This window comes from Ammospiza nelsoni, chromosome 5, assembly GCF_027579445.1.
Source record: "Ammospiza nelsoni isolate bAmmNel1 chromosome 5, bAmmNel1.pri, whole genome shotgun sequence".
Classification (NCBI taxonomy): Eukaryota; Metazoa; Chordata; class Aves; order Passeriformes; family Passerellidae; genus Ammospiza; species Ammospiza nelsoni.
Genome location: NC_080637.1, coordinates 74,652,432 through 74,723,840, shown reverse-complemented (window position 1 = coordinate 74,723,840; position 71,409 = coordinate 74,652,432). Strand labels below are relative to the sequence as shown.

Sequence of the window (71,409 nt, the reverse complement as noted above, 5' to 3'; positions counted from 1 at the left end):
TTAATTTAAATAAATATATACAAATATATATATATACAAAAACAACCTGATAAGAGACTAAGAACTTTTTCAACAGATAACCACAGTACTAATTTCAGACTTAGAAAAATATTTAGGCGTAATCACTACCACAAAATTAACCCAAAGTAGAAAAATTACCAGAAAACCAACAAAACAAGCTAAACTCATTTCTGAGCACCATAGTCCTTCCTCACTCACAATATGCAATTAATTCTCTCCTGCCATTTACATCCCCAGCATCATCCCATACTGAGCATTCCTGGCACCAGAAGTCACTTGGAGCCAATTAACATCCAACTTTCCCTTCCTCAGGACTGTGTGCTTTCTGTGTCTTTATGCACACAAGGAGCAGCTGTCAGACCCACCTCTCAGCAGCCTAACAAGCACTCAGATGTTCTCTCCAGGTTCAGGGGTTGCTCACTGTGAGGCAGCCTTCAATCCAGTGAGGATTGCCTCGCTTCTTCCCTGGCAGTAGCCTTGCACAATTACCTCAGCTGGAAGTCAGACCCCACTCCCTGAATTCTCATCTCTGCCTTTAAGTAATGCGTTGTGTGGAAGACTGTGCAGCGGTTTCTGAAAGAAAGTGATTTCAGGAGAAATGGGAAATTCATGGTGTCCAGTTTCTCAGTTAGTTGGTGTCAGGGGTCATCTAATAACAGCACCATCAACAGTTTCAGCACTACCTCTGTGCAACCAACACTTGTTAGGACATGAAGTGCAGTGCTGTCATGGCTAAAGTGAAGTGCTGTCATGGCTAAACGCTTTCAGGGATCAGGGAAATGGGGAGGAAGCAGGAAGGCAGGAGATCAGGAGTTTCACAGTGCCTCTCACCATAGCTCTGTGCCAAGTACTTGACACTGGCAGGGGTCTGTGCACAAATCACAAACAGGGCAGGGCTGCTGGGAACTGCCTTGAGCCGTTTGATTTTCCAGCATCAGCCTCATTCCATGGTTACGGCAATGGGAAGATGCCACCAGCTCACATCCCAGGCAGCAGACCAAGAACTCAATGTCACAACTCACTTTATCAGTTTTTTGCCCAATCACACAAAGCAAAAGCACATTGACAGTAGCTCTATCCAACCACTGTAAGCACAGGTACCTTTGGTTAAACAATGCTTGCTTATTTCAAATACAATACCTGCTTGTGAGCCTTAAACACAATGCACAGAGCTCCAGTATTAAGCCTAGAACTTCCTAATATCTTGCTAGATAAACTTTCTGTAGCTTAGGGAGTTATTCTAGGCAAGTGTTAATACACAGACCATTGTTCCATTTGTTCTTGCTTTTCCACAGTTTAAATAGTTTTTCTGCTGACCAATCTCATGGCTGCTGCTCAGCTCTGATCACAGTTCTGCTGTCTCTGAGGCCTGCCTTTTGCAGCTTTCCCAAACCCCTCTGATTTTACACATTCCCACAGTACTCAGTGCTGGATGAACCCTAGTGCAGAAACAGAGGAAGCAGGATTTAGTGAGTCTACTCACCCAAAGTACTGGGAAAGAAACTCCCTATCAGATGAGTTCTGCAGATCACAGACAGGAGGAAATGTAGTTACAATGGGTTACGCCTGAGAACTGTGCTCACATGCAGTTTCCCGGGGGGTTTTTGGCCCTGCTAGCAAACGTCACCCTTGGAAGCACACGAGCAGAAACAGATGGGTCCCCCAGTGAGCGTCTTGCTAAGATAACCCTCACAAAAAAACACCATTCCATCCCCTGTGGTAAATTATAACTGCTGAACTGCCAGCTGATGGCATTGCTGCCCCAGGGCTCTGTGTTTGTAACTCTGCACACGTTGGGAGCGACAGCAGCTGAGCTGACACCTTTCTATGGGGAAGAGCCTTCAGTTTGCACGTCCTTTTCAACCATTTCAAGCAAAGACACCGGCCCAGGGTTACAAGGAATAACAGCTGTGGAACTTCTCCTTGAAAATGCTACAGCTGAAATAAAGCTGCCAAGGTGTGCTGATATGGGCCATTCTTGTTTCTCACACAGAACCTGTCACAAAACTAAATGCTGCAACAGGAGCAGACAGCATGCCAAGCAGGCACTGCTGATCTGAAATGCATCCAAAATAACCAAACCTCCTGAGCCTGGAAATCCTGGCTTGAAATTCCATTACAATAAACTTTCCAGCACTGGCACTCTGGGATTTGGAAAGTAGAGTCTGTTCTCTTGGTCTTGTTAATTCCTTGATTTATCCTCACTTTTGTGTTCAGCCCCAAATAAGCCAGATTCTACTCAATTACAGTCTGAACTGGACAATATTTCCCTACTCAGCTGAGTGGTGTTCCATCACAGTGAAATAAAAAAAAAGGCTACAGGTCTTTTCTTTCCTTAGCTTGCTATGCCTACTTTTTTATTACTACTCCATTTTCCTAGAAACCTACTTAGACTGGGAGAATACTACCAGTTACCTGCCTATCTGTGAAAGTTATCACAAAAACCAGAAGAAATAATCCAGATTAGGACCAAAAACAGCCCCCCCAAAAATTGCCACATCTGCAGAAAAGAATTCCACCAATAAGCCTGTTCTGGTGCAGATATAGCAGGCAGAATTTTTTCCCAAGCAAAATACAGCTGGACCTTGACTGATCCTTCACATTGAAATGAAGTTGTACTTTTGTACCTGGGAAAATCACTGCCAGTCTCAGTCACAGGTGCATTGACAGAATCCTAAAAGATGCTGAGAACCAGTCCTAAATTCATTTATGACTTCAGTTCTGTTATCAGAAGGATAGCATCAGTTTTCTTTGTCCCTATCTAGTTTTCTTCCTCGATTTTCAATTTCCCAGAAGGGAAGCCCCAGACTCCCGCATTTGTCCTTTCCTTACTGGAAGCCTCCTCAGGGAAGATGAGGTATTATCAGATGTCATTTCTTCCCTTGTCCTGGGGACCCTCAAACACCACCACAGTCTGATTACTTGTTTAGAGACAAAACCATTTGAATTAGTGCTAGGAACCTTGTCCCACCTCTATTGGACCTCTATTTCTGCTTCTCTTGTATTTTTATTTCACCAGACTGCAACTTGTTCAGATTTGTTTGTCAGCAAACCTGGCATGTCAAAAAATTGTTCAACTGAGAAGCTCCATCTCAAAGTGCTTAGGCTATCAGATAACCCAGGCAATGTTTTACTCACACCCTGATAGTTAAAACTATTAAACTTGCATCCCACCTAGCATGTTGACACAGCATTACCAGGAAACAAAGTTCATTTTGTCTATACATGCAAAAATCATGAGGTGAAAGACGTGGCAGAGCATTTTGACTGATACAGCAAAGTTCTTACAACATAAAGTAGTGTGTGTGGTTTTCCTGGTTGGGTTTTTTTTTTGTTTTTGTTTTTGTTGTTGCTGTATCTTTATTTTTTTTAATAATACACAAAGTTCAGTCATTTGAGAAAATCATCAAAGAGTAATTGCCACACCAGCGCTATTTAGCATGTTCCTTTCTCCTTTTTTCCCTGACTGAAACCCACATCAAGTAATTACATGCAATTAAACATATTCTTTCCAATGCTTTTGCCTTGTTTTCTTTTTTCATTTCACTACAATTACTGTGAATTCTCTTTTACTCATCAACTCGCACTTTTCAAGCAAATTTTCATGCATTTTATGCATCAAAAGGGCCAATACCTCAAAGAGGAGGATCTTTGTAGCCTGCCCTGATGGAGGGCCATTTCATCCAAATCTCATAATTTTCATCCAAATCTGTTCTGCGCCTCATCAAGGCTCTGATAATGGGCTCTACACAGCAGAAATAGTCAAATTGCAGTTTGAACCAGAGAAATGTTTTTTATTTGCTGCAAAGTAGCAATTACACGAATCTTCAGCTACACAAGGGAACCTCTCAAACAACAGTGCTGTAAATCAAGCAGTTTGTTCACTTGAGATAGGAACCTAATAAGAGAAAAATAGTCTCCAAAAGAATTCATCCCATCATTGAATTTTTAGGCTGTTTGAGATACAGACTGTGTCTGGATGCCTAAGGGGGTCTTAAGAGCTACACAGGCAGTGGTATGGTGCAAATAACAAACACGTGTGAGTCAGCACTGACAGACAGAAAGGGTAGGATCCCTGTCCTTTATCAAATCACTATGGACAGGATCTTCCTTGTCTCAAATACTTTAGGAGCACAAACACTCTTCAGCCTCCATTAAATAACATGGTATTGACTCCTCTCTATGCCAAGGATTGAAGAAACATGCTACAGCCTCACCTAGAGGAGTTATAACAACTCCCAGTCCTATGCACAGGTGACCTGTCCAATTACTAACTAAAACAGATTAATAACAGAAATATAGTCAGAGACCAACAGAACTAATAAACCTTCTTCTATAGAACATCATACTTGTTTCTCATCCTCTCCATGAACCAGTCGCCACCAAAAACATATTGGGAAACCAGAGAGCCTGAAGGAAACCATTCCTCCATGCACTCCATGTTCTTAGCACTCAAAGCTCCAGGGAATTTTCCTTGAGCAGGTAAGGATATGGTGACAATGCACTTTGAGACTATTACTGCATGATGCTCCCAGGCAATCCATTCAAACAGACTGATTCACCTCAGCCCAGCTGAGCACACCACAGGAGCAGAATAACTCTGCTAGAGCTGGTTTCTGTATGGAACAGGCTGATGAGCTCCAGCCACTGTGCTGTGCCCAGTGATTCCAGCTCACCTCTCTGAATTTCTGCTGAAATGGGAGGGCAGGTTGCCAACACAGGCTGGGATTAGACAGAAGGCAGCACTGGAATCAGCTGGGGGCTCAGGACTCAGGAGCTCCCCACCTGAGAGCTCACACGTGTTTTGTTCTGCTGAAAATCCAATTTTGTCACTGGTCTGGAAAGAGGAGTGTTCTTGAATCATTTTCATCTGAGAAGCAGTTGAAAATATGTATATAAATATATAGTATTCATAGAAATATATCTTATATAAATATATACTTTATAGATAATATTATATCTATTGTTATATATAATTATATATTTTATATATTATATATTATTAATATATATTATATCTAATTCTATATATCTAGAGCTATATCTAGAACTATATCTAGAGCTATGTGTTAAACCATCCATTTTTGCCTGAACATCAGTTCCCTGTCTGAAGTTAAAATTATGAACAGTGAACATGTTATGGACAGTGGAAGCTGAAAGCCAAACTAATTTACAGATGGATCCTGAAAACTCAGCAGAGTTAGACTACTGAAGTCAAAAGGCTCCAATATTTTATTTTCTATTTTAACCTAATAAGGATAGTCTGGTGACATTTCAGGTTCAAATTGAGGTTGGGACAACAATTACAATTGAAGAAGTAAAATGCCACAAGTTCTGTACATGACTGGAATCAACTTAGTCCACACAGCTATGAAGGGGGTGATACCAGCAGTAATCTATTCCTAATGTTATTTCCTGTGAGTACAATGAATTGTATAAACATAAATGCTCAAGAGTTAAGTTTATGTTTGGATTCTTCAAAACACCAACTTTTAGGGATTATAAAAACGCCTGGCTTTTCCTTCTTCCTCAGAGAATTCTCACCTGGTATTTTGCTTTGACAATTTACGCTTCTATTCTGAATCTGAAAATAATCATCAGTAACTCAAACGGGCATAGGAAAATACATTATTTTTTGCCAGTCAACCCATGATACCACTGCACAGTTTTGTGAGGGAAAGTTTCATTTGCCTTCCAGCCATCAGGCACTGGCAAGCATTCAAGCAAGCACATCCATTCAGATGAAGGACCGGCTTGTTGCATGACTGAGCAGCCAAATTCAATTCATACTTGGAGTGAAACTAATTAATATTTGTAAATAGAATATATACTTTATATATAGTATTATATAGATTATATAGAATTATATATTGTATGTATTATATATTATGAATATATATTATACATAATTCTATATAACATAGAGCCATACCTAGAACCATATCCGGAAGCATACTTAATACATATCTAGTACATATACAGAACATAACATTCTGGAACGTACCTAGAACTGTATCTAGAACAGAACCCAGAACATACCTAGAACACAATCTACAACTATTCGTAGCGTCTAGAACATGTCTAGAACGCACCTAGAACGCAAATCTAGAGCCCAATACAAAGCAATCTAGAACGCAATTTAGAGTCTAGAACGTGCCTAGAACACAATCTAGCGCCCACCTAGAACGGAATCTAGAACATAGCTATAACGCGCTCGAAAACGCGCTCTAGAACATACCTGGAACGCAATCTGGGACACGCCCAGAACACAATCTAGAACATACCTAGAACGCAATCTAGAACATACCTGGAACGCGATCTAGAACATACCTGGAGCGCAATCTAGAACATGCCTAGAACGCAATCTAGAACATACCTGGAACGCGATCTAGAACATACCTGGAGCGCAATCTAGAACATGCCTAGAACGCAGTCTAGAACGCAGTCTAGAACGCACCTATAACGTAATCTAGACCACACCCAGACCATATTCAGTGTACGGAACTACATAGAGAACATACCTAGAACGCACCTAGAACTAGACCTAGAACTGTATCTAGAACCTACCTAGGGCCTTTTACGACAGTCGCGCTTTACGGCCGGTTTTACGACAGTCGCGCTTTACGGCCGGTTTTACGACAGTCGCGCTTTACGGCACCTTTTACGACAGTCGCGCTTTACGGCCGGTTTTACGACAGTCGCGCTTTCCGGCACCTTTTACGACAGTCGCGCTTTACGGCACCTTTTACGACAGTCGCGCTTTACGGCACCTTTTACGACAGTCGCGCTTTACGGCCGGTTTTACGACAGTCGCGCTTTCCGGCACCTTTTACGACAGTCGCGCTTTACGGCACCTTTTACGACAGTCGCGCTTTACGGCACCTTTTACGACAGTCGCGCTTTACGGCCGGTTTTACGACAGTCGCGCTTTACGGCACCTTTTACGACAGTCGCGCTTTACGGCCGGTTTTACGACAGTCGCGCTTTCCGGCACCTTTTACGACAGTCGCGCTTTACGGCCGGTTTTACGACAGTCGCGCTTTACGGCACCTTTTACGACAGTCGCGCTTTACGGCCGGTTTTACGACAGTCGCGCTTTACGGCACCTTTTACGACAGTCGCGCTTTACGGCCGGTTTTGCGACAGTCGCGCTTTACGGCCGGTTTTACGACAGTCGCGCTTTCCGGCACCTTTTACGACAGTCGCGCTTTACGGCACCTTTTACGACAGTCGCGCTTTACGGCACCTTTTACGACAGTCGCGCTTTACGGCACCTTTTACGACAGTCGCGCTTTACGGCCGGTTTTGCGACAGTCGCGCTTTACGGCACCTTTTACGACAGTCGCGCTTTACGGCCGGTTTTACGACAGTCGCGCTTTACGGCACCTTTTACGACAGTCGCGCTTTACGGCACCTTTTACGACAGTCGCGCTTTACGGCACCTTTTACGACAGTCGCGCTTTACGGCACCTTTTACGACAGTCGCGCTTTACGGCACCTTTTACGACAGTCGCGCTTTACGGCACCTTTTACGACAGTCGCGCTTTACGGCACCTTTACGACAGTCGCGCTTTACGGCACCTTTTACGACAGTCGCGCTTTACGGCCGGTTTTACGACAGTCGCGCTTTACGGCCGGTTTTACGACAGTCGCGCTTTACGGCACCTTTTACGACAGTCGCGCTTTACGGCCGGTTTTACGACAGTCGCGCTTTACGGCACCTTTCACGACAGTCGCGCTTTACGGCACCTTTTACGACAGTCGCGCTTTACGGCCGGTTTTACGACAGTCGCGCTTTACGGCACCTTTTACGACAGTCGCGCTTTACGGCACCTTTTACGACAGTCGCGCTTTACGGCACCTTTTACGACAGTCGCGCTTTACGGCCGGTTTTACGACAGTCGCGCTTTACGGCACCTTTTACGACAGTCGCGCTTTACGGCCGGTTTTACGACAGTCGCGCTTTACGGCCGGTTTTACGACAGTCGCGCTTTACGGCACCTTTTACGACAGTCGCGCTTTACGGCCGGTTTTACGACAGTCGCGCTTTACGGCACCTTTTACGACAGTCGCGCTTTACGGCACCTTTTACGACAGTCGCGCTTTACGGCCGGTTTTACGACAGTCGCGCTTTACGGCCGGTTTTACGACAGTCGCGCTTTACGGCACCTTTTACGACAGTCGCGCTTTACGGCCGGTTTTACGACAGTCGCGCTTTACGGCACCTTTACGACAGTCGCGCTTTACGGCACCTTTTACGACAGTCGCGCTTTACGGCCGGTTTTACGACAGTCGCGCTTTACGGCACCTTTTACGACAGTCGCGCTTTACGGCCGGTTTTACGACAGTCGCGCTTTACGGCCGGTTTTACGACAGTCGCGCTTTACGGCCGGTTTTACGACAGTCGCGCTTTACGGCACCTTTTACGACAGTCGCGCTTTACGGCCGGTTTTACGACAGTCGCGCTTTACGGCCGGTTTTACGACAGTCGCGCTTTACGGCCGGTTTTACGACAGTCGCGCTTTACGGCACCTTTTACGACAGTCGCGCTTTACGGCACCTTTTACGACAGTCGCGCTTTACGGCCGGTTTTACGACAGTCGCGCTTTACGGCACCTTTTACGACAGTCGCGCTTTACGGCCGGTTTTACGACAGTCGCGCTTTACGGCCGGTTTTACGACAGTCGCGCTTTACGGCCGGTTTTACGACAGTCGCGCTTTACGGCACCTTTTACGACAGTCGCGCTTTACGGCACCTTTTACGACAGTCGCGCTTTACGGCCGGTTTTACGACAGTCGCGCTTTACGGCCGGTTTTACGACAGTCGCGCTTTACGGCACCTTTTACGACAGTCGCGCTTTACGGCACCTTTTACGACAGTCGCGCTTTACGGCACCTTTTACGACAGTCGCGCTTTACGGCCGGTTTTGCGACAGTCGCGCTTTACGGCACCTTTTACGACAGTCGCGCTTTACGGCCGGTTTTACGACAGTCGCGCTTTACGGCCGGTTTTACGACAGTCGCGCTTTACGGCACCTTTTACGACAGTCGCGCTTTACGGCACCTTTTACGACAGTCGCGCTTTACGGCCGGTTTTACGACAGTCGCGCTTTACGGCCGGTTTTACGACAGTCGCGCTTTACGGCACCTTTTACGACAGTCGCGCTTTACGGCACCTTTTACGACAGTCGCGCTTTACGGCCGGTTTTACGACAGTCGCGCTTTACGGCCGGTTTTACGACAGTCGCGCTTTACGGCACCTTTTACGACAGTCGCGCTTTACGGCCGGTTTTACGACAGTCGCGCTTTACGGCCGGTTTTACGACAGTCGCGCTTTACGGCCGGTTTTACGACAGTCGCGCTTTACGGCCGGTTTTACGACAGTCGCGCTTTACGGCACCTTTTACGACAGTCGCGCTTTACGGCCGGTTTTACGACAGTCGCGCTTTACGGCACCTTTTACGACAGTCGCGCTTTACGGCCGGTTTTACGACAGTCGCGCTTTACGGCCGGTTTTACGACAGTCGCGCTTTACGGCCGGTTTTACGACAGTCGCGCTTTACGGCACCTTTTACGACAGTCGCGCTTTACGGCACCTTTTACGACAGTCGCGCTTTACGGCCGGTTTTACGACAGTCGCGCTTTACGGCACCTTTTACGACAGTCGCGCTTTACGGCACCTTTTACGACAGTCGCGCTTTACGGCACCTTTTACGACAGTCGCGCTTTACGGCACCTTTTACGACAGTCGCGCTTTACGGCCGGTTTTACGACAGTCGCGCTTTACGGCACCTTTTACGACAGTCGCGCTTTACGGCCGGTTTTACGACAGTCGCGCTTTACGGCACCTTTTACGACAGTCGCGCTTTACGGCCGGTTTTACGACAGTCGCGCTTTACGGCCGGTTTTACGACAGTCGCGCTTTACGGCACCTTTTACGACAGTCGCGCTTTACGGCCGGTTTTACGACAGTCGCGCTTTACGGCACCTTTTACGACAGTCGCGCTTTACGGCACCTTTTACGACAGTCGCGCTTTATGGCACCTTTTACGACAGTCGCGCTTTACGGCACCCTTTACGACAGTCGCGCTTTACGGCCGGTTTTACGACAGTCGCGCTTTACTGCACCTTTTACGACAGTCGCGCTTTACGGCACCTTTTACGACAGTCGCGCTTTACGGCACCTTTTACGACAGTCGCGCTTTACGGCACCTTTTACGACAGTCGCGCTTTACGGCCGGTTTTACGACAGTCGCGCTTTACGGCCGGTTTTACGACAGTCGCGCTTTACGGCACCTTTTACGACAGTCGCGCTTTACGGCACCTTTTACGACAGTCGCGCTTTACGGCCGGTTTTACGACAGTCGCGCTTTACGGCCGGTTTTACGACAGTCGCGCTTTACGGCACCTTTTACGACAGTCGCGCTTTACGGCACCTTTTACGACAGTCGCGCTTTACGGCACCTTTTACGACAGTCGCGCTTTACGGCCGGTTTTGCGACAGTCGCGCTTTACGGCACCTTTTACGACAGTCGCGCTTTACGGCCGGTTTTACGACAGTCGCGCTTTACGGCCGGTTTTACGACAGTCGCGCTTTACGGCACCTTTTACGACAGTCGCGCTTTACGGCACCTTTTACGACAGTCGCGCTTTACGGCACCTTTTACGACAGTCGCGCTTTACGGCCGGTTTTACGACAGTCGCGCTTTACGGCCGGTTTTACGACAGTCGCGCTTTACGGCACCTTTTACGACAGTCGCGCTTTACGGCACCTTTTACGACAGTCGCGCTTTACGGCCGGTTTTACGACAGTCGCGCTTTACGGCCGGTTTTACGACAGTCGCGCTTTACGGCACCTTTTACGACAGTCGCGCTTTACGGCACCTTTTACGACAGTCGCGCTTTACGGCACCTTTTACGACAGTCGCGCTTTACGGCCGGTTTTACGACAGTCGCGCTTTACGGCACCTTTTACGACAGTCGCGCTTTACGGCACCTTTTACGACAGTCGCGCTTTACGGCCGGTTTTACGACAGTCGCGCTTTACGGCACCTTTTACGACAGTCGCGCTTTACGGCCGGTTTTACGACAGTCGCGCTTTACGGCACCTTTCACGACAGTCGCGCTTTACGGCACCTTTTACGACAGTCGCGCTTTACGGCCGGTTTTACGACAGTCGCGCTTTACGGCCGGTTTTACGACAGTCGCGCTTTACGGCACCTTTTACGACAGTCGCGCTTTACGGCACCTTTTACGACAGTCGCGCTTTACGGCCGGTTTTGCGACAGTCGCGCTTTACGGCACCTTTTACGACAGTCGCGCTTTACGGCACCTTTTACGACAGTCGCGCTTTACGGCACCTTTTACGACAGTCGCGCTTTACGGCCGGTTTTACGACAGTCGCGCTTTACGGCACCTTTTACGACAGTCGCGCTTTACGGCACCTTTTACGACAGTCGCGCTTTACGGCACCTTTTACGACAGTCGCGCTTTACGGCCGGTTTTACGACAGTCGCGCTTTACGGCCGGTTTTACGACAGTCGCGCTTTACGGCCGGTTTTACGACAGTCGCGCTTTACGGCACCTTTTACGACAGTCGCGCTTTACGGCCGGTTTTACGACAGTCGCGCTTTACGGCCGGTTTTACGACAGTCGCGCTTTACGGCACCTTTTACGACAGTCGCGCTTTACGGCCGGTTTTACGACAGTCGCGCTTTACGGCACCTTTACGACAGTCGCGCTTTACGGCACCTTTTACGACAGTCGCGCTTTACGGCCGGTTTTACGACAGTCGCGCTTTACGGCACCTTTTACGACAGTCGCGCTTTACGGCACCTTTTACGACAGTCGCGCTTTACGGCACCTTTTACGACAGTCGCGCTTTATGGCACCTTTTACGACAGTCGCGCTTTACGGCCGGTTTTACGACAGTCGCGCTTTACGGCCGGTTTTACGACAGTCGCGCTTTACGGCCGGTTTTACGACAGTCGCGCTTTACGGCACCTTTTACGACAGTCGCGCTTTACGGCACCTTTTACGACAGTCGCGCTTTACGGCACCTTTTACGACAGTCGCGCTTTACGGCACCTTTTACGACAGTCGCGCTTTACGGCACCCTTTACGACAGTCGCGCTTTACGGCCGGTTTTACGACAGTCGCGCTTTACTGCACCTTTTACGACAGTCGCGCTTTACGGCACCTTTTACGACAGTCGCGCTTTACGGCCGGTTTTACGACAGTCGCGCTTTACGGCACCTTTTACGACAGTCGCGCTTTACGGCACCTTTTACGACAGTCGCGCTTTACGGCACCTTTTACGACAGTCGCGCTTTACGGCCGGTTTTACGACAGTCGCGCTTTACGGCACCTTTTACGACAGTCGCGCTTTACGGCACCTTTTACGACAGTCGCGCTTTACGGCACCTTTTACGACAGTCGCGCTTTACGGCACCTTTTACGACAGTCGCGCTTTGCGGCCGGTTTTACGTCAGTTTTTTCTTGCCCATCTTGGCGTTTTTTCTTGCCAGTCTTGGGGTGTTTGTTCCAGATTTCTTCTTGCCCATCTTGGGGGGTTTTTTTCGTGTTTTTTTCTGGGTTTTTTCTTGCCCATCTTGCGGATTTTTTCTGAGGTTTTTTCTGGAGTATTCATGCCTATCCTTGGGTTTTTTTCCGTTTTTTTTTTTTTGTTGTTTTTTTTTTCCTTGGTTTTTTAAGGGTTTTTTCTGGTCCATCTTGGTTTTTTTTCCTGGGAGTTTTCTCACCCATCTTGGGGTTTTTTCCTTGGTTTTCTGTGGGTGTTTTCTGGGTTTTTTCTTGCCCTTCTTGGGGGTTTTTCTGTGATTTTTCAGGTTTTCTGTGGATCTTCTCCTTGCCCATCTTGTGGTTTTTTTTGGGGGGGTTTTTTTCCTTGCCCATCTTGGGATTTTTTTCCCTTTTTTTTCCGTTTTTTTTTCTGCTTTTTCCTGGATTTTTTCTGGTCCATGTAGCATTGTTTTTCTGGGATTCTTCTTGCCCATCCTGGGGTTTTTTTCTTGGTTTTCTGCGGGTGTTTTCTGCATTTTTTTCTTGCCCATCTTGGGGGTTTTTTTCTCGGTATTCTCACCCATATTGGGTTTTTTTTCTTGGTTTTTTGGTTCTTTTCTAGCCTATCTTGTGGTATTTTTCTGGGTTTTTACTTGGCCGGGACCAAAAAAAAAAATCAGCCAGGGTGGAAGGCAGCTGGGGATTTTTTATTCTAAATTTAACAAGGAGTTGCAAAACCTGGAAAGCAAAAGTCACACACACAAGGTTAAATCCAGTCAGCATACGCTCACACACGCAGAGACGAGCAGACAGACACAGCCACGTGCTCTCACACATACTCCTTCCACTTACATGCTCACTGTGGCCCTTACCTGAGATGCTGAAGAAGGTGCTTTGACACATCTTCTGGCTGCCGCTCCTTGAGGTAAATGGCAGATCCTGGGGAAAACAGCAGCCACGAGGACCTGTGAGACAACAGGAAGGGTCAACAGGTGGCTGACAGCTAGGACTTGTCCCCACTCTGGACTGATAAATTTTCTACCCAAAATCCCACGAAAGACAGATGAACAGTAAAGTTGTTATAACTGTTCTACCTAACTGTGACTACGTGCCAGGGCAGGGCAGCTGCGATCATAAGTGGTACAGTGTAAGTACACACAATATAAGCTGATGCATACAGTGCAAGTCCACATAGAGTGTAAGTACACACAATATAAGGCGACATGCTTACATACATACCAATTTTTAAATCTGTCCCAGGGATTCCCAACCTGCTACTCTCCCATCTCCAGGCCGTGGCCCCCGACTTATCTTTTGGATGATAGGTGATGGGAATCCATGTTGCACCTGCAATGAGTCTGCCTCGGAGGGCCCCATGATCACCTGTTAGCCTCTGGTCAGCTACAATAAAGAAAACCAAAACCAAAGTGTGAGTTCAGAGTTATGTGGGCCTAATCCCAGCAAGGCAGCTACTTGCCCTCTCCTGAGTGTGCCTGGCTCATTCAGGCTCCAGCTTCATCCCGATTCCCAGGCGGTGGCCTTCATTAGTGGTGGCACCTGGGTTAGAGAAAGGCAAAGTTAAACGGCATTCCTCTGAGTGCAGTGGAGGACCTTGTATGCTGTAAGACATGGGAACGCCTCTATTTGGCTTCTGAGAAGCCTTGTGTGGGGGGGGGCCTCAAATAAACACCCTTTCTCACCCTGCTGCCTGCAAACCCCCTCCCAAGAACTCCTAACTGGATACCTGCTCACCCTCCCTCTCCCAGTCACAATCCTCAACTCACCTGAAGCCTCAGTCGCAAACGTCATCCTTGACACTGGGCAGATCCCTCTTGTGACACGATGAATCTGCTGAAAAGTTGTTGTGCTTGAGAGCTGAGCAATAACAACCACTTCTCTCCGCTGCGTACCTTGACTGCTGGCATCCAGATTGACTTCCTAAAAAGAAAGACAAAGAACAGAGCTGTAACACAGTCACCACATACACTTCTGCTGCAGAGACAAGTGGGGCCTCACCTGCTCGGGGGAATCCCCTCACCCGGGATGGGGCCCTCTGGCACAGATTTAATCGATCTGACTCTGAAAAAAAAGTTAGGACAAGAGTCACACTGTTGCAGGATAACTGAAGAGCTCCAGATATCCTGGGTCCATCTACAAATCCCATCTAGAGTCCAACTACACCCCACATTACAAATTCCAAGTCCCCAGGACTTCTCCTATCGCACCAGGCTGTGCGGCAGGGCAGAGCAGCCCCATCCCAAATGTGTGCTGACACCCGTGACACAGGACAGGACGTGACAAACAATGGGCACAAGACACAGACAGAAATCTCTTGGCAAGGAAAATGGCTGCAAGGACTGAGAGAATGCAAAAGGAGATGACCGAGCTGAGACCAATGGTGAACTGATGAGGCTCAGAGAACCCTGGAGGAAGAAGATGCTAACTGAATGATTTATTCCAAGAACAGCAAAGAGGGACGCCTAGGAATCCTACTGTCAGAATGCTGTACCTAACCTCATATTATTACAAGTCCTAATCCACCACAATGGATCCAGGTGGGGCATAGCTGTCCGTACAGCTAGGAAGAAGACCTGACAAGACACCAGACTGGATGCTTCCAAAGAGAGAACTTCTGACCGGGGAGCTCAGACAGGTATCAGAATCGCATCTATGGCCTGGGTGCCAGGCCAAGAAATGCAGAGATCAGAGATGCTACCAATGACGCCAAGGTTTCTGACAGGCCCCCCAAAGGTAAAAGACATGGGATACACAAACAACACATAATGCACAACAGACAAGTGACACCAGACACACCGGGACTGCTCTGCCCTGTGCACCTCAGCACTGGGATCAAAAGTGAGACTTGGCTTTTATGGGGCCTAACGAGCCATTTAATGAACACCCCACACCTCCAAAGCTGCATCAAAAACCCCTCCCAGGAATTCCCAAACCAGCACCATGCCTTCATCCCCACTATGGGTCACAGCCCTCTACTTATCTCTCAGACATCCGGGGATGCTGGTCCCTGTCAGGTGCAAAGAAAGGGCACCTCGTCAGCTGGGAAGGTCCTGCTGGCACCGGGCTGGTGTCTCTCAGACAGCTTATATTAAAGAAAACCAAACATCAGTGCCTGACCTTGGCACCGCATCGGCCAAAACCCCACCACTCTGCTACTCACCGCGCTCCTAAGAAGGCCTGGCACCTCCTGACCCTGACCCTCTGCCACACAGGGAATGCATCTGCACCTGAAAGAAAGTTACAACATATGTCAAATACCACCAGGGTAACTCACAAGCTGCAAACACCTTATGTCAATCTAGGAACAGCATCTAGAGCCCAACTACAGCCAACATTACAAATTCCAACTCCCCATGGTTTGTCCTACTGCAGCAGGCCATGCGGCAGGGCAGAACAGCTCCGGCACAAATACCTGCAGACACCCGTGACACAGAACGTGGCAAACAGGGGGACATGAAACACAACACAGCATGCTTGTGGTGAGGGGTTTGAGGGGAGAAGGCAAAAGGGACCCCAAAGACACACCAGGGAACACAGCACACCGGAAAACACAACACAGGCCGGAGCTGTTCTGCACTGCCCGCCTGAAAGCTGCCATCAAAGTAGAGCCTCTCCCTTTAGCTGTCCTAAGAGGCCCTTGCAGAAGATTGCTTTTACCACTGCCAATTTTTACATCTGGCGCAAGAACTCCCAACCTGCTACTCCCCCATCTCCAGGCCGTGGCCCCAACTTATCTTTTAGATGATCGGTGAGGGGAATCCATGTTGCACCTGAAATGAGTCTGCCTCGGAGGGCTCTATGATGGCCTGTGAGCCTCTCGGTCAGCTGCAATAAAGAAAACAAAAACCAAAGTGTGAGTCCAGAGTTATGTGGGCCTAATCCCTGCAAGGCAGCTACTTGCCCTCTCCTGAGTGTGCCTGGCTCATTCAGGCTCCAGCTTCATCCTGATTCCAAGGCTGTGGCCTTCATTAGGACTGGCACCTGGGTTAGAGAAAGGCAAAGTTAAATGGCATTCCTGTGAGTGCAGTGGATGACCTTGTGTGCTCTAAGACATGGCAATGCCTCTGCTAGGCTTCTGAACAGCCTTGTGTGGGGGGGGGTTGGGGGCCCAAATAAACACCCTTTCTCACCCGGCTGCTTGAAAACCCCCTCCCAAGAACTCCTAACTGGATACCTGCTCACCCTCCCTCTCCCAGTCACAATCCTCAACTCACCTGAAGCCTCAATCTCAAACATCATCCTTGACACTGGGCAGATCCCTCTTGTGACATGATGAATCTGCTGAAAAGTTGTTGTGCTTGAGAGCTGAGCAATAACAGCCACTTCTGTCCACTGCTCACCTTGACTGCTGGCAACCAGATTGACTTCCTAAAAACAAAGACAAAGACCAGAGCTGTAACACAGTCACCATACACACTTCTGCTGCAGAGACAAATGGGGCCTCACCTGCTCGGGGCAATCCCCTCACCCGGGATGGGGCCCTCTGGCACAGATTTAATCCATCTCAATCTGAAAAAAAAGTTAGGACAAGAGTCACACTGTTGCATGATAACTGAAGAGCGCCAGATATCTTGTGTCCATCTACAAATCCCACCTAGAGTCCAACTACACCCCACATTACAAATTCCTAGTCCCCAGGACTTCTCCTATCACACCAGGCTGTGCAGCAGGGCAGAGCAGCCCCGTCCCAAATGTGTGCTGACACCCGTGACACAGGACAGGCAGGACAGGACAGGACAGACAACGGGGACACAACAGGAACAGAAATCTCTTGGCAAGGAAAATGGCTGCAAGGACTTAGAGAATGCAAAAGGAGATGAGTGAGCTGAGACCGATGGTGAGCTGATGCGGCTCAGAGAGCCCTGGAGGAAGAAGATGATAACTGAATGATTTATTCCAAGAACTGCAAAGATCGATGCCTAGGAATCCTACTGTCAGAATGCTGTACCTAACCGCATATTATTACAAGTCCTAATCCACCACAATGGATCCAGGTGGGGCATAGCTGTCCCTACAGCTCAGAACAAGACCTGACAAGACACCTGACTGGATGCTTCCAAAGAGAGAACTTCTGACCGGGGAGCTCAGACAGGTATCAGAATCGCATCTATGGCCTGGGTGCCAGGCCAGAGAATGCAGAGATCACAGATGCTAACAACGATGCCAAGGTTTCTGACAGGCCCCCCTAAGGTAAAACACATGGGATACACAAACAACACATAATGCACAACAGACAAGTGACACCAGACACACCGGGACTGCTCTGCCCTGCTGCACACCTCAGCACTGGGATCAAAAGTGAGACTTGGCTTTTATGGGGCCTAAGGAGCCACTTCATGAACACCCCCCACCTCCAAACTGGACTCAAAAACCCCTCCCAGGAATTCCCAAACCAGCACCATGCCTTCATCCCCACTATGGGTCACAGCCCTCTACTTATCTCTCAGACATCTGGGGATGCCAGTCTGTGTCAGGTGCAAAGAAAGGCCACCTCGTCACCTGGGAAGGTCCTGCTGGCACCGGGCTGGTGTCTCTCAGACAGCTAGAGTAAAGAGAACCAAACATCAGTGCCTGATCTTGGCACCGCATCGGCCAAAACCCCACCACTCTGCTACTCACCGCGCTCCAAAGGAGGCCCGGCACCTCCTAACCCCGACCCCCTGCCACACAGGGAATGCATCTGCACCTGAAAGAAAGTTACAACATATGTCAAACACCACCAGGGTAACTCAAAAGCTGCAAACACCTTATGTCAATCTAGGAACAGCATCTAGAGCCCAAGTACAGCCCACATTACAAATTCCAACTCCCCAAGGCTTGTCCTACTGCAGCAGGCCAGGCGGCAGGGCAGAACAGCTCCAGCACAAATGTGTGCACATACCCGTGACACAGAACGTGACAAACAGGGGGAACATGAAACACGACACATCATGCTTCTGGTGAGGGCCTCGAGGGGAAAAGGAAAAAGGGATCCCAAAGACACACGAGGGAACACAGAACACCGGAAAACAGGACACAGACCGGAGCTGTTCTGCACTGCCCGCCTGAAAGCTGCCATCAACAGTAGAGCCTCTCCCTTTAGCTCTCCTAAGAGGCCCTTGCAGAAGATTGCTTTTACCACTGCCAATTTTTACATCTGGTGCAAGAATGCCCAACCTGATACTCTCCCATCTCCAGGCCGTTGCCCCAACTTATCTTTTGGATGATCGGTGAGGGGAATCCACGCGGCACCTGAAATGAGTCTGCCTCGGAGGGCTCTATGATGGCCTGTGAGCCTCTCGGTCAGCTACAATGAATAAAACCAAAACCAAAGTGTGAGTCCAGAGTTATGTGGGCCAGATCCCTGCAAGTCAGCTACTTGCCCTCTCCTGAGTGTGCCTGGCTCCTTCAGGCTCCAGCTTCATCCCGATTCCAAGGCTGTGGCCTTCATTAGGACTGGCACCTGGGTTAGAGAAAGGCAAAGCATTGCTGTGAGTGCAGTGGATGACCTTGTGTGCTCTAAGACATGGGAATGCCTCTGCTAGGCTTCTGAACAGCCTTGGGGGGGGGGGCCTCAAATCAACAAATAAACACCCTTTCTCACCCTGCTACCTGCAAACCCCCTCCCAAGAACTCTTAACTGGATACCTGATCACCCTCCCTCTCTCAGTCACAATCCTCAACTCACCTGAAGCCTCAATCTCAAACATCATCTTGGACACTGGGCAGATCCCTCTTGAGACATGATCAATGTGCTGAAAAAAATGTTGTACTTGACACAGCTTGGAATTTCAGGGAGTTGCACTCCTCAATTTAAAAAAAAAAAAATCCCAAAAACAAACAACGAAAAAAAAAAAAGAAACAAACAAAACCCCACAAAAACAATAAAACCCTAAACACCTAACTCCCCACAGAAACAAAAAAAAACCACAGAAAACATCAAAAAATCTAAAAAACCCACGAAAACCAACCAAAAACCCCCAAAAAACCCCCAAAAATTCCACCAAAAGAAATCCAACCAAAAAAACAACCAGCGCAAAACTAAAAATTACAAAAGCACCTTCGCACTCCTAAACACCAAACCCAAAATCACAAACCTAAATACTCCCTGTATTCCATGCTGTTTTCTTCACAGAATCTTCCAAGCCTCTGTGCTTTAGATGCCCAGAAACACCTGCTGAAAAGAAGCTGAGATGGGCTGAAAAAGCCTCTTCACTGAACTGAGAGGAGAGCTCTTACCCCAGCACATCCCAGAGAGGGAATGAAGCCCCTCAGCCACGGCTGGGGTTAATATACCCCTGATTGTGCCCGCCTCTCGTTCCCATGGCACCCAGGAAAAGGGAGGGGGCGAATCCCACCAAGCCCTCAGAGCAGCTGCCGCTGTTTGGCTCCTCTGACTCACATTCAAGGGCAGTAAAGGGCTTGTTATAGAAGAAAACTTTTCAGAAAAGGAACAGCGCTTTCTTTTTTGCAACAACTACTTGGAGCAGAAGAACAGAAAACTGGTAAGATATAAAACTTCGTGGTAAGGTTACATAGCTAGATCAATGGGGTAATTGGGTAATTTGCTGTTACCTTACATAATATTCTGTGTTTAACAAAAGCCATCTAATAAATTCACACTCAAAACTCCAGCAGCCCAGCTGGCCCTACCAAATCTCTATGTTTATGCATACAGTAAACAAAACCAAAATCCCAGTAATACCTATCAGAAGTCTGTGATAGAAACCTATTGAAATTGATCCTACCTCAAATACAAAACAACCCATGCAAAGTTAGCTTGACTCAAAAATCAATTTACAGAGCTAATAACACCAAGAAATAAAACAGCACACCATATACCACCAAAGAATATAATAGTGAAGAAAAAAGAAACCACTTTTTTTTTTTTTTTTTTTTTTTTTTTTTTAATTTAAACTAACTTCTTTTATTAGCTAGAACAAAAGCTTTTCCCAGGACTGTAACAACTTCTTCTCCTTCTTCTCCTTCTGAAATGTCCCTTCTCCTTCCCAAATTCCTTACAACTTCTGAGTTTACATCCAAGCAAAAAGCAAAATTCGTGCACTTGTGTGTTCGATGCTTCTGTCAGATTCTCTGTTTCTCTCCACATCTTCTTACACTTTCAGTCTTCACGCTGTCCTGCCGTGACGAGTTTGACGGAAGAATTGGTAAACGTTAAGAGAGGATTTCCCCGCCTCCCTCCCCAGAGCTGGTTTCCTTAGTGCATTTCACTCAATCCCAAGCCGGCAACGATGCACGCTCACCTCAAGCGTGCAAGGCTCACAGCTGCTCGGCTAAACTCGGCTGTAATCGGCTAAACTCGGCCATTGTCATCTGCATTCGGCTGGACTCGACCCTTCGGCACGGCTCGGCTCGCTTCGGCCGAACTCGGAGCCGCTCAGTGCGCTCGGCGCGCCTCGGCTCGCTTCGGCCGAACTCGGAGCCGCTCTCTGCGCTCGGCTCGCCTCGGCTCGCTTCGGCCGAACTCGGAGCCACTCAGTGCGCTCGGCGCGGCTCGCTCGCTTCGGCCGAACTCGGAGCCGCTCTGTGCGCCCGGCGCGGCTCGGCTCGCTTCGGCCGAACTCGGAGCCGCTCTCTGCGCTCGGCGCGGCTCGGCTCGCTTCGGCCGAACTCGGAGCCGCTCTGTGCGCCCGGCGCGGCTCGGCTCGCTTCGGCCGAACTCGGAGCCGCTCTCTGCGCTCGGCGCGCCTCGGCTCGCTTCGGCCGAATTCGGAGCCGCTCTCTGCGCGTTCGGCGCGCCTCGGCTCGCTTCGGCCCAACTCGGAGCCGCTCTCTGCGCTCGGCGCGGCTCGGCTCGCTTCGGCCCAACTCGGAGCCGCTCTCTCCGCGTTCGGCTGAGCTCGCCTCGGCTCGGCTCCCTGAGGGCGGGCAAGCGGCGCCGCCTCACGTTAAACTCGCCCGGCTCGGGGCTCTCCTGCTGCCGCGTCCCGCGGGCGGCCCGGCCATCGCGCGGACACGACCGGGAGCGCGGGGTGGCACAGGAGCTCATTGGGCTGTGACCGCACTCGCGCTAATTAATGCTCATGAAAGCAGGAGGCTCGGTTCGGCGGAGCTCGGCTTGTTTCGGCTGCACTCGGCCCAGCTCAGTTGAACCCAACTCGGTTCGGCTATGCGGCAGAGCTCGGCTCGGTTCGGCCGAGCCCAGCTGGATTCCACCCACAGATTTCCTGCTGGCAGCCCCTGGGAATTCTACATGACACAAACTGCAGCCTCAAAAGGCCTGCGGGTTTGTAAAGAAATGTCATTTTAACTCATCTCTTGGGACAGAGCTGAGGGCTCCTTTAGGATAACAATATTTACGCGTACAAGCAATTCCATCATATGCATCTCGATTTTATTTAACCCCGCCAAAATTCCATCCATATCACAAGCAATGTGCAGTTCTGGTTTTTCCCCGTACACTATTTGTACAAAGGACCTGGGCACAGCACACAGCTGTGATTCAGTTGAATAAACCCTGCTTTACAATTCAAAGGTTCTCACTGTGGCACTGCTGTGTTTGCAGGTCTAGACTGGCTGCTCAACCACGCTCACAGCCACACTGAAGAAAAAGATTTCCCAGACAGTTCCCAATAAAACTCACGGATAATCACTGAGCTGAGAATCCTTTGGGGTTCAGTTCCATCTCTCACCTGTTCCAGGCAGAGGGAGGATGGGTTTGTGTTGCACGTGGCAGCAGCAGCAATGGATTAGGGTTGGTTTTTTTGTTTGCTTTTCAGTTTACAAAAAGGGTAATAAAAATAAACCAGGTCTGATATAAATGCCTTTAAAAGCCATTCAGGCTTTTTAAATCCAAGAAGACCATCCTGATTCCCGAGTCCAGTCTTCCATTCATGCTTCCCAGCCTGGCACTGCTCACCTGGCTCTGCTCCCCAGAGCCAGCCCAGAGCCCAGCCTGGCACTGCTCACCTGGCTCTGCTCCCCAGAGCCAGCCCAGAGCCCAGCCTAGCACTGCTCACCTGGCTCTGCTCCCGACAGCGAGCCCCGTCCAGGTGGCAGCGGAAAGAGGCCAGCACAAAATACACCGCCGCTCTCATGCTGGGGTCGTAGCTGCTCAGGGCAGCCACGGTGAGACCCAGGGCATTGACTTCTGCAAACTTGTGACAGGCCACCACGCACTCTGAGGGGATGGGAGAGAAGCAGAGAGCAGCCTGTGTTAGCACTGACAGTCCAGGGTTGTCACAGCACTCGAACCCCTCACACCCCTGGCCATGAGCACCCATTCCTGGCTCTACCCCACAAACCGTGACCTCAGGCCACGGAGGCTCCTCCAGCTGACAGAGGGCTCCAGCAATTCCCTCTCAGCAGGAATTCTCTACCTGAGCTGAAATGCACAGGGCTGCTCTCATTTATTGAGACAGGGATGATCCTGCCCACCAGGCCATGCAAAGTTGTGGTAAATTTTGTACACACATCTTTGTGTCTCACTGTGTCAGGGAAGCTGAGTACAAAGAACAGCAAGAGGGAAAATTCATCTCTCCAGAACATTACAGGGTGCCTGAAAAAGCAGCACTAAAAAGCTCTTGCACAGAAAGGATGGGAGAGTAATACATGAACAGCCCATAAAGCACAGCAGGCGCCCCTGTGCAGGCACAAGTGACTCTGGTGGTCAGGCCTGCCCTGAGCCCTTCCAGGTAAAACAAAATCCAGCAATGAGCAGAGATCAGCCCCAGAGCAAGCAGGAAGCACACCCTTCAATGCAGCATTCAGCCTTCACAGCATTTTGCCATCAGGATCGGGTGTTTCTCCTCTAAGGGCTCCTGCTCTGTGCGCTTTGGATGTGTTTGCTGCCATCTGCACTCACTGATGGCTGGAAATGACTGGGTGTGAACCTCCCACCTCACCTCCAGGAATGGAGCTCCATGGCACCTCAGGGGTGCTTTACAGCCACAGCCTGGAATTGATAATCGGCACCAATCCCACACGGGACAGGGCCATCCCTTTCTTCCCTCCTTTTTTCTTTGCTTGCCTTTCTGGCCTTTCTCTCCTGTTTTTCTGGCCTTTCTTTCTTGCCTTTCTGGCTGGTCTTTCTTGATTTTTTGGGCCTGCCTGCCTTCTTTGGCCATTTTTGGCATTTCTGCCTGACTTTTTTGGCCATTTTTTGGTTTTTCTCCCTGTCTTTTTTGGCCATTTTGGCCATTTTTTGGCATTTTCCCCTGTCTTTTTTGGCCAGTTTTTGGCCTTTTTGCCTTTTTTGGGCTTTCTTTTTGCCTTTTTTGCCCTTTTTTTGGGCTTTCTTCTTGCCTTTTTTGGGCTTTTTTGCCCTTTTTTTGGGCTTTCTTTTTGTCCTTTTTTTGGCCTTTCTTTTTGCCCTTTCTTCTTGCCTTTACTCCCTTTTTTCTTGCCCTTTTTTCTGGCCTTTCTTGCCTTTTTTTGCCTCTTTCTTGCCTTTCTTCTTGCCTTTTTTATTCCTTTTTTTCCCTTTTTTCTTGCCTTTCTCGCCTTTTCCTATGCCTTTGCCATAGGAGAATTTCTCTCATGCATTCACACTCCTGAACCCAGTCTGTAAATAATCTAAAACAAACAGAGAAGGATCTTTATTCACTATCTCCATGTGTGCAAGGTGGGAAAAGCTCGTTAACTGCCAGCATGGCAGAGGATTCCATCAGAGCAATCCTGGAGACCAAGGCCTTCCATCAGAGCAGAAGGCACTAAGCACACAAAACCTGCGGTGGGAAGGGTCCTGGCAGTCTCTTCTCTCCTCCATTGGACCTGTGCTTAACCATTCCCCAGTAATTAGGTATGCTCATGACTCTTAAAGCATTTCAAGTTCCTTGAGGGATGAAGGTGTGTAGAGGCACTGTATTTGTTACCTTTGGGGTTATGTAATATTTTTATGGAAGGGTTTGAATCTTACCTTTTCCTCCCTGCACTGTGTCCTTAGAACAAGGCTGTGGACACTCCTTTTCTCCAAATACAAAAATAATTTAGGAGACAGAGCAGTGTTTGTCAGAAAGAACAAGGGTAGGGACTGATAGTGCCAGCGTGGTGGCTTGTACCACTCTCGGACACTTTTGGGAATCATCGCTCCTGTCATGTACTGGAGCCAATTTCAGCAGGAGTTCCACTCTCTCCTGTGCTTTCCAAGAGTTCCCTGTGAGTGAAGGCTCATGATGGCATCCAGCTCAGGAGGTATCGACTGACTCCTTCCACCAAAGCACAGACACAAAACGGAGCTGCCTTCACTGCAAACCCCTGATCAAACCTGGATGTGCAGCAGGATTTCACTGCAAACCCCTGCTCAAACTGTGCAGCAGGATTTCACTGCAAACCCCTGACCAAAACTGGACTGTGCAGCAGGATTTCTGCTCCACCTTGGGATCACATGCACCAATCCTCTGCAAAACCACTGATCCAGCTCTTACCCACTGTGTTACTGCAAGAGAGAATCCAAGGGCTGGGTGTGCTCAGGATAAGGAGAGCTGCAAGGTTCGCACTTCCCAAAACCGTCACTGACAGCAGATGCATTATGGCATTTCCGTAAGAATATAAATATATACTGAGGATTTTCCTGAGAGGCCAGATTTTCACTTATTTAGGAAACAAGGAAGTTGAAACATGGTGGAATCTCTCCACACAACAGATGCTTCAGGAGCTGACAGTACAGATTTCTCCAAGTGCCACATTCAGAGCAAATGAATTTTGGTCTTGGAAGCCAATTTTGAGACAATCCTCCCAGACAGAAGGTACTGGCTGAGGACACAGTGAAACAGAAAAGGAGACACTGGGCATTGTGTGACATCAGGAAGCAAATTTCTGTTTATTTACCTTTCTTCAAGAACTCCAAGTCACCATTAGGCAAAGGAGTACATACAAGGATGTATAAGAAAAAGATTAAAAGAGACTTCTTCATTATTGTATTCTGTGGCATGAAAGCCAAAAGCCTTTTGTATTTGTTTGTTTGTTTTTAAAGGAGCTGTTTCTCCTCTGGCTGAGGTGTTTCACTTCAGAGAACAACCTACCATCTGCAGGAAACCTCTTTAGAAAATCAGAAGTGAGCACAACTATTGCTGAGCTGTTTTCCTAAACAATCACTGCCAGCTGCACTAACAGCACTTTACCAGACACTTGTGAGTTTGTGATCCCCTAGGTTTACAAAGGAACAGGAAATCCATCTGCAGGGTGCCACGCGTGGGGAAAAGCAGTTGGAGTTGCTTCCCCCTCAGCAGATTCCCACCTGCTATAACCAAACTGTGTGTGTTCAGTACAGCCATGGTGCCCTGGCCAATCTGCCTGAAATCTGCCCAGGCACAGACAGCTTGCCCACAGTCCAACACACTGTCTCAGTAACTGTCATATATCATTAAACCCCACAGTTTGTGGGGCTGTATTGACCACAGTCCAACACACTGTCTTGGTAACTGTCATCTATCATTGAACTCCAGAGTCTGTCTCCTAACATCCTTCACACAATGCTCTGCCTGTTCACATCCACACTGTATGCCGATGAACTGGAACAGCCTCGGCCAAAATCAATGAAGATGCCTTCAGAGTCAGAGTCGATGGACTCCAAGATCTGATCCACCATGTTCTCAGGGCTGGAGGAGGGAGCTGGCAGTAAGGCAGTGTCTGTGTCCAGCTCCAAGGAGCTGTGTGGGTCGCCAGTGGAGCGGAAGAGCCCCTTCTGGGGCTCGGCCGTGCCCAGTTTGCTGGAGCACTGCCCCGGCGCGGCGCCGGGCCTCTCCTGCTCTCCGGGCAGCGAGCCTTTCATGGAGCCCCTGGAGCCGCTGTCCGTGATGGGGGTGAGGCCGGGGTAGCCCTGGAGCTGCAGGCAGGAGGTCATTTCCGACACCGAGTGCCTGCGGATGCCCGCCCCGTTGGCAGCCGCGCTCTCGCTGTCGTACTCGGCCACGGGCGTCAGCAGTGGGTTGTTGTAGCTCTTGGAGCGCACCACGGGGTTCTTGGCCAGGATCTCCCCCGACCTGGAGCGCCTGAAGAACCGCTTCTCTGTGAACAGAGAACCACAGTCACACCTGCACAGCCTCCTGGGATGGTACTCCTCACTATCAGTGTTCAAAGGAAATGCAAAGTCCTGATTATTCATAAGCTTTTCTGCAATGAAACTTCTCTAGAAGAAGTTGCTGATTTTGGAGATTCAGATTGCCTAGATTTCTTTAGCACACTGTAGACCTCAAATCTATCTTTACAAATGATAACCGAGATTCCCTTATATTCACATACCTTCAGTGGCTGAACTAAAACAGTAAATACAGTGAGAGGTGATAGTTGTAAGTACCTCCTTTAGACAGGAACAGAAAGTGAAATTCTGTTCTTTTTCGGGTTATAAACATTTTTAGTCACTGAAATTTAACTTTTCCATTCATCCTGGGAAAATAAAGTCTCTTCAAATTTGGAGCATGACGATTAAGACAGGCAGTTTTTCTACTGATTCTGGAAAACCCTTCAAAGTTCAGAGACCACATGGGGGAGACCACCAAGAGTGACTGAGAATGTTAACTAGAGGGCAGTGCCCACAGAAACCTCTCTTTTGGGGGCGCAAATCTGCCTTCAATCCAGCAGCGATTGCTTGAATGCTGTTAACCAAGAGGGAGTTTCAAAAAAATAGGCAGCAGATGGCAGCAAGTAAGCACTGAGCTCCCTCTCTGGCAGTAGTTTAGTGCTGGAACGTCCTGGCAGTGTGAATGAAACGAGCATCATGAGCAAAACAACCACCACTCTAACTCTGAGCAGTCTCAGTGCTCAGATTCACTCCTGCTATCAGAAGAAAAGGTGGTGTGAATAACAGGTACTGGAATTAGGTCTCACTTTTGGAGCTTTCTTCCTGCTGCTCTCACTTTGCCATCCCATGAAGGAGGCACAACTGGAGCAGGGGATCAAATTACCCTCTGGAAGTCACACAGCTACTGCAAATAACCTGTCTGCTTTAAATCAGGATGCTGGTACATGCTCCCTCAAACATATTCCAATCCCTTCAAATCATGCTATTGTGCAGTTATGTGCTCACCTAGACACAAATTCCAATCACATGCTGTACTACTAAAAAAGCCAGTATTTAAGACTGCATTTTGCAGCCGTGTCTGCCTCAGCAGTGAAATCATCTGATCCAAGTTCCTTTCTGGACTTTTTCATTGTTAGGAGTTTGAGCTGGTAATGAGAAAAGGTTCCTAGGGCTATGAACTCTGCTAACAACATGCAACATGCTACCAAAATAGTTGAAGAGAATTAGTTCAAAAGCAGCAGCCACTTGCACACTAAGCTCCCTTGGATCCGGTTCAGTGACTGCAGTCAGACCCACTTCACGAGTATACAGGAAATTTCAGGAGTATACAGGCTCAGTGATTACAGTGAGCCCCATTTCAGGAGTATTGCTACATCTACAACCCAGACCACAGCAAGAGGAAGTGCCCAGCCCACCAAAACCTCCCTATCTTATGCAGTCATGTACTCAGACATTTATTTGCTAACAATTCCTTTCACTGATGCTTTGTTCTCTTTGGGTGCATTTTTTCTATCCCGACATACAAAAGCCTGTATTTAGAAAATGTCAGTTTGAGGCTCCATTTAAATGCTTGTGGTCTTTTAATGGCAAGCAATGAACACAAAGCAGTAATCCTGAACCATTTTCAGGACATAACCAGCCTCTATTTAGTCACTTAAAACTCATTTGTGTCTTGAACACCTGCTGCAACACAACCATTTTGCCATCCAGCTCCAAGAGAAAATCAACTGCTTTACTGACCATTTCTGACAGGCAAACAGGATGAATTGACTGCAGAGAGAACATGCAATTGAACTGATCTTCCCTTCTGTCTGCTCTATTTAATCAGACCATGCCAGTATTTACAATAGAATACTCAGGTACTACCCCATTTCCTCTGTCATTTACACTGGTAGTATCTCCCTTGTATTTTGACCAAATTGCATTGGTATGTAGGATATTGCACCTTCATCCTGGCTAAATGTTGCCATCACAGAAGTCACCAAAGGCTCCAGAGCTCCAAGAATCTGAAATTAAGCTGGAGGGAACTCAACCAGGCCAGCCCATGTTTCCCCCTTACTCCTTATGGATGCTGATGTTTCTGACAGGTAAAAAGCTTCTCAGCAGGGAAGAGTCAATAATCTCCAGGAGCAATGCATGGGAAATAAAGAGATTTTTCCTTCCATGTAATAGGAATTCTCACTGCTGTGTAAGACCCACTCTGTATTGCTCACGTCCACTGGGATGGAGAACAGCTTATAACCTTCTACTCTGCAGAAAGCTTTTACATGCTTGAAGGCTTACATGTTGGTCTTTTCTAAGACAAATTCCGGCTCTCTTCCCTAATTTTAACAGTCTTCTACAATCTTTGTGTACTCATGAACACTCATGAAAATGAACTACTGAGTACTTTAAAAGTGGCCTCTTGCTTCTTCCTCTCACTGTCCATAAAGCATCCTGTGTTGAAGCCCTCTTGTTAAAAGGTAGAGTGGAAATGCTAAACACTCCTGAATAATTTTACTGAATGTTTCCATCTTTTGCCACTGCAAGTTTCACTGTGACTCTGCACCTAGAATGGTGTTAAAACAGAAGGCTGATGTACTCATGTGAGTACTGGCAGCACCTCTGGTGCAGGCCCTGGCCCTACACGGAGCAAGGTTCTGGGAAGGTTTTGGGAAGCTCTGTGTGCTGTGCCAAGTGAGTGTGCGCTGTCCTTACCCAGGATACAGGCAGAGTGCGTGAAGGGTCCCTCGCTGGAGTACAGCCCGTACGTGCCCAGGTAAGGAGAAACAACCTTCTGGAGCAGGGATTCCAGCTTCAAATAATCTTCAGACACACCTTTGGACTCATGGACCCCCTGAAAAAGAGTGAACACCCAGCATGAGCACTGCCTCTTCAATCACGAGCTCTCCTGGCTCACCAGGGCAGGCAGAGCAGAACGAGCATTTTCACTGATGAAAGCAAAGGTGCCCTGCAATGTGAGCCTGGTGTGCTGCTACAGCTGATTCCTCCTCTGTAAAACCAAGAGATGTGGATCAGACCAGAGCTACCTCCAGGACATGTAAATCCAGCAAAGTACATCCTACCTAGTGCACAGCACTCAGGGAAGGACAGAGCCATGACCTGTAAGGAGGAATTAAATCCCTGGACTTTTTGCTGTTGCAATCTTACAGTGACTTCCTGAATGACGGCATCTGGTACCACAGGGTGTCACTGCCATCTCAGCAACACCAACAGCATTAAGAGAAAGGTGAAACGGAAACCCTCAGAAATACTTCCAGGATATTTTCAACAACCAGTATTTACAGTAAAGAAGTTTGTTCTCTTTCCTCATCCATGCCCTGGCACCCATCATGTTCCAGGCAAAAGTCACATTGTAATCAGCATGGTAAGAATCATCCACAGCCAGAATGTTTAGCCTTTAGCTGTTAACTCTGCACTTCCACCCACAAGCACACTTGTTAGGCTGCAGAGGGGACAGAAAAACCTTGCAAAACTGTATTGTCCCTTCATCTCACAGCTGCAGAGTGTGTGCTCCATGTGCTCTGAGCAGAGCCAGAGAGGTGCAGAGATGACAGGAAAACTTTGCAGAATTGCATTCTCCCTTCATCTCACAGCTGCAGAGCGTGTGCTCCATGTGCTCTGAGCAGAGCCCCCTACACTCCTGAGTAGGACACCTCTTGCAATATGGAGCAAATTCACATTTCCCATGTGCTCAACACATCATGTCGCAGAATTAAGATCCTAAATGCCATACTCAGCGAGTACTCTGCCAGAATTTAGGAGATTTTATGATGTGTTCCTGAGCTACTGTACAAAGAAACCGATTGGGATGAAAGGCTCCGGAGAGCAATATAAAGAGCAGATGAGTAAAGGTGCAACACTTCCTTCAGCGTGTGAAAGGATCCTGACATTCAGGATGTGTTCACAGCTCAGTGTGATTCACCAGCCAGAGTCCAGAGTGACTCTCAGATGTGTTTCTGAATGGCTGACTCTACACCCTGCTCGCTGCCCTGCCTCATCACTTGATAAAGGTTTACGAATGAAAAATGAATAATGGCTAACAGACAATTCACATTTGGACAGAATTTCAATTCCAGTACAGCAGTTTTTAAATAACAAATAATGATCTTTGGTGATGTGCTATGTCCTGAAAAGCTTTGGGACAGCCACAAACACAAATGTGAAGAGAAAGACATATCCAGTGGATCCAAAAGCTTGCAAACATCAAAGGAACAGTAGAATGAGCCCACAGTTATTCCTCCAGGCAAAATTAACACTGGAATAATTCAGAAGACTTAATGAAGGTGCATGTATTATTTCCAAGTCATTCCTGGCTTATTGAGATCTGTTCAGGGTTTCTAAATCTGCTGGGATTTAGCCAAGCCCTCAGAAAGGCACCATGCCTGCTACCTTACCACATATTCACAAACCCATCATGGGCACATCAAGCAAAGGCCAGGGCTGGGGACATCCCGCAGCAGGCTCCCACACCAAATACCTCTGGAACTAAACATGACATATATGAAGGGCAGAAGCCAGTGCTCATGCCAGGCTTTGCTGCAGAACTTTATTTACTTTTCTACCATTTTAGTATTTTTTGTACTTGTGAAAGACAAGTAGCTGAATATCAGCTGTGGGTAAAGAACCCCGCTGCATTGCACACTGCGAGGAGTTCTTTTAAAAATGGATGGTCTAGAACGAAATTAAGTGAACTGAGACAACCTTACACATGAGAAGTGCTCCTTGGTAACCAAAACCAAGAACAACAAAAGAAGCTGACCGACTAAAGAGGGCTAGAAAAGACAAAGAAAGAGGAAGGAAAATTGAAAAGTCTAGTGGGGAGAGACAGACCAAGAGGGAAAGCGGCATTAAGGCCAGCAGGACGAGGAGTGGCTGCGAGGTGCAGGCAGTGGGGTGTGAGCTGTGCCTGCCCCACAGGCACAGCCGGCCCCAGAGGCACTGCCGGCCCCACAGGCACAGCTGGCCCCACGGGCACTGCCCCAGAGGCGCAGCGGGCCCCACAGGCACTGCCAGCCCCACGGGCACCGCCGGCCCCACGGGCACTGCCCCAGAGGCGCAGCGGGCCCCACAGGCACTGCCAGCCCCACGGGCAGTGTCCCACAGGCACGGCCGGCCCCACAGGCACAGCCCCACAGGCACAGCCGGCCCCACGGGCAGTGTCCCACAGGCACGGCCGGCCCCACAGGCACAGCCCCACAGGCACTGCCGGCCCCACGGGCAGTGTCCCACAGGCACGGCCGGCCCCACAGGCACAGCCCCACAGGCACTGCCGGCCCCACGGGCAGTGTCCCACAGGCACGGCCGGCCCCACAGGCTCTGCCGCCCCCACAGGCGCGGCCGGCCCCACGGGCACAGCCCCACAGGCAGTGTCCCACAGGCGCGGCCGGCCCTACAGGCTCTGCCCCACAGGCAGTGTCCCACAGGCACTGCCGGCCCCACAGGCTCTGTCTGCCCCACAGGCATGGCCGCCCCCAAGGGCACGGCCGCCCTCACGGGCGAGGCCCCACAGGCACGGGCGGTCCCACAGGCACGGGCGGTTCCACAGGCACGGGCGGTTCCACAGGCACGGGCGGTCCCACAGGCAGGGCTCCCCGGCCGCAGGCGGGATACTTTTAAAAACATATACTGAAAACTCATAAAATATGTGGTGTTCACTGGAGCCAGTGCTGATTCTGCACCGTGCCTTGGCACAAACATGCTCTGTTACCTGTGACATCCTTCCTGCAGTGACCATTGTTCACAGGTTTTCTGCAGGGGGCTGATGGAGCAACCCCTTAAAGTTTTTACTGGCTGTGGAGCTCCTGTCAGAGCAGGAGCAGTACCAGGGTGCAGATCCCATCCTGACCCATAAACCAGCAGTTTTCCTGCTTCCTTCTTGATGTGATTCTCATTGACAAGCATCCTCTAGGCCTTTGTCTTACCAAATACAAGCGCATCCCAAAGTGTAGCAAGGACAATTTCAGCCTTCCCAGTCTAAACTTTCCATATGATATAAAGACAATGTCGCTTATTTATGAATCAGCCCACGTGGCCTAGAGAAGTGTCTGCAGGCTCAGAGCAAGCTTTGGGAGCCTGCAAGAAGCTTGTTTTGATTTACATGCCAGGCCCAAGAGCACATTTGAACTCCCCACCAGAGGTTTCTAACCCATCTCCTGTGCCACACGTGCAATGGCCTGTTTGTGTAACACCAAATTCAGTAGAAAAGCACTACTAGTAGAGGCTTAGGAATGGAGGCAAGTATAGCTATAAATGTTTCATATATCTGCATGTAAGGACAGATAAATGGATGGCTGAGTATGTACAGACATCTGTACACCCACCTACATCGGTCTCTATACAAAGTCCTTTTTAGACCCTTCCCCAAATTTCTAAGTGATTGGTGCTTATAAAGGCAAACAAAATTAGCCTTAGAGTTAAGTCAACTTGGATGGGTATTTGTGTCACAACTGTTTCTGAAAAAATGATGACAGGACTTAAAAGTCATAAAAAAAATAGTAATAATAATAATAATGATAATGAAATATTGTGCTGTTATTTTAGCAGCTTATGCTTCTTCTTGTACTTACTGCTCAATGCCTTACTATCTCAGTATTTTGCTATGAAGCAATAAAGCCAAAGTCATAAGGCTGAATGCTTAGCTTACAAGAAGCTCTATCACAATTTGGAGAAAAAATAAAACTTGAAGCATTACCAGTAAAACAGAAATTCTACCTGTATCTTTAGTGCAATATTTGCTCTGCAGACTGGCAAGAACTTACTTTAAAAGATAACTGTGGCCTTTCATAAACCTAGTCTCATTTTAGCAGAAGAGTTTTATGCTTCTCTATGACTGTGGGATGTATCTATTAAATTCCTTTCAAAGGCCTTGCCTGACCTATTTGTTTTGCAGTTGAGGGCCAAAATAGCTCAATATCAAATATCTGCAAGCACTTTAGTACTTTGGAAGAGTGGAAGTGCTGGATCACATCCTCATGCTGATCACACTGTTCCAAAACCCAACAAGGGTCACCTCAGTGTGCTTGCACTTGGAAAGAATCATAATGTAATATCATGACAAGAGTCTGTCCTGCTCTGAAGGCGTGGGGATCATGGGGATCGCAGTCCTGAATATGGAAGGCACCTATCAGGAACAGAGACAGGTATTACTGCATGAGATACAGTACCCAAATCCTAAACTTCATTAGCCTTAATTAAATGGTTTTGAAACCAAAGTTTTCCTGTAGTAGTTCAAATGCATTAAAAGGGGCCTATGCATGACTGGTTTTTATAAGTAAACATGCAAGCACTCCCAGAAGGGCCACATCCTTAAAGCCTACAGGTTATTTATATATTTACTTTATGACCACATTGTCCCATGTTTTTATATGTTGTAAACATGCAAGCACTCTAGAAGGGCCCCATCCCTAAAGCCTACAGTTATTTCTCTGTTTCCTTTATGAGGACACTGCCCCATCTGCTGGACCAGCCGCACGCACGGGGCCCACTGCAACGCTTGAGTGTGGCACTGGAATAAAACTCTTCTTGTATTTAGGAACAAAACCCTGTAAGTCACATCCACAACCATTCCAGCAAGCAGGGATGCACCCAACTGCCCAGGTTTCCATCTCTTAATTGTGTAAACTAACTACAAACTCCTCCTGAGCTTTTGAGGGCACAAGGGCTTCTTGTGAAAGCACAAAGGGAAGAATAAATGAGCAAACAGGAATGTTCAGAATAATAAAACTTGGGGGATTTGTACCTGAGCACATAAGGCCACAGCCTCCTTTTTCAGTATGTACAATCACAGAATCAGAGAATGGTTTGGGTTGGAAGGGATCTCAAAGCTTATCCCATTCCATGCCATCCCCTGCAGGGACACCTTCCACTGTCCCAGGCTGTTCCAAACCCCATCCAGCCTGGCCTTGGACAATTCCATGGGCGGGACAGCCACAGCTTCCCTGGGCAACCCGTGCTAAGGCCTCACCACTGCAACAGGGAAGAATTTCTTCTGGATATAGGATTTCTTTAAAAGTCCTAAAGCAGAGGTGACCTCAGGCAGGCATTTAAGGATGTAAAGGGTCCCTCTCAAAGATAACCTTAAAACATATTCAATGTTCATTACTTTAACCTTTTATATGCTGTTTTTAAATGTACATAAATTCTGACAAAAAAATACCCCTAAGCCCTTATTAATATTGTATGTAGGCACAGGCTACCTGACTTGTAAAGCTTCCAGAAACATAACCTATTTTGATAACAAGCCCCCATCATTGCTGAGCTCCTCTCTGCATTCGCCTTTACCAGAGGCTGCTTCAGTTCTGGCTCAACAGCTGCATACACACTGCCTCAGGTAACTCCTCACTCATCTGTACATGAATATCATCATCAACAACTACTGAACACCCAAACAGCTTTTAACTGACCAGCAGTAACTCAGGGTTTCGCTCAGTACTGATAAAAGGTCACAGGTTCTGTGTTTTCCCGTTCTGGTTATCAGTACCCACCACCTGTAGCACCTAGAAATAGCAGCATTGCCCAGCTGCTTTTCACATTCCTCTTTAGCACAGGCTATTAGCAGACCATTCACCTAATAAATTATACATTGGAAAGTATCTCTAGTGTCTAAAGGTACCCTAAAACTGGATGCAATGGAGGAGCCACTTCATGCCCACCTGAGGCTTGTGCATGTGCTGAATCAATGACTGGCCATTGATTAAAGGCTGGAGCACTCACCTGGAGCTTTAACACTTCAGTTGATCAGCATGTGTACATGAGTAATATTGCTGCAAAGGATTGTCTTCTGCTTCAACTGATAAACTGCTCCATAGCTTTTAAATGAAAAAAATGAAAAAGAATAAAATAAAACATAAATAAAATCTGTATTCCTCCAGACCCAGGGGAACAAACAAAGCAGACCTTGCGGACCCAAGCCCCAGGCCCTGCCAGTGAAAGACACAGCATGGCTTGGGGCTTGCTGCAACTTCTGAACTCGGTAAAGAAAAGAGGAAAAGGCAAACTTCTGGGTTATTTAACAAAGTAATTCAGCAATGATCGCTCTTGGTAACTTAATGGAACAGAGAGCAAAGTCCTCTGCCCACAGACAAGGAGTGACCGTGTATGGCTCAGCTCATGGCCAGATAAACAATCTGGATCTCAGTCTGCTGGAGCATCCTCCACATGGGGACATCAGGGGCACCCGTGATGGCTGCACTCACCCTTGTCTACCACAAAATGCTGGAACAGTCCTGACCTGGTGCTCTGTGAAAGCAAACACTGCCAGAGGCATTTACAGGCTCAGTTCTGAAAGCAGAGGTCTTGGCCTCATGCATTGCCCTGTCTAACCACACAGGCACACAGCCAAGAAATGTTACTATTCTCTGCTTTAAAGCAGCAGAGTCCTCAAAGCAAAGGAGAACTCAATATGACAGAAAGATACACACAGGCAATGGTGATAATCTGACACACACTGGATAACAATCACTGCCCAGACGCTCCCACAGAAAACTGAAATTAAAAGTCATAAGGCAGATGCAGAATACTATCTGTTGTGAAAACACAGGATTCATCCAACACTGGTGGTGGAGGCTTTTGGTGCACTGCAGCCTGCACACCCTGGTGAGCACACAGACAGCAAGATGTGCTGCTTGGCATGGCCAAAGAGAGAGCAGCAGCCTTGCATTTGGAATGAGGCATTTGGAAACCAGTGCCCTTACAGGAGTACCTGTTATCCCTCCTTCACTGCATCCCAGCCTTCTGGAACCTGAGTAACACTGACCAGCCCTGCCTCAGGGCAGGCAGGAAACCACCATGGGGACAAGCTGGAGACAAGTGGGTCACTCGTCCTGGCCACATGCAGCACAGCACATGCTCCCAGGTACACTGTGGGTCACATTCAGGATGCAGATCTGCAGCCCTCTATCTTCCTCAGAAGAGATGGATGCACAAACTTCACAGCCAATCACCCAATTTGCACCGATCTTCCAGACAGAATCACAGACTGCTCACAGCCAAACCTGTGGCAGCGAGTTACGTTATGGTTTACCTGGTTGAGGAGAGGCCTCAGGAGCTGCTGCCAGCTCTGCACAGCTTTAGCTTGCTCTAAGCACTGTTTGGTTGTCTGAACCCATCCAGCACATGCTCTGGACAGGATCACAGTGGTTCTTGGAGCAGCAGGTGTTGCCCAAGAGCTGAAGCCTTCCCCTAGCACAGAGGAGCTGCTGCTCTCACTGCAGCACACTGCATCGTCCTGGGAGTCTCCTGCTCACTGCCCTCCATCCCCAGTGGCCACGCACAGCACTCTGAGGAAAAGCTCAAACATCTCCCTCTTGTACCCACTGTAGGAACTCACAAGAAGGAGGACTCCTCTTGTACTGGGCTCTCTCCCCTCCAATGCCCAGGATGTCAGTCCTGCAGAGCAAACCCTGCAGTATTATACACATTTATACAGCAGTATTATACTGCATTAACTTTCTTCTATTCCTCCTGTAGACAACTCATGAATTACAGTGTTAAAGCATCCTGACTCAAAGGATTCTTGCGCTGTGGGAACACTTCCTGCTCAGAGTTTTTCAACACTTCAAATTTCTATGCTGTCTTTTATGCCAGATTTAGTCTACTAGCCCAAATGGGTCCACAAAAGAATCTGTACAGACGAATGCAATTAGTTAAAATCTTCTCCTTCTCTAACTCAACAAAGTCATAGGGTCTGCAACAACACGCTAATTCAAGGTAAGAATGATTTCACTGATTTCACTCTATTTTGGTAGGGATTAAGGATTTGCCCAGCAATGTACTTGTACTGGTTTTAACCAACTGGTTTCATCACTAGAGGCAAATTCCAGAAGACATTTATTTTAGTTTAACCAACTCTACCCAAAGATGCACCTTTGGTTAAGTAACCGGTATCCTTTGCAGAACTGATTCTTTACCTAATATGAGGTTCTCTTAAAATGCACCATGACTGTAATACCCAAAGGGAATCTGGACAATGCAAACTGCCTTCAAAAATAATTGTGTTTAATTGGTGCAGATAAAGTTATAGTTGTGTTCAATAAAACACCAAAAAACCCCCCATCCTTCTGCTAAAGATGAGGGACAAGATGCACATTTAAATTACTATGACATGGTGTGCATGAGACAGGTTCACATCTATCAAAGGAGAACTGTATCTTTTTATGTTGCTTCCCTGTTTTTCCACTGCCTAAGTTTACAAAACTGGCAACAACACATGGTGCTGGAAATATGCTGAGAGCTAGTTTTGGAGAGTACTGGATCTGAAAATAAAACCTCTTTTCAGGTGGCAATGGCCTTCCCCTGTCCTTAGTTACAAGGAGGGTGCACACGAGTGCATAACTATTTGGGTCTGTGGTGCAGAAGCACGGGCTATGTTGGAGTTACTCCTGAACAAACCCCAGCAGTCAGGAATGGTCAGGAGTGACCACCAGTGCCCCCAACCTCCCCTAGAGACACAGCAACATGAACAAACTCAAAATCAAATGTGACAAGTACTCCTCATCAGACGCTGTGCCATGTTACAAATCCCAGCAATACAAATTCACTCCACGATAACAAATTTGTGTCAATTTAACTGCTGCAAACTTCACTCGCTGATAGAGACAATAAACAAACTAGAAAAAGAGAGAATAATGCACAAAATTAAATGTACCTACAAAGTACTCTGCAGCGTGAATGGTGAGGGCCAGACTCTCAGTTCTGCACGTGTGAACACAATGCCACAGAGGGCTCTTCCCTTTGTGTCCTGGCTGCAAGATTTCTTACCTGACACCTCATGGGGATGATGCAAACAACACCAACAAACCACCCTTCCACCAGGAAGGAAGAAAACATCCCAATTTATGCACCACCCAGAAAAAGTACAGGTTTTTGATATGGTGATTTACATTTAAATAAGGTCTACAATACATTTATTTACTGATTGATGCGTTTTGTGTTTTTTAAACCAGGAACTCAGACAAATGTAAAGATAAATTAAAGCATGTGGAAACCTCACACCCACACCACTCTGTTCAACCTATGCTTCAGGTCTGAGAGACTTAGTAAGAAAACTTCCCAAAAGCACTTTCACCACCTGTGGAAACCTGTGGCCATAAAGAACTGACTACAACTGGCATCAGGGGGCTACAGCCCCTCCATAGCTGCAGCTTTCTGGTAGCAAAGATTATTTTGTTTTTAACCACTGCGCTGTCCTTAGTGTCACATGTGGCTGCTGGGATGGAAGAACAGCACCCTCTGCATTTTACTCTCAGATCTGCAATGCACTTTTCCACTCCTTTAAAATGGAAGGAACTTTGCAGAAATAACAAAAAGGTCACTCTGGGCAGCTCATTTTGTCTTCCTCAACAGAGAGAGACAATGGGTAGGGAACTTCAAATGAGGCACAGAGAGACACAGAGGAAACCACAGGTTTCATTTTTTTCCTTCAGAGCCTGTATTTAGTGAGGACTCAGCCTCCAGCATGAGAGATAACTGTGTTATGTTTGTGAGGCCTCCTCCCTCAGCACAAGAGATATTGTGCAAATATGTCAGGTCACCCTAAGAGGTTCTGTGAATTCAAATAATCTGATGTTAACTGAAAGATGCAGGTGAACACTCTCTAATTCCTCTCTTTCGGCTTTCTCAGGCCTCAGGAGAGTTACCTGCAGATAAGATGTTCCAGTTTCAGCAGCCAGGGTAATCTTCGACAACATACTTTGGGAAGCAGGTTGGATAGTGGATAGTTTTGCTTTTTGGTTCAGAAAGTTCTTTTCTAAACTCTTCCGCCACTCACCCCTCCTCTCTCCAGTAGCCTCATTTAAAGCAGCCTGAGCTCCTGTGCATCATTCAGAGCTGAAAAGCAGGGTTAGTTCTTTTCCTTCCTTCATCCATGACTCTGCTCCTGAGCTCCCTGCAGCTCAAACAGGAGCATCCTGGAGGCACTGCAGCCTGTGCTGCCTGTGAGCAGCCACAGAGGATCAACATTGCAGTTTGTGCTCTGTAATTGAGGCAGGCTGTGCTGGCAGCTCACAGTGTGAGTGATACAAGCACTCTTCTTGCAAGCCCTGATGAAGCTACCCCTGACTGCCACAACACGAACGTTATTCCTCCCAGAGTTCTCTCTTTGCTGAAAGATTGCTGGTTTGTAATTACACCAGGTTACAGCCCTGGTGAGAAGGAGCTCTATTGAATTGCAGAACCCAAGTCTAATAATTAACCTGAGAACTGATCTCTGCTTCTTTAAGTGGAGCAGTTCCATTTCCTCTTTAAAAAATTTCTATTTCTGTCCCATAAGGAAAGTGTCTTCTCCTGACAAAGTAACAGAGCTTTTCCCCTGCACCCTGAGAAGCCAAAACATAACACCAGATGCACCCTGCACTAATTCCAAAAGCTCTGCCCCTTTAATCCAGTCCAACAGAGTGGTGCACTCCAACCTCTGACATTACAGCTGCTGCCTTAAAGAACATGAGCTACTCCTTACCTACATCCCACAGCTGCACGGGGCTGTCCAGGACAGAAACAGGCAATCTCAGCACTAAGTTCAACACCTGCTCCAGATGCTATCACTGGCTGATCTCCTATCCATGGGAGTCTGCTCCAGTCACCAGGTTTCTTATGGCAGAGCTATTCACAGTGGTCACAAACCAGGATTAGGCAACATTCCCATCAGGACACCATGTCTCAGTCCAGGAAATCAAAGCCCACAAGACCACCATGTGCTCACTGGACAGCTGAATTGCTCTCTTCCAGCCGTATTAACAAATGGAGTTCGACTACTTTGAGAAAATTCCATGATGTCACTAATGTATAAAATTTGATTTTGTTTAACACGACATTTGAGTTCAGAAAAAAGTCTTTGCTCTGAATTCCAACTACTCACTAACACCACTAAGAATGTAAGTAGCTAATTCCCAGATTTTCTTCTGACCTTTTCCCACAATTCCCATTAGGTTTTAAACCACAAGATTAGCAGAGCTATTGCCAAGAAAAGACTTCCACCATCCCCACCATGGAACCATAGGCAAAGTATGCAGAAATAAACACCCAGGGGCAAATTCCCTCTCACTTGGTTATTGATTTCCATGAAGAGCTTTGCAACAAGAATGGATGCGACCCTTTGCCCTAAACTGGGCATCCACGGTGTCAACACTTGGGGTTGCTGAAGAAAGCAGATTTGCAAAGAAGAAATCAGGATGGAACTCAGCTGCCAGCCCAGCACTGAATCCACTCAAAGCCAGATCCTGCCCAGCCAGCACAGACTCCTAAATGCTCACAGGAAGCTTTCAGAGCTGTCAGCTGCTGAAGGCTGATGGAGAAGGGGCAGTTCACCTCACACCTCAGAGGGGCTGAGGCCTCAGACCATCTCCCTGAAGAAGGTTTCTGCACTGGCACTGCCTTGTGTGGAGACCCTGGTGTCTGCTAAGGCAGCTGGGCTCATGGCTCAGTCCCTGTCAATCCCTTGATGCCTCATTACACATTTAGGTCCATGCTCCAGCTTCGCCCTGGGGCTCCTCGCTCCTCTCCTCTCTCCAGACACCAGTCTCCATGAGACCCAAACTGCTGTCACTGTGTCACAATCAGCCCGCAGTTTCCAGAAGCTTCTGGAAGGTGGGGGCTATGAGAAGGGAGACAAGACCAAGCAGACATTCCTACATAATAAGGATGTTTTTCCTGAGACAATCAGGCTAAACACACCATTGAACGCTCCAACAAATGGACACTGAGATTATCACTAATTCCTCTGAGAGTTGAAATCCCATTTCTTGACCCAGCAGACAGAATCTTGCTCCTTTCCTTCATTTTCAAAATTGGCCTCATTAGATTATCTTGCTCTTCAAAACAATTTTGCATACAGAACTAATTCATACTGGGATGAAGAGCAAAGAAAGATTTATAAAAAAATCAGAAGCCATGAAAATCTCAATTCCCTCACCCTTTAAAAATCCACCCCTGGTTCTCTCTTTCCCTTCTGCCTCATTCCTTTTCTCCACATCATACTTCATGCTTTTATTTAATTAAGCAAGTAAAAATATCTTAAAATTGCCTTTTGCCTGGATTTTCTAATTTTGTTTCTCCTACTACTACACAGAGAGAAAAAAATCTAACACTGAAGTCAAATACCAGTATCTGGTCCTAATGTTTTTATATCATCAGTTCTGATAGAATGTGGTTCCCAGGATTCAACCATTGCTGTATGAATTGCACATTCACTTGATGCCTGTTCCAATGTGACCCTTCATACCCTGAGCTGCAAGTACAGCAACACAGAGCATCCAATGGAAACTATGGCATCACCACACACCTGCCAGCTTGCAAAGCTTCATGTTTCAGGGCCTAGTTGCAAAACAAGCCTGTACTTTCACACTCTCTTGATCTTATGTCCCTACTTTAAGATATTTGATAGTTTAATTATTACAATTATTATTTTATTACACCATTATATGTCACATTATTATTAGATATTCTATCCTAGATGACATATTAATATAGAGTACATTATTACTATTAAACTATTGGATAATTAAGATATTAGGCTAATAAGATTTTTTAGACACTAGACATTGGGATATTTGGGTACTAGAATATTAGGATTTAGATATTATGACCATGGTAGCACAGAAGCTCTGGCACTCTGGGTAGGATATTTCCAACGAATGAGCAAAATCAGAGACTGTTTAAGAAGACTTCAGCAATGCAGTAGAGAAAGACAGGCTGAGAAAAGTAACCAATTTACCTGAAGTATGAGCAGCATCTGAATAATAGAGGGTGGAACTCTGGCTCTGGAACGGGATAATGCATCCTCCAATTTGATATTGAGGGTGATTATATTCCTAAAGTGCAGAAGAGCCAACTGCCGAACAGAGGGCTCCTTTCCCTTGGAAACACAAAGACAGCAAGAAAGATTATAAGCAGTGTGAAATGAGTTCCCAAATCCTCTGTTCAATCTCCTTCCTCCACTCCTGAGGGATTACAGGAATGGCAAACCCAAATGAAACATGAAGGAAACATCCCAAAGGACAGAGAGCAGCCCCCAAGGCTGCACAGTAAATTCGATTTGGCACCAATGAACTCTACAGATGTGACTGTGTCTGACTGCACATGCAAAGGATGAAGGGCTGGGGTGGGATGGGAGCTGCATGAGATAGGAATATTTTGTATTTTAACAGTTTGTCACAAATTAAATGTATCATAAGTTAAAAAAAGAGGCACAACTGCAAGTTAGTTGAATTTCCATTATTTTGTAAGATTTTGAGTATTCTCTGTTTACTCTCTCCAAATTTGGCAGGAATCCTGACTCAGCCCAACTGTGGATGCTCCTCTCTGTACAGTTTGAGAGATTCACTATAAAGCAGGAGCAGAGCTGAAGTTTGCTGCTGCATTTTCAAAGCCATCTGTCTTTGGTTCAGCAATGCCTGCTCACTGAGGAGGACTCCAGCTGCAGAACACAACTCCAGCTCTGTCTGCAGGAGTTGTGATATACAAGAACACAATCCAGCTCTGTCTGCAGGGCTCATGCAGAGCTGTGAAACTTTCTCTCTCTGCCATGAGGGGTTTTTCCTTGGCTATACTTGGCTGTACCTATGGCAGCTTTGGTGTTCAACTGGGGTTGACTTAAGTCTGGAATAAATAAGCCTGACCCAACCCATTCCTTCTCACTTCCTAAATTATTTACACTGAAGTAAAGAAGGTCCCATATCAGCTTCAGTTGCTAATGAATAGAATTTACAAGAGCACATAAGCACCAATTGGGCTTTTGGAAGAAATGTCAGAACACAGGCAAGATCTATTTGAATTTACATGGGACTTAGGATTCTTAAATCCTCAAGGTTCCTTTGGAAATGCATGTAATTATTTCCATCTGACAGGGGATAAGATTTGTGTTACTGAAATATTGTCAAAGGCCTCAGATACACAACAGAGTTTAATTCAGACTTCATAGCTGTGACTGTCTGAAGATGCAAACAGTAATATCGTTTACATCTGGGTCATCATTTGAGCCATAAAGTCCACTTGAACAAATGGGAGAAGGTTTCTCAAGTTTCCCCCGATATATTCGGGCACCCAGTTCCCACTAAAACCTGTAGGCATCTATGAGCAACTGCAAAGATCACTGGCACCTGTGGTACAGATTTCCTTGAGACTTCAGTGACAAACAATACTCTCTGGCTATCACTGCATTAGAAGATCAAGCACCTATGGTGTATTTAAGATTACTGCACTCAAAATCTGTGCTCATCAAACTCCACTGACTTTTGCGGTCCACTTACCATAGCAGAGAATCTGATCTCAGAAACACACTTCCTTTTCAAAAATGGAGATACTTCCAGGACAAAATTCACAGTGCAGAGAAGGAAATGCATATATTTAAGTCAACACAACTCCATTTATTCCACTCTGCAACACTTCAGTTTATCATTCATGATATTTTTTGACTTTTAGTGTGATTGGCAGATGGACTAACCAGCCTCTCTGCACTCTACTTTTGTTTTCCAAGTTCCCCTTCATCTTTTCCATCTGAGCACCTCAAACCACGTGCATAAGTAACTTATTTGTATGACATGGCTAAACAGAACAGCTGCACTGGAGGCTGGCCCAAGGAGAGAGACTGAAGGATTGCATCAATCTGCTGATGAACCTGTAACGCTGCTTTTTCCAGTTTTCTAAGATTCTTTGATAACACAGTAATTTTTTCACCTGCACAGGATAGAAAATAGCCTGCAGCATGGGCAGGACATCACTGAAGAAAAAATCCCAGGTTTCAGCTAAGGTATCCAGTAGCTTCTGCCCTGCAAAAACACAAAACAAACTAGTGAAGAGTTTTGGTTGTAATCAGATGGCTGCAAAAAGTAAAACGTGCAGCAAACAACGTGACCCTGCTATATGCTAGGATAAACCATGCAGCAGCTACTTGTTAGTTTTCCACAGTGGTGTACCGGATCCTTCCATATTTGTGTCTTTCCAGGTGACTCACCTAATATTCTTAATAAACTCAGAGTCTGAGGTGACTCAGGAGAACCCTGTGAAGAATGAAGAGTAATGGCCCAGGTTACATCTTCCTCTTGCAGTAACACTTGCTGGACAGGACTGTGGAGGGGAGCAGGGGGAGAGCACAGCACAGCAGTGCATTGGGGAGCATTCCTGCAGAGGAACTCACCCCACTGTGCTCCCTCCTGCCTTTCAACTGCAGGGCAGCAGAGCAAAGCACACTCTGTGGAGATGCTCTGTAAAGCATCCTCTCAAACTGCATCCTCCCAAATGGCATCCTCTCTACTGCGGCGGGGCAGTGGAGCAAACCACACTTGGTGGAGATGCTCTGCAAAGCATCCTCTCAAACTGATCCCTTGCAGCTTTTCCACTGTTCCCTTTCTCACACAGAAAAACTCACCCAAGTCCATGGAAAGAACAATCGTGTTAGGGCTGTAATTTTTACTCTCACTTTCATGCAATGCAGTTAGAATTTGCTATGGGGAGAGTTCCCTGCGGCCCTCATCACAAGGCCACCTCCAACCCATTCCTTCCCAATCCTCACAACAAGGCCCCCTCCATGTCCTGGAATCCTCACAACAAGGCCACCTCCATGTCCTTCCCCAGCTGCAGCCACCTGGAATCCTCCCCAGCAGAATCTGGAGAAGCTCTGGCCAGGCTGTACAACCAAGCTGGATATTGAGCTCCTCACAGAACATTTTACACAACACAGAGGCAAACGCAGGAGCCAAGATCCACAGAGGAGATATGGTTCAACAGGTGGGCTCTGGCTTCAGATCCCTGTTCCCCAAAAGGGCCCATGTGACCCTGGACAAGCTTCTCTACCATGCCTGTGACCCCAAGCCAGCTGTGAGAGCAGAGCAATGCCTGCACCTCCACCAGCAAGTGTTATGGAGGAGAAGACATCAGAGATCTTGACCTATTCAGACAAGACAATAGGACTTACCAGGACGCAAATTCAGTAGCAATCAATCAATACTGCTATTGGTGTCAGAACGTGACGCTATTCTCAATTTTTGTATTAGAGCATTACTTGGAGCCTCATCCAGGGAGTATTTTGCCCAGAATTACACACATATCACAATGCAATTCTGCATGAAAGCACTGACACTGGTGACTGCACTCAGAGTTAGCCAGTCTTCACTATGGGATACTTGATCCCTCTACCTTTCTAAGCACATGATGAATAACATCAGCTGTGGTGAATCTGCAGCTCCTGAATGATTTCCTTGCTGATGACTCTAAGTGCTTTCAGTGACAGATGGATCATCATGCTATACTGTGTTCCACCAGCTGCTGGCTTGTGGAACACACCAAGATCGTTTTTCAGCACCACCAGGCAGGAGTTCTCTCCATCCTGCACAAGACTGAAAAGGGTGTTCTGTTTTAATTTTTAAAACATTTTAAAAAAATCTGTTTTTCATTAGTTTTAATGAAATACAGCAGGAGACCAACTAAAAGATTTCTAGCAGCTGTAACAGTAGTAGTAGTAGCTATAATAACAATGGTGGCAGTAGTAGTAACAGTAATAATAAACATGTGCTGGTTTTGGCTGGGATCAGTTTCTTCCCAGGAGCTGGCAGGGGCTGGAACAGTGCTGATGACACAGGGATGTTTCAGTTATTGCTGGGCAGGGTGTGCACAGAGCCAAGGCCTTTTATGCTCCTCTCCCACCCCCCAGTGAGGGCCTGGGGGGGACACAAGGAATTGGGAGGGGTCTATTTTCACTTCTCCTGAGCTGGATGTCACTGAAGGAGATGGAGGCGTCCTTGCTGGAGACAATCCTTCCCTGATTCCCTCAGTGCTGCTCTGGGCAAGCACCTCTCCTTTGAAAAGGTTAATGAGAGCACCAGGGCAGGGCCCAACAGCAGACTGCAGGGATGGACTGAGGCATGCTGACCCGCAGTGCCAGGAAGAGAGGGAGAGCATGGATTGAGGGATGGACTGAGGAATGGACTGGGACATGCTGACCTGCAGGAACAGAGTGGAGAGAATGGATTGAGGGATGGACTGGGACATGCTGACCTGCAGGAACAGAGTGGAGAGAATGGATTGAGGGATGGACTGGGACATGCTGACCTGCAGGAACAGAGTGGAGAGAATGGATTGAGGAATGGACTGGGACATGCTGACCCACAGGAACAGAGTGGAGAGAATGGATTGAGGAATGGACTGAGACACGGTAAACCACAGTGCCAGGAACAGAGTGCACAGCATGGATTGAGGGATGGACTGAGGAATGGACTGGGACATGCTGACCCACAGTGCCAGGAAGAGAGGGAGAGCATGGATTGAGGGATGGACTGAGACATGCTGATCCACAGTGCCAGGAACAGAGATGAAGAGCATGCCAGTGTCTTCAGAATGCATTTGCTAAAACACCTGTGACACACATAGCCATGCTAAAATCCAAGTTACCTTCATAAAACCAGATCTTGTCCCTTAGGATCACCATGCCTTTTGTGAGCAGCTGATTCTGTAAATAAAGAACACACTACATTTACTCAATCCTGTACTTCCCTACAGCCATCATATTTCACATTTTGTTCATTCTTAACTTTAGACAGTGAAGGGGGTCTTTTATTTTAAAAATTAATCAAAGAGCTCTTGCTGTGTCCATCTTATTTAACTCACTTGGGACCCTTGTGAAATTCTGCTATAATCACCTGCTGTTATTAGGACAAAGGATGTATTTTGTGCAGTACAAAGTGCTTCTCGAACTTCAAATGCCTGACCTACAAAACATGTACTTAGAGAAGCAGAAACAATATTGCTTCAACAGACAGTGGTACTGACTTCCAAAAGTCTTTCCTAGTAACTCTATTGCAATGAGCTTCCCTGGTTTACTCAAGGACTTCAATTTTAAGCTAAAAACCAAGGTCTGAAACCAAAAGAAAGACAGCAGTGACCTACAGAAACACCGTGGTAGGGTGGGCTTTCCCTGTCTAACTATCCGTGTGTATACAAAATCCCAATCTCGTTAATCCGTTCATTTCAAAACCACAGAGGAGTCACTGGACATCTCTGAATGCTTTCAAGGGTCTCCAGGTCATCGTTTAGAGTGGGTAAAATTATTGTTCTCAGTAGCATAAAACAGAGTTGTCTTTAAATAAAGAAAACACAGGCCTACCTGTAGATACTCAGTGAAAAATGATCCCAGCTCTGTTTTCAGTAATTGCCTGTATTAAAAAGAGCAAGAAAAGAATCATGCTTTCCATCAGTGCATTTCTAGTCAGCTTGCATGATCAGCCAAATGAGATGCTGCAATAAATTCAACTCAACAATGTCACCAAGCATCACTGTGGTGCAGGGTTTATAGCCAAGTAAATTAAAGCAAAATTTGGGCACATTTCTGTCTGTTTGTTGGTTCATACCAGATTATATTTGTCTGACAAATCAGCAGAAATTTTTTTCTCTTCTGTCCCTCAGCAGCAGATGAGCACATTAAGGGAAATGCACTGGGCCAAGCAATCTCAGTCCAGAAGTACCTTTTTTGTCAGTCAGATAAAGCTGAACAATCCTAAAGGCACTTACAATAATAACACTGATTAACCATTATTCCAGCAAGTAACTCAACCTGATTGATGGATCATGCTGGCTGACAGACAACCTAGAAAAGCTACTCCTTGTATGTCATTTTCTCACCAGCCATGTACGAAATAACTGAAGAGTGAGTTTATTTTCATTTCAAGAAGAGCAAACACAGGACCAGTATCATCTGGCTGGACTTTTCTGAAGATATTTCCACAATGAAAGGAACCAGACTGGGAATCAGACAGAGACAGATGAAGCCAGAATATCTGTGTATTCTGGGGAATATACTGGAGTGTCTGCCTCCAGTGCCCAGCCAGAGCAGCAATAAGCAGTAAGGGAAAGGGAATAACTGAGGATCATATCTGGAGACAGCTAGGGAATATAATAAGCTGTCTTTTGTAAGTGCAGATTCTTTCCCACCATTTCTTTTATAAAGCATTGGACAAATTTCCATAAGGAAGTCTGCTGCTTTGCCCTTGCCAGTGAGAGGGTTGGGTAAATAATAATAAGTGCTGAAAAAGTAGTAAAATGTGAAGTGTTGTAAATCCAGATATCAGCTTATATCTTGGTATATTTTCTTTTCAACTGTAACTTAAGTAACTCAAATGGTAGAAATTTCACTTTTTTTTAAAGGGAAGAAAGTTCCCATCATACATCTCACTGGCCTACAGTTAATCTGTTGCAGACAAACTGGCAGTGGGACAAACCTGAACCCTCTGCAGCAGCAGCAGCTGAGACTGTGCTGGGCACAACTGGCAGTGGGACAAACCTGAACCCTCTGCAGCAGCTGTAGGTGCCTGGGCTGGCACACAGCACTGAGCACTGGCTGAGAAGGCCCTGCAGCCCCAGGCTCTTACCTGACTCCTTCATTGAGGTTGTAGAGCTCATGGTCTGGCAGACCCTTGCGCTGGAACACTGCTATCACTCCATTGTGGATGCTGAAAGAGGACATGAAGAGTCATTAGTGCCCAGCATGATTTGAGAAGGTAACACCTCCACAATTATCCCAGCATTTCTGTCTACACACTTCAGGTCCTTTTAAAAGTCATAGATGACTTCTGATACTCCCCCTATCCCAGATGCCTAAAAGGAAATTACTGCCTAGAGAATAGATAACAACTTTGAAAATCAGCTCCTTTTGATCTGTTCCAGCTCAGTGGCTTCAACAGCTGCACATCTGAAATCAGCAATTTCAAAAACTTAGGCCAGTATTTTTAAGTACTGCAAGTATTTATTTTCAAGTACTCCCACTGCAAGGGGCTGTCCCTGCAGGAGCTGTGCCAGGCAGCAGCAGGGATTCCCTTGGCAATGCCAGTGCCCACGTTAACCTTCCCCAGGCCCATGCTAGGACAGCTCCCTAGCCGTCCCCAGGCACACAACACCAAAGAGATGTACTATGAGAAAAGCTCAGCCACCTTCACCTTTCACCTGAGGAGGAAGGAAACTGCAAGTGGCAGTGAAGGGTCTGAACAGCTGTGGGGAAATAAGACATAGCCAGAAATAACAACCACTGTCCTCTTCTCTCTTTTGTTCCTCTGAAGATGTTTCCAGGGCCTCACACACGACTGTGCCACAGCAGTCCCTCCTTCCCCCTACACCCACAAGCACAGATAACATCCACGATCTAACCCAGATTATTTTGGCTGGCTCACACAGACACACTCAATTTACAATTACCTGAAAATCAGCAGATAAATGTCTCTGGTACACAGTGAAGTGACGTGGGTATTTTAACATTATGAGTAATATGGGAAATAAGATCAATGCAGTGAATGAAACAAGCAGTCCTTACACACTCTTCTGATTCAGAAATGAACTCTGCAATGTTGCCTGCCAGACTTCTGCAGGGAAGAATGACTCAATATCTCTCCTAAAAGGCAACGTGCTCCCTGTCTTTCCCTCTGGCATCCCTTTCTAAATGAGAGAGAGGTCTTCTCTCCCCAGCTTAAGAGGTCCATCATTATTCCTCAAAGAAATAAGAGAGAGCAAGCTATTTTAACCAGAATTAAAAGGGAGAGGTTGTGAGCATTTAACTTATTGTCTGTATAGCAGAACAGCATCTACATAAAACATCCTAACAGTGAACTTTCAATCTGCCCTGATGTCCCTTGTAGTGAGGGACAAGATCCTTGTCTGGAAAACAAGCCCTGGTCTCATTATCTGACCACCTGCCTTTCCTTCTCATCACAGACAGCAGTGCTGGTATGGAAGGTGCAGGATACACCCCCAGCCTGCAGGTTATGTGGGATGCTGCTGTGGCCTCAGTTTGTGCAAGGATAATGAAAAGTTTGCTTAAATCTTCCTAGTTACCTTAAACTAGTGAAATAAAACAGACCTAGACCCTGATTAAATCAAGAGGTTTCTATAACAAGTGATTGCTTTAAAAGGTTTGGTCGGAATAGTTCAACCTTTTGGTGTAATGAAAATCTGAGCTGCTGCTCACACACAGCAGTCCTGCAAGATGCTTGAGGTGGGTGGATGGCTTAACCTGTGCCTGCAACCAGCTTTCACTGAGGCTTAAGGCAGTGATGTACACAATGAAACTTATACTGCAGTAGTTAACCTGAATGGAAAATGCCTGTAAACTCTCTTCTCTAACTCTTTTACAACATGGAAGTTAATAATGGGTGCCCTCGTGCACTAATATTGCTGTGAGCGTCTCCTGTGTACTTGCTTTGTGTGTGTGTGTGCACAGGCACACGGCACTGCAGGAAACAGAGTCCAACAGATAATGGTGTTAATGAGTTAATAATGGGTGCCCTCGAGCACTAATATAGCTGTGAGCACCTCCTGTGTGCCTGGTGTGTGTGTGTGTGTGTGTGTGTGTGTGTGTGTGTGTGTGTGTGTGTGCAGGCACATGGCACTGCAGGAAACAAAGAGAGTCAAACAATAATGGTGTTAATGAGTTAATAATGGGTGCCCTCGAGCACTAATATAGCTGTGAGCACCTCCTGTGTGCCTGGTGTGTGTGTGTGTGTGTGTGTGTGTGTGTGTGTGTGCAGGCACATGGCACTGCAGGAAACAAAGAGAGTCAAACAATAATGGTGTTAATGAGTTAATAATGGGTGCCCTCGAGCACTAATATAGCTGTGAGCACCTCCTGTGTGCCTGGTGTGTGTGTGTGTGTGTGTGTGTGTGTGTGCACAGGCACACGGCACCGCAGGAAACAAAGAGAGTCCAACAGATAATGGTGTTAAATGGGTTAATTAATAATGAGTGCCCTCATGCACTAATATTGCTGTGAGTGCCTGCTGTGTGTGTAAGGGTGTGTAAGGGTGTGTGCACAGGAACATGGCGCTGCAGGAAACAAAACAGAGTCCAATAGAGCCCAAAACCTCACAGAGCAGGCTTGCTGGAGGAGGGGAAATCAGGAGGTGGAAACTGGAGAGACCTTTTTTGGGGGTTGCCTTTAGAGTAACAAAATGTCAGATGGCTCCAGCAATGTACTGCACTTATCTATCCCACTACAGATTGCCAAAGGAAACTGCCAACACCCAAGGCAGCCCTCGCAGCCACAAAAACCAACTCAGCAGCCTGAGAAACTTCATCTCATCCAAAAGACAGCTCATTGCACATTGGACTGAACTCCAGAGGACGGGGTGGCTCCAGCTGACCAACACGTGGGGAATGGCAGCTCCAGCACACACAGCAGACCTTCCCCACCACTGGCTTCACCATGAAGGGAACTGGAAGGTGCAGATCCCTGAAGCACAGAGCTGGGTGCTTGCTGATGGCACCCCCAGCCAGCCCAACAGGGTCCAGGTGGGCAGGGCGGATTATTCTGATATTTACACAGTATTATCAATTATAGGCTGCTGCCTCCAGAGCTCATCACCACCAAAACAGACATTTCTCCTGAGCTGCTGTTTGTCCATCATTACCACCAAAACAGACATTTCTCCTGAGCTGCTCTTTGTCCATCCAGACACCTCTGGGGTGGGAGGCTGGCTCCCTCCAGTACCACCCAGAGCTGTTCTTTCACTGACATCTGGAAGCCAAGAAGGAAAAACTATTGGGATTAAAGCAGTTTTCTGCAGGTCAGACTCAGTCTGGCCAGAGATGAGGAATTACTCCAAAGCTGGGCTTGCAAGCTCTTTAAGTCCTGATCTTGTGTGTGTCTCAGCCATGGCCATGGCCCTCCCAGCTGGGCATTTCCTGGCAAAGCAGCAGCACTGGCCAATGTTGATACTCCATATCACACATCACAGAGATCATTTCAGTTCTCTACAGCAGCCACAGCCTTTGTGTGCAAACAGCACAGGGAAAATACCACCGTGATTTTTTATGCAGTGCTTGCAGATTCTGCCCTTCCCAGAGCTCCAGGTGAAGTCCAGGAGAAAAAACAATGCTGTGTGAATAATCACACCCTCTGACTACCAGGCAGTTAAAGACAACATTTTTGCTTTCAAAAGGGACTACATTAGTTAGGGCAAATTTCCTCTTCACAGTTACACGAACAGCTAATTAACAATAATTAACCTGATATACTTGCATCAAAACCTTCTTGAAGTCTCCTTCACCAGCCCTGCTCTCCCTCCCACCCCACAGTGAGATTTCTGTCTGCCCTCCATGCACACAGTGTGCCAAACACTCCACACAGGGCTTCAAATAAAGGGTCGGGGGAAAAAAAGATTATCCTCAGGGAGGCAGAAATATTTTAAAATATTTCTAAATAAAAACTGAATAATGGAAGAAAGAGAAAAACATGCTGATCTGGAATATTTTCTCCACTGGAAAAGTCTTCCTGTGATCTGAAAAAACATTAATCTTAAATGATGAGACGAAATATGGTTTTTATGGCTGTAAAAGTTATTTTACAGGAAGTTGTTGTGCTTTTTACAACCCTGTGAAAAAATCAGCCCGGGCCATAAAATCCTTCCAGGTATGGTACATCCCCTGGGATTTACTGCTGATCTCACTGATGTCACAAGAAACTTACCTGTTTTCTTCACCTTTCCTTTGCTATCTCCTATGCCTTCATGTCTCTGTGAATTTCCCATATTTTCTTACATCCAAGAGGATCTGAGAGCCTTTGGCTAGAGGCTTTCCCAGAGCACAAGGCAGCGTGTGCTGGCTCAGTCAGAATGAACACCCTGCCGTGGATTTATCCGGCCTCAGTGGGCCCCTGGTGTGTGAGCCCAGGATTAAACCCTGCGTTTCTCAGCCCAATTGGTTCAGTCAGCATTCAGCCTTCATTTCTTCCCTGAAGCAGAAATGGGGCTGAGGGGGAGAACAAGAACTGAAGACAGGGCTAGTGAAAAAAATCTGAACTATTTTAGTGCAGTGCAAATTGTGTGAGCTGTAATTCAGTAAATTGTTCCGCTATGTTGCCATTGGCTGCTAGTGAACTGCACCGTCAGTGTTTGCTGCACAGATCCAGGGTCCACGGGAAAGCAGGCTCTGAAAAGCCATGATACAAAGTCTCGTTTGCCTAACAGCAGGCAGCAGCTTGGCACCAATTGCCCTTTGGTGTTACAGTACTGAGAAGCATCACTGCATTGTAGTTCAGACGTGAAGAAAAGCACTCAGGGACAAAGTGACCTTCCTTGCTCCCCCAGCAGGCTGAATCTGGCTCCTTCACGCTGTCCTGCCCTGGTGTGCAAATGCAGAAATAATCCTCAGGTATGAGAATTCAGCCTGAGCTGGGACTGGTGTGAAGGGGGCAGAGGCAGGGGAGGGGACACCACTGGACCATGGTGGCCACACAGCGAGTGCAGAGGGGCAGCCATGCATGACCCCCTCTGAAAACACCCACAGGGACAGAGCTGCTGTCCTGCACAGGACAGACCCCATGAGCAGCAGGGACAGAGCTGCTGTGCTGTGAGAGACAGACCCCACGAGCAGCAGGGACAGAGCTGCTGTGCTGTGAGAGACAGACCCCACGAGCAGCAGGGACAGAGCTGCTGTGCTGCACAGACAGACCCCACGAGCAGCAGGGACAGAGCTGCTGTGCTGTGAGAGACAGACCCCACGAGCAGCAGGGACAGAGCTGCTGTGCTGTGAGAGACAGACCCCACGAGCAGCAGGGACAGAGCTGCTGTGCTGCACAGGACAGACCCCACGAGCAGCAGGGACAGAGCTGCTGTGCTGCACAGGACAGACCCCACGAGCAGCAGGGACAGAGCTGCTGTGCTGCACAGGACAGACCCCACGAGCAGCAGGGACAGAGCTGCTGTGCTGCACAGGACAGACCCCACGAGCAGCACCTCAGCTTCCCAGTCCCTGCATGGCCAGGGCAGCATCCTTGCTCTGCCTCCAGATCTGCCTTTCAGCACAGGATCTGTTCGTGTGGGGCCGAACCTGCTGCATGCTGCACCTCCACTCTCCCGACCTCAGCTCTCTCAGACTCGATCAAAGGCTCTTTGAACAGCAGATACACACGTGCCACACCCAGGCACAGCTGCTAACACCAGGCAAGAACACAGCAGGCATGTTAATATAGAACAGCCAGCCCTGGAGAGAAGGGAGAGCTCTGCTGGTGCAGCTTGCCTTCCCTGATCAGCAGGCTGTTATACTTACACAGAATGAAACAACACAAGCAATCATTTCATTGGGAAGGAAAAATACTTCTGTAAACCAAAGTATGCAAACTGTCCCACGTTGGATTGTTTCAATTTTGCAGCAGAAAAAGAAAAGAAATTCCACAGCCCAAGATTTAAAAAGCCAAACCAGATTTCTGGTGAGTCAAACTTTAGATGTCCAGGAACATCAGTCTCCCCAGGAGAGATGAACACAGGTTCCCTCAAGACTTGACCCTGCTATATTTATCAAGACGGACATGCACTGGTTATAGGCAGAAGGTACAGTAGATCATTTCCTAATCTATCTAATTCAGTGTCATTTAAGACCTGGCCTTCCTCAGGACAAAGACCCAGTTTTTCAGTCTGTAGAATATCTGAGTTTCTTAACAGCAACAGATGACACAAGTCTTTCTGAGCCTGAAAGAAGAATTACCCTCACTCTTTCACTCAGAAGAAAGCCTTGCCCTGTTAAACAAGAAACCAAGGGCCTTCCCTTTGCCCGTGCAGTGACCCCGCTCATGCCTGCAAGAGCTGTCCTGTGAAAATTAAAAGTTAAAAACTCCTCTTGCTAGCAAACGCATTCCACCTAGGGAAATCCTCTAGTTTGAGTGTCAGCAGGCCCAGGCCTGGAACTCTGTGCCTCCCAGCAAGCTGGGTGCCTGACCTGCTCTCCATTCACAGCGGCCTCCACAGCTCCCTCCCCACATGCAAAGCCTGGAAAAACCAAGCTCTGCCAGCAAAAGCTGTCAGCACACCATCGCAAAAAGGCTCTGGGGACTCTGTTCTGCCACCCTGATCCCCTCCCAGGAGTCTCTTACTCCCTGCTGCCTCCCCTAGGGCTACTGGCCAAATAAAGTCCCAGCTGGCACAACTCAGGATGGCCCAATCTATCCTTGAATTACCACCACCATCCATCTGCACATCAGCTACAACTCAGGGTCATACAAACAGCATTATATTTGAGAGGAAAATCAGTCTCTTTTGTGACCAGCACAGTTTCAGAGTTTAGTGCACTGTTGGCATTAAACACCTAATTCTTAATACAGACATGAAACCACAAATCAAGTGGTGAGAAGGACAGAAGATATGCTATTTAATATATTTTATTTTTCTCAGAATTTTAGCAAATTTGTCTGTAGTTCACTGGTATTTTTCTTCCTACAGTTGAACCACCTTACACTTATAAAATACTACAGATGACACTTTCCACGCCATGATCCCGGAGGTGACATTTCATTTTCAAAAATCACCTAATAATTTAATTCCTAATGATTCATCTTTTAAGATTGTTGCCAAAATGGACTTTCTGAATAGCTGAATGATTGATACATTCACAATATGTTTGCATAGGTTTTCTTGTAAAACAGCCACAGGATTAAAATGTATAAACACAATAAAGTAAACAACCAGGGCTTATTTTCCCCGTCCAAAGTGCAGCTGCTCGCATGTGTGTACATACACACATGCACAGATCTATTTGTACCAGCACGAGTAAACTTAGCAGACTTTGTCCTAAGTGTATCAACTACCAGCGACAGCCATAGATATGCAGATAAAAAGTATGTAACTTAAAAAAAAAAAAAACCTAAGCCAAATAAACTTTGAATGAGAATGTCTAGATAGACACAAAGGTATGTTTGTAGCTGGACCCTATGAAACAAGTTGTTGTCACAAAGGCTGAAGGGAAGGCAGGGACCCCTGTTTGTTATAAGCCTTTAGAGAAAGATTAAGAGCACGGGGAAAAAGGCACTCCTGTGTTTATCTGAGCAGGCAGCCAGCCTGCAGCCCAGGGAGCAGCCCAGGGAGCAGCCCCCTGCACTCCAGTCCCCTGCCGGAGCCGGGCAGCCCAGGGAGCAGCCCCTCGCACTCCAGTCCCCTGCCGGAGCCGGGCAGCCCTCGGAGCAGCCCCCTGCACTCCAATCCCCTGCCGGAGCCGGGCAGCCCTCGGAGCAGCCCCCTGCACTCCAATCCCCTGCCGGAGCCGGGCAGCCCAGGGAGCAGCCCCTCGCACTCCAACCCCCTGCCGGAGCCGGGCAGCCCTCGGAGCAGCCCCTCGCACTCCAGTCCCCTGCCGGAGCCGGGCAGCCCAGGGAGCAGCCCCTCGCACTCCAGTCCCCTGCCGGAGCCGGGCAGCCCTCGGAGCAGCCCCTCGCACTCCAGTCCCCTGCCGGAGCCGGGCAGCCCAGGGAGCAGCCCCTCGCACTCCAGTCCCCTGCCGGAGCCGGGCAGCCCAGGGAGCAGCCCCTCGCACTCCAGTCCCCTGCCGGAGCCAGCCCACGCGTGCCCTTACCTGTTCCAGGCGGCGTTGGAGCAGGCCCGGCGCTGCTGCGTTCCCCGCTCGTCCAAGGCTGCCTGCTCTCTCTTGCCCAGGTCACTGAGGCTGGGCGAACTCATGAACTTCAACCTGCGAAGAGTCCTCATGGTCAGAGGTGTGTGTGCGTGTGGCAGCTACGCACACGCCATCCTGTTCACACGCACACACACGTGGCTGGGGCAGCGGTGCAGTGCGAGCGGTTCCCTCCGGCTGCTGGGCAAAAAACAAACTTCAAAAAGAAAGAAGAGAGAACCGGTCTCTACGGAGCACACCTCTGCCAGCAAGAAAACAAACCTTTAATCAGATCAACTCTGACGTCACCAACTGTGGTTAATCATTTCTCCAGTCCTTTCAAGAAATAAGTCAAACTTCTGGCTGCTGCCACAGTGCACTGAAGGGGCCCCTGTAACCGCAGCTGCCCCAGGCACAAAGGCTTCCCTTCCCTTCCCTTCCCTTCCCTTCCCTTCCCTTCCCTTCCCTTCCCTTCCCTTCCCTTCCCTTCCCTTCCCTTCCCTTCCCTTCCCTTCCCTTCCCTTCCCTTCCCTTCCCTTCCCTTCCCTTCCCTTCCCTTCCCTTCGGTGTCCCGGGAATCTCGCTCAGCACTGCGCTGCTCCACCTGTCACAGCAACTGCTCGGCTCCTCCAGCAGCCTGGGGGGCTCCTGCAGTGCTTCCCAACCTCTCCCCCTCTTCCTGCACTCATAAATGGAAACAAAACTGCAGGGCCACGGACAGGAACAAAAGCAAACCAAACCAGCAAACCTAAGAACCAGCACTGACGCACTGAGACTTTACTGTGAAGTTTCGTAACTCCTGTGCCTGGCCACGTTAGGACACTGAATGCTCACACTCACACATCCACACCCTCAGAGGTTGCTCTGGCTCAGAGCCTCGCAGAGAGGATTCACCAGCAATTTAACTGCCGAATGAAAAGCGATGGGCTGGGCTTTAGCATTTGCAGGAATTCTTGGTGGCCCACACGAGATGCTTTGCCTTTCTCTGCCTTTTACTGGTTTTATTTTAAATTGTGCTAACAGCTGCACGACGTGGGGCACACTGTGTTTCTACAAAAGCCCCATGTGTCTTATCTTCAAAGGGAAAATCTCTCTCTGACTGCAGCTGAAGGATGTGCTGCCACCAGACTCCAGCCCATGCTTAGTTCACTGTCACTCACTTGCAGCTCTGTTTCAAACCCAGGAGTGCCTGGCTCACCTTTGGGAAAGCTTGAACAGACGGAGCCAGAACATCAGAATGGCTCTTCTGTGGCTACTGCATTGATCTGCAAACGGTCTGGTAAAAGCCACAAAGGCTGCTTGCAGAGTAACCTGCACTCACTGCAAAGGGGCTGCAATACAAGAACACAGCCTTTGCTTTTTTTTTTTCTTTCTGTTTTCTCCTTACCCTTTTCATGTGTGATAGCCTGTTGTCCAGATTCAGGCTATAACCAGATTTGGCGTCCAAATAACAAGACAAAGCTTACAATACAGGAAAACTCAATTTCTCACAGAGAGATCAGCCCCATGTGTATCATATACTGACATGTTTTAGTAAAAAACAATTCCTCTCACTATTCAATTGAGGTCAGATAAGATTATTTCATATAAATATTTACTTCCAAAATTTGAATTTGGTGTTAGCTCCATGGGGACCAACTGCAGAACGACTTAGAGAAATAAATATATTTTTACCTCGTGCCAGTTTTAGCCATAGTGTTTTATCCAGCTGCTTGAATTAGCACTGTATTAATTGCCCTTCCCACACCAAAATTCTCAAGTATACAAACCAGCATCACGGTAAATGGCATGTAACATTTCACACATCTAACCTATGGACAAAGACATTACTATCCCCAGTCTCTGCCAGATGTTTAAATCCTTCAAACAAACAACAATCTATGGTGTATATGGCAGCAAGAGGAAAACAAATATATATATATATATATATATATTCATATTGTAAGGGATGAGATGCCTTCTACAGCATACAAGTGAGGGAGCAAACACACCTCCAGCAGAACACTGCTTTATCCAACCAGGATGCAGGGTACTCCATTTCTGTGGACAATATGGCTGGGGAGAGCAGTGGAACACAACTCAGCCTAAGCTTCTGCTAAGGGCTCAGATAAAATGTTTGTTTGCCCTGTTAAGTGAAACAACGAGTTAGATAAACAAGGGGCAATCTAATTCTCTCTAATTTCATTTTCCACCTAGCTCAGGAGCTTTTCTGCTTGTCACTTGCTGTGAATTTGATAGGTTTTGCAAAATGTTATTATACTGGATTAGATCCTTGGACTTTTTAACTCTTTGATTCCATCTGCATGGTGAAATACTACACCTGCAGAAGTCATTCTATTTATTTACCACCCCATCAACTGCAGTAACCAGTACTAGACTCAGAGTCAACACATGCACCAAAACCACAGGCGAGCCAGCATCTCAATCACCTGAAACATTTTTAACAGGGGACAGGCTTTCTCTACACTCCTTTCTCCCTTTTATGATTACACCTGACCAAATGACAAAATAAATAATTTTCAAAAAGGGCTACCTCCACCCCTAACTGCAGAGTAATACTTCATACTTAAACTATGCTGTGAGTCCACTGACATGCCTGACTTCACGTCAGTCATTAACTTGACCTGAGCAGCTCTTGGGTACGAATGGCGAAGATAAAATCTGTACTTCAGCACTACAAGTGAAGAGAGAGGTGGGGTGATGTGCCCAGGCCTCCCCATGAGCAGGTGGCAGGGACACCAGGAGATCCTGGGCCCCTGTTTCCCGTCCCAGCAGAGGAACGAGTGGATCCTGCAGGGCACAGGTAGCTGGGGATTTCTGGGGTCAGAGGGCAGAGCAGGAGAGTACAGCACTCCTGGAAGGGCTTGTGCTGAGCTGCGCCTCTGCAGCCCTGGGGCAGAGCTCTCCATGCATGCAGCCCTGGGGCAGAGCTCTCCATGCATGCAGCCCTGGGGCAGAGCTCTCCATCCATGCAGCCCTGGGGCAGAGCTCTCCATCCATGCAGCCCTGGGGCAGAGCTCTCCATCCATGCAGCCCTGGGGCAGAGCTCTCCATCCATGCAGCCCTGGGGCAGAGCTCTCCATCCATGCAGCCCTGGGACACAGCTCTCCATCCATGCAGCCCTGGGACACAGCTCTCCATGCAGAGCTCTCCATGCATGCAGCCCTGGGACAGAGCTCTCCATGCATGCAGCCCTGGGACAGAGCTCTCCATGCAGAGCTCTCCATCCATGCAGCCCTGGGACAGAGCTCTCCATGCATGCAGCCCTGGGACAGAGCTCTCCATGCAGAGCTCTCCATGCATGCAGCCCTGGGGCAGAGCTCTCCATGCATGCAGCCCTGGGGCAGAGCTCTCCATCCATGCAGCCCTGGGACAGAGCTCTCCATCCATGCAGCCCTGGGACACAGCTCTCCATCCATGCAGCCCTGGGACAGAGCTCTCCATGCATGCAGCCCTGGGACAGAGCTCTCCATGCAGAGCTCTCCATGCATGCAGCCCTGGGGCAGAGCTCTCCATGCATGCAGCCCTGGGGCAGAGCTCTCCATGCATGCAGCCCTGGGGCAGAGCTCTCCATGCATGCAGCCCTGGGGCAGAGCTCTCCATCCATGCAGCCCTGGGACAGAGCTCTCCATCCATGCAGCCCTGGCACAGAGCTCTCCATCCATGCAGCCCTGGGACACAGCTCTCCATCCCTGCAGCCCTGGGACACAGCTCTCCATCCATGCAGCCCTGGGGCAGAGCTCTCCATCCATGCAGCCCTGGGACAGAGCTCTCCATCCATGCAGCCCTGGGGCAGAGCTCTCCATCCATGCAGCCCTGGGACACAGCTCTCCATCCATGCAGCCCTGGGACACAGCTCTCCATCCATGCAGCCCTGGGACACAGCTCTCCATCCATGCAGCCCTGGGGCAGAGCTCTCCATCCATGCAGCCCTGGGACAGAGCTCTCCATCCATGCAGCCCTGGGGCAGAGCTCTCCATCCATGCAGCCCTGGGACACAGCTCTCCATCCATGCAGCCCTGGGACAGAGCTCTCCATGCAGAGCTCTCCATGCAGTGCTGCTTCCAGAGCAGTTCCACAGCACAGACTGCTCGCCACTGGCCATGGAGAGGGATGAGAGCCCTGCTGGACTTTCTGGGAGGGAGGGGAGACCTCCCAAAGGCTCACTAAGGAGCACTACAAGCTTCTTAAACAGAACAGCTGCACTCAGCACAATCCCAGAGCCGAGGCTGTGAAGCACTGGCGGGTTAACTCATTCCAACCCAGCATGCTGTACATGGTACTAACACCACTGCTTAGATCACACAAAAGCTGCAGCTCAAAGGTTAAGTAGTTTAGCACACAGCTACCTCTGTGAGGAAGGCACTGCCAGCCCGTGCTCCTTCTCTTCCCTCCAACATTTCTCCTGTAAAAACAGGCCAGTCTCTACTAGAAAGAATTCTCTGATCTGTGGGGCCCACGTCCTGCAAGTGACTGCACAGCAAGTCCCAGAGCCACAGGGGAATTTCTGCTCGCCTGGACTCACTTCCATCTCAAGGCCTGAGACAATATATTGGTAAGTAAATATCTGGAAGTTGAAGAGGATTTATGCTTTCACTAGAAAGCCATGTTAACATACACATCCAGGACCTTGTATTAGACACTGCTTTTAAAATCACAAGGGTTACTCCACAGTTCCCTCCTGATATGTCATTTATGTCTGCAATATTCCTACTGGGACCTGTGCTTTAAAGACTGTACTGCTGTGCCTAGAAAACATCAGAAAAAAAATCTGGGCAGTCATCCCCAAGCGTACATTTGATTTCAAAAGAATGAGATTTGCTGAAAAAAAAATAAAGGAAAAAGAAATAACCATACATTTTATTTACTAATGTTAATTTTTACAGTTTAATTGTACTGTCTACTTAAAAGTTTCTTTTTGATCATGAGGAGAGGGAAAAAGAAGCAAAAAGTGATGTTCACAATGGGAAGCATTAAGAAATTCCCACTATATGAAATCCCTAATAAAGCTGTGACTGCTGTGGGTCAGCATGTTTTAGACCACACCACTCTGCTGCTGCAATGACAGATGAGCACTGCAGTGGGATCAGTACCAGGGGGAAGATACAAACAGTAACAGAGTGCCCTCTCAGCTTTATCCACCCTTCAGAGCTCTGCCATGAAACAAAACAGCTCAATAAATACAGATTTCAACTGGAAAAGAAAAAAGCAGCCCACTACTTCCCTTAATCTCTCTTTTGGAGAAGAGAGCAGAACTTCCCATAGTTGCTGTTGAGTGGTGTGCACTTTGCAACCAAAGAAGAGAATAGTAAAGTGTCTCTGTGGCAGAAAGGAGTTAAAAATCTCCCTAGAGAAATGCATTTCAGTTTTTAATGAACTGCACCACAAAGCTCAGGGCATGCCTTGACACATGCCAGAGCTCAGGAATTAGCCTGACAGAGCAGCACAGCCCTGTTAAAGGCACAGCACAGCCTGCCACACCAGCAGACAAGGGATGAGGCAGAAAGGAAGGAGGTGCAGTCACCAGGAAAAAATAAAAACAGCCAGGAGGAAATGAAGTTGTAAACCTTATGACTCATCAATTCTTTTGCTACAGTATCTAAATAAAGCTCCTTTATCATCAGAAAACAGAGAATGAAGAAAGCAAAGACAGCATGAAACCAAACAGGGTCTATTTCCACCCTTCCTCTTCCATCCCACCGACTCTCTGCACCCTCTGGAGATAAAGGCATTCCTAAGGATGCCTTTTGTTTATTCAGGCTAGTCCTAGGACACCTTTATCTTATTTTTGCCCTCACCACAGCCAAGTACTGATTTGTAAGAGAGGACTTGGCCTTACTGGGAAATCTTCCCACCCTCTGGAACACCTCCTGTACCTCTGCATCCTGAGACCAGCCATGCCTGCATGGCCTCAGCTGCCTCCCTTTGCCTCAGCTGCCTCCCAGTGCCCAGCACAATCTAACACAGGCTGAGAACTGAGCAACACCTGCTGAAAGCACCCATGAAATCCCACCCCCTCTGCCAGCAGTTCTGGCTTTACAGAGCACAGCAACACAAGCGGTTCTTGAAATACAGGAGACAGCTAAATCTGCTTTGTCTTGTTCTTCAGGATAAAGGCACCAGGAGAGAATCAGGACAGGAATAGGCCTTTTCTACCCCCATCCAAAATATCAAGCTTTCATGATAAATCAGTTCTCCTGGCTTGTACTGCAGCTCCTAGTTATCTCTGTAAAGGTTCTGGGCATTAAAGACAGTGCAGTGGTCCCAAAAATGCAGTGGTTCTGCTGGAGGAGTGAGGACCAATGCTCTGGATTAGACACCTGTGGCATGACCACCTTCCACTCACATGCCTCAGGAAAGGAGATGGATGGGGTCCTGAGTGCCAAATGTACCCGTTTCAGGAATTCCTGCTGCCCACCCAGTGAATTAACAACCCATTAGCCCAGTAACCAGGGTATACTCCAACAAAGCTCACAACTTTGCACTTAAACGGGAGTCAAATCTTACATTTTGCTTTAGAAAGCAAGGTCTCAAGAGTTCTGATCAGTAAGTAAATCAAACATTTAAAATACTTTGTGCTCTTATTACAGGATCACGAGACAGTGGAAAATTAATCTTACAAAGTAATTGAGCTTATAATACACATGATTTTTTGCCTTCCTGATCTGTGTCAATTCTTTCCTAAATTGCCATCTTGCATAATTTCAGTTGGCTCCCAGAACACCATGACCTCAATGCAGCAGCCACAGTATCTCAGTGCTGTCCTCTACAGTTATACATGGTACCCTGCCTTCCAAATCTGTGAGCCCTGAGAGATCAGAAGCACGTGCTGCACAGTACTATTTTTCTTACATACAAACATTTCTGATTCAAGGTCTCCCAAGAAGGCTCTGATTGCCTAGGAAGGTCACCAAGACAGAGCCCACTGCAGCAACTCACTGGGTTTCTGATGAGCTGCACTGGTGGGCAGCTGTTGGTCACAAGGGATATCCTGCCTTTCTCTCAAAGCCATGACATTCCTGTGCAGTGTTCTCTCTGAGCATGGCTAGAGCACGAACATGACAGATTCCTGTCCCCTCCCGTGCCCACGGCAGGGAGGGAGCAGTGCAGGAGCCAGCTCTGTGAACCTGGGCAATCTCTGACTCTGCTGTGATTTGCATGGTGCTACACAGCTCTGCGGAACAAATCCTGCAGCCCTGCAAGAATCAACAAAAGCCTAGTGCTCGACACAAATGGATTCTTTCAGAAAATTCATCCTTCTCCCTTTGCCCCCCAAGGATATCTTTCTGAATAGAACAAATGCCAGAGAGATTTAAAACATAATCCCAAATTGCAACATCTACCTGTGCACTTGGACCCTGCAGCACTCGGTGTGATGGAACTTCCACAGGAACTTAAAAATGGGGGCACTGTAGGAAAGGGCAGCTACCACTGCAATAAAGTAGCACAGAACAGGATTTCCCACCATTCCCACCCCACACACATTGGGAACAAAGCATGCATTACTACCAAGGAAATCAAAATAAAAATTTTCAAGAGCCAACCCTTTAGAAAACACCTCATTCCTTAAAAAACAAAGGAAAAAAGCCAAAGCCATGGCAAAGGTTACATTCTGCAGTTTAGTGAAGTAAATAAATTGCTATACACTCAGAAAGAAAATCCTTTTGCAGGACAAAACTGACAACTATTTTCTGGGAAAATTTATAAGTTGTTTCCAAAAAAACAAGATTTCCTATATGTGATGATAACGTTAAAAGGAAAACAGAACAATATCAAAGACAGAGTAAGCACATTAACTTTCTTTTCACATAAATGCACTTGCACACCCCCATACACACTCTCTTTTGACAACCAGCATTTAACAAAAGAGATTTCAAGAAATCATTAAAAATCTATTTCTTCCTTAAAATCTTGAATCTCAAACACAAATCCAATTCTAACAATGAATATTGAGGGTCTGGCCAGGCCCCCCTGCAGGAAAGCCACAGCTGTGTAAGACATTCCTACAGCTCAGCTGTTCTGTGTCCCTTCCTGCAACACCCATATATATATGTATATAAAATTATATATATATATGTAAAAATATAAAATTATATCTATATCTATCTCACATATGGCCAGCCAGGGCAGCTAAATCTATTTCTGCAGCACTGCCTGATCCTGGTGAACAGCAGCTGAACGCTCCTCTCGTTCAGCTCGAGGGCACTGTGGGGGTGACACCCCAGCCCTGCCATCACCCACTCTGCCTCTCCTCTTTCCTTCTTCCCTCAAGGACACAAAGTTATTTAGAGGCTCCTCTCAGGCAGCAACAACTCAAGCAATTTTCTGTATTGCTTGCTCACAATCCTGATTCAGCTGTAAATAGATTCCCAGCTGAAAGTTCCTGCATAGCATTTTCTGAGTTGCATTAAAGCCGGATGGATGCAGACTGACATGCACTGATGCTAAAGACTCCAAGGCACTGCACTGTTATTCAGGTATTTTCCTGTGGCACAAAAACCCTACAGAGTCCAACAAAATGAACTCTCCAGGTGTCTGAATTGGGAAACATTTTCCAGCTGGAATAAGTATTGCAGAAATATATACTTACCTGCTAAAGGGAGAAGTAAACAGGACTGAATAGCAAACAGGGGAGACTCTGCAGCAGGTTTCCCAGAGTCAACATGGAAATTCTTGACAGGCAACACAAACTGGTTGAAAAAAGTCAGGCCCTTGCAAAAAAGTCATCTCTGCAAGAAAAGATGAACAAAAAGTCAGTATTGTAAATATTGCTATTCTACAGTATGTTTCAGGAGTGCACTAATAAACCCATAATGACACACACAGAAGTAAAATAAGCACAATAATCAGTGCTGTTCCACTTCATTGCTGACCCAAATATTTCTTCTTGCACTTTTCCCTTTTCTGTTTTATTTTCTTCATGGGGAACAATTCGTTGCCACTATCATTAAAAGCTTCACTTACCTCTAAAGAAGGCACAGGACAGTGCAAGCAGTTTTGTGTCCCAACATCAAGGAGGTGACAGAAGAGGGTTTGAAATATGCTGCATGATCTACTGTGATCTGCTTTGGAGAGCAGCTGTCCTGGAAGGCCCAAGAAAGCCTTACATGAAAAATTTAGAAATACTAGGAATTCTTTCTTTAGGGCTTCAAATGATGGGTACAATATCCCTGCCTGCCCCAGGCTGGTCCTCAAGTGCCCCTCTGTGGTGACTATTAACACAACTAACAAACCCAGAGTGGGTAAATAGGACAGAATTAAGAGTTATGTGACTTCTAACCCCAACATAAACACCTTCATGATTAAAAGATTATTTTTTCAAATACCTGGCCAATAAATATAGAACACTATTAGTCAAGTAAAATATGTGTGTGCGTATATACTCACACACACACATATATAGATATATATACACACATGCACATACCATACACACAGATACACAGTGGTATTCACATGCACCCACATTCTGAGTAGAGTTCTTCGTGCCTTGCACTTTGCAGTTTTTAGTACCAATTCTAACGCACTGCTAAATTTAACTAAAATACATATATGTCCTTTTTGGTTTAGTTCATCCTCGCTATAAATCACTCTGGGTTTTGTTTCGTAACATTTCACACTCACTTTGCAAGGATGTGACTGCACGCATTTAAAAATATGTATTTTAAAGTTAATGTTTGCTGCACTTCAGAGAACAAAACAATCCCCTTATAGTCCCCCTTTGTCTGCTCCTTCACTCTGTTACCACTAATTGTAGGTGAACTTAGAGCACTGGGCAAAGTCAGTGCATTCTGGCTGCAATGCATTGAGGAGCACGAGCACAGCAGCTCACAGAGCGCTGCAGAAATCACTCTCTGCTCGGAGCTGCAGAGCCCTGCGCTGCTGGTCTGAGCCCCTGGGCCAGGGTCGGGACAGCAACCAGGAGATAACACAGCAACAAAATGCATCAGCAGCACACAGGAGATAACGCAGCAACCAAACCACACAGGGACGTGGTGCAAAACCCAAGGTACAAACATGGTCACCCAGAGAGATCCCACTGTGTGCTGAGGCTGAGCAGCAGGCCTCAGCCAGAGCTGCCTCACACGATGCACCCTGGGCAATGTGTGGCTGACACCACCAGTATGATTGAGCTAAAAATCCACGGCTGACATGCTGGGGCTCTCTGTTTAACACCAAACCCACCGCTTTAGAGACTTTCACATCACCTGTGCAGTTACCTGCAAGAAACGCAGCATTTCAAGAACCTTTCCCAGCTGACATGAGCAGAGACTTGGCTGTGGGGTACTTTATGGGAAACTCTCCCAGCCACGCCCTGGTCCCTGCGTTGGGATGTGTGCTATCAGATCCAGGAGTTTCTGTGGTAAAATGCAACCCAGCCACTTTGATTGCTGGTTTGTGCCCATAAAGGCTGGGCCCATTTTGGGGTGAGTTCGGAGACCCCTCCTGTGGGTGGAAGCACTGGGTTGCATTTCCCCAGCTGCCAGGAAGGGCTCCCCAGGGACTGTGGGCTCCGCATGGTGCTGGAGTATGGAGGCACTCGGTGATGTTTCCATCTCTCTCAATCACTAATCTTTCTCTTGTACAGCACTGATTACGTGCATTACCTTTCTGACTTCTGCTTGCTGCTAAAGCCAAGCATGTAGTTTTATCAGATGTATCACTTTACTTTTGTGCTGCCTTAAAACTCACAATAAAATGAGACCATTCTTTCCACTGGTGTCTGTGCCCTTTAAATCACCCCTATCAACGGCAGAACACCTCCTGACTTCAGAGAGATATTATCAACAGAGAGCACAATAATAGCTGATTTGTTCCCAAAAAATGAAGTGCTTATGGGTATGAAAACATTTTTGCTTGGAGAACCTGCTTTGACATTTCTATGCTAGCAGACTAAAAAATAAATCCTCCATTTTGCCTATAATCAGTGATAATTTGATCAGCCAGGATAACAAACCTACATCATAGTGCTACTCTTTAGGATTTAAGGGGGTCATTTCAGAATAAAATTGCACTGCCTTTTTTACTTAAACTGACACTTAACTTTGATGATTAAAGCCCAGCTATTCCATCAATGCAAGCGTGAAGTAATTTTTTTTTTTTTTAAACTTGCTGAAATACATTTATCTTGCCTTTATTAAACATTCAGTATACCTAAAATACTTATAGGTTCAGGAGAAAAAGAGAATGCCTAGAAAAACCCAACTCATGAGGCTGCTGCATAGAAGTTCTGGGAGACTGTAATGAAATATTCCTTTCTCCAGCTGAGCAGTTGGTGCATTCTTTGGCAGATAAAGCAATGAAGATTTCACTTGTCATCAAGTATTGATGCCTTTGCTTAAGCCAAGCATTTCCCAGCAGCAGGATTTCAGAATTGCATGGCAGTTTTCTCAGGCACACACTGCTGGCCTACACTTGGCTCCAGGGACAGCAGACACATGAGGCTCTCAGAAGAATCTCTGTTCATGACCCAAAACTACCTTCAGGAATTCTGTAGCTTTAGAGACCTCCTGACCAGCACGGAAACAAACAGGACTACAGAGGCTTTTGGACCCTGAAGCTGCCACACAATCCAAACTCATCCCAAACTGCTCTGAGCCACAGGCAGTACAATTTCCAGGTAAATTCTACATGTGAAGCAGAGGAGCAAAAGGTGCAGTGTGGTTAGTGACGCTGTTTGTGAATTTGTTCAAAACCAAAATGTTACTCCTGGCAGCCCGTTTCTGTTGCATACATTCTGAGTTTCTTTTCCTTTGCATTAGTTACACTGAGACTGCTTTTATATCTCTGAGGACATAAACTAATGAAGATTAAAACCTAAAGGAAATAATTCTCCTGAAAATCCTTTGTGCTACTCTTAAAAGAAGCCAGATGAAAAAGTTACAGAAAGCTCTGGATTAGAAAGTGTCAAATTTAACTCTGGAGACAAAGAGAAAGCTAGAATGTACTACAAACAAAACTGTAAATTTAAGGGACTAATTACAGGATTGACACGGTCTAAAAGCATCAATATATCCCCCATCTTATCTCAGATTATGACTTTTTCAATACTAAAGGCTCCTGCTTAAAAGCTCTCGTCACACTCCCAGCTCCAGAAATTCATATTTAGAATCTCTCATTCGGCACTGTCTTAGCTCTGTCTTCATGCAAATCATAGAAAAATACTGAACAATTTCAGCAGGAAAACGCCAGAAAATCCTATTCCTAGTGTGCATAATTTGAAGTTAAATTCACCTTTGATGTATCACTGCCTTGGTTTACAGGCTGCCCATTTATAAGTCTCACATTAAAGTCAATGTCCCAGAGTGATTTCAATAAAACGTTAAAGTCCAGGTTAACTCAAGGAGATGAGCTCTTGGACGGGTGGGCATGGCATAACCAGGCACTAAAAGTTCCCTCTGAACTCTCCATGAGCCCTTTCAGGACAAAACAGAAAGGTCTTTCCTTTGCTTTCATTAAAGCACTCATGAATTTTTGAAGTAGCATTTAAAGGGTTTTCATGCTAGAGGATGCAGTGAGTGTAAACGAGGTCATTCTGTAAGAATTTCAGCTGAGAACATGCTGGATCTCCTTTCCTGGCTCAGTCACTTCAGGGATCTCAGAGACAGAAACTGCCAACTGTTTTCCCCCTGAATCTGAGAACTGAATAAATCCAGGCAGCAGCCTGGCATTACCTCTGCAGCAACACTTCTCTGCCCACCACAAAATAAAAGCATAAAAAGCATTCTACTTCATCCTTGCTTTTGACTAAAATGCCAAATGCCAACATCAACATTTCTTACTGGCTTCCTTCCTCATTCCCAGGAGCTGTGGGAGGTGGGAAAAGAAAACGGGAACATGTCAGTTTGTGCTCCTATTTACGAACAATTCCTGCAGGGTGGGGAGGCCCTGCTCAGAGCCATCCTCACCCTGAGCCCCGTGCCCAGCCTGTCTGCTGAGGGGTCAGACCCCAGGGGAAAACACCTTCAGGAACAGCAGCTTCCTATCAGGAACAATAGCAACCCTCTGAGGAGACTGGGACAGTGATGGGCCCTGAGCAAGCTGGACTCACAGCCAGCTCTGAGAAACAGATCTCGCCCTTCTCACCCAAGGCACTGCTCCTGGCACGGCAGCAGCAACCAGCTTTGAAGGAGCATGAGGAGAGGGAGAGAGGCAGCAGAGCAGAGCCAGGAGCGACCTCCAGTGCAGCAGGAATGCACAGTCTGCATGGCAAAACAGGAATTATTAAGTCACAACTCACAAACCCCCTTGACAATTTTATCTGTCCCTTCTCACACTTGTGTAGACTTGGCTGAACATGCACCAAGGACCACCAGGGTTGTCATGAACATCTCTACTCACACCACGAGGCTCCTGGCACACCACCTTTCAGGAATTCACCTCTCACATGGCTCCATTCCCACGGTGGGGATCACAGACAATGCCAGCAATGGCACCAGGTACAGGCATGTGGAGAAATGCAGCCGAATTTTACAAGAGATGCTCACAAGGCCCCAGTGGCGAACAAAAACTCTGAATGGATGGCAAGGATTGGGCCAAAGCAATGGCAAGCATTTTAATTCTCAATTCCCATGGCCACTATGACTACAGGGAAACAAAAAAAAAAAAGAAAAAAAAATAAAGAGTTGAATCCTTATATGGACAGCACTCTACCGTCATGAATCCTGAAAACAGAAATAATTGTCACTTGCATTTAATAGTATGAGGGAAACAGGAAAAAAACTGAATAAGAATATGAAGTAGGCCGTTCATCCTAAGCTCATTAGAGACTGCTTTCAAGTCTGCAAAGAGAAATTTAAGCAATGATGCCACTACTGTCCCTCCTGCCCCAAAAGCAAGGATGGTCGTGGGGTTTTACTGCTCCTGTGTAAATCCAGTGGCATCAGCTCTGCTGCCCAGGAGGTGAAGCTTTGCTGAAGCTGCCAGATGCAATAGCAAGATAACTTCCTGCTCCAGCAGCCTTGCAGAGTTCGAAGAAAGGCAGCAAATAGCTGGGGGCAGCAACTTCTTAAATTTCCTCTGACATTTCTACCACATTGTGAGACTCAGATTCTGACTCTGCATGAGATGGCAGCTGCTTAGTCAAAAGCTTCCCCAGGAAACCCAGAAATATGAGAGCACAGCCTGCATCTGCTGCCATTCTCAGAGCACACACTCCTGCCTGAAGCCCTTGAGAACAACAGAAGAAAAGGATCTAAAAGAAGCTTGTGCCTCCTCTGCAGTGAGGCTGACATGCCTGGACATCAGAGAAGAAGTTACTGCGGCAGCAGACAGAGCAGGTCTCTCATCTCTCAGCTCACAGAGTCTGGGGTGGGGTGAGTACAGGCCTGGGACCTCTGCAGAGGGTGGCAAGTTCAGGCTCCACTGAATCTCCACAAGTGAAAGCAGCCAGAGCTGGAGAAGCTGTGCACCACAGTCAGGACTTGCTGTGCTGCAGCCAGCATGGAGGGGATGGCTTTGTGGGAGATAGACTAACACAAAAAGAAGAGCTGAACAGAAGCAGCAGCAGTTACAGGCCTATCACAAAAGCACTTGGATTCAACTCA

At 47.3% G+C, this 71,409-nt stretch overlaps 1 protein-coding gene across 1 annotated transcript; it reads right to left on the bottom strand.

Annotated features, from left to right (window-relative positions):
• Positions 1-25,292: 25,292 nt before the first annotated feature.
• PRR5 (proline rich 5) lies at positions 25,293-57,004 on the bottom strand. The gene is made up of 8 exons (XM_059472457.1): positions 56,828-57,004; positions 48,874-48,954; positions 47,613-47,661; positions 46,901-46,958; positions 44,192-44,283; positions 42,231-42,371; positions 29,219-29,357; positions 25,293-26,508 (listed from the first exon to the last, which is right to left on the bottom strand). The coding sequence occupies exons 1-8, from the start codon at positions 56,956-56,958 to the stop codon at positions 25,967-25,969; spliced, it is 1,233 nt and encodes a 410-aa protein (XP_059328440.1). The 5' UTR covers positions 56,959-57,004; the 3' UTR covers positions 25,293-25,966.
• Positions 57,005-71,409: the final 14,405 nt, after the last annotated feature.

Excerpts from the sequence above, each read along its gene's own strand:
- PRR5 (XM_059472457.1), bottom strand. The coding sequence starts at position 56,958 with ATGAGGACTCTTCGCAGGTTGAAGTTCATGAGTTCGCCCAGCCTCAGT. Across the intron at positions 42,372-44,191 it reads CTATTTTCTATCCTGTGCAG|GGAAAGGAGCCCTCTGTTCG; the intron begins GTGAAAAAATTA and ends TGTGTTTCCAAG. Across the intron at positions 29,358-42,230 it reads AGATGCTGCTCATACTTCAG|GGGGTCCATGAGTCCAAAGG; the intron begins GTAAATTGGTTA and ends ACTCTTTTTCAG.